Here is a 72089-nt window from a genome sequence, read left to right on the forward strand (position 1 = left end):
CTCTCTCCCTATTTATTTCAGAATCCTCACCCCATCCCCCTTTTCTGATGAAGGGTCTAGGCCCGAAACGTCAGCTTTTGTGCTCCTAAGATGCTGCTTGGCCTGCTGTGTTCATCCACCTTCACGCTTTGTTATCTCCATCACCATCCTGTTTTCATGTCAGATTTCCAGTATCCACTACACATCCCTTTTGTATACTTTTTTTTCCACTACTAAGTTAGGAATGACATGCAGATGTTTCACAATTGTTAGTCAAAATAAGATTTGACGAATTTGTCGACGTGAATCTTATTTACTTCAAACCTTGAAAATTTTTAACATGGTAGCACAATGCAAAATATGTTTATAGGAGAACTCTTGAATTGATTCACTAAGTTGTTCATTTTAAATTGGTAGTTTGAAACAATTTGCTCATTCAGAGAAGCAGAAGCAGTATTCCCCGAGATGAACACCGACATGTAACAGTGCATGTCGGTCGAGGTAAAGCGTGGTCCAAGAAATGCTGAAGACATATCTAAATATGATGCTCGTTGAGAGGGTGGGGATTCAAACCAGATTTCACAGCACAAACCGAGCCAGAAGGAGGAGAGAGAGAGAGAGAGAGAGAGAGAGAAAAAATAAGTTTGCAGTACAAACTTGGCAACAATGAGATCTTGTTAAGGAACAGTGGCTGTGCCACCGCTTATTTTTCAGAGTGAAGTGCTCCATGAATGACGATCGTGGTGTTTCACTCTTGATGTCTTGTTTGAAATTGCCTCTCCGGTTCTGACGCATGCGTGTCCCCCTCCTCTCCTCGGTCGAGGCAGCTGTTTTGGGTCCGAATTCCAACATGGCAGTCTTCCGAGCGCACTGGTTTGAAAACTTGGAATGATTTCAAATCCTTGTCAGCCCCGCTTCGCCCGCCAGTAAACACCGGGGTCGATGTTTCGAACTTCCGCGGCGACCCTCTGAGTAACCCCAGGTAAGACTTTATTTCGCCCCCGATTGGTAGCAACATTTCCATCTGAATCGAAGCAAGGAGATTAGGGCATGAGGAGCTGGCTGGGTGAAAATAACCCGCGCCTGACTTCCCCCAGTGTTTATCTTCACCCGCAGATCACTTGCACGCTGTGCGCCCTACAGACTACGCGTAAAAAACACACACACGCACACAAAGAAAGACTGGGACTTTTCCTTAAAGTAAGCGGGTTAATTGCAGTAGTGAGAATCCAAGAGTTCAGCGCAGCACCAACCAACCCCCCCCGACCTCTCTCTCTCTCTCTCTCTCTCTGCTCTCCCCTCCCTCCCCATGTGCATGTTCTTTCCCCATTGGAGCGGAGTAGAGTTATTCTGCTGTCGAGTCGGACAGCAGTGAGAGTGCTTTGCAGCTTGGTTTGCTGGGGAAACAACTTCTGAGCAAAGCAGGAGTGTAAATAATAAAAAAAAACAGACCTCTTGACTTGGCGTGGTATATGCTCGTGATTTTAATTTAAAAAAGGCACCCAAGTGTCAGAGCCGAGGCTGAACCTGTGCTGTGACTGTTGGGATCTGGAGAGATAACCACATCATCTATTTTCAGGCTGCAAAGGAAGCATGGTGGGCGTATTGTGCCGTGGAACAGAGGAAAGAGAGAGAGCGAGATGTATAATCTAATGGTATATACAGTACAGTGATCCTATTACTGTCCTCCCCGGAGCTTCTTGTTAGTTTCCATGGAAGTGAGTGAAATTGACAGCGACTTGGATTCGTGATCATGTGCTTGTATTTTATGTGTGTGTGGTGCGCTCTCTGTCTCTCAGATCCCTTTTTGTTGATGTCGCTTCCCCCCCTAATTACATGCATGTAGGTTAAATGAATACCTGACGAAAGGGCCCATGTTTCAGCAGTGAAATTTGATAGCCAAGAGGGGGAAAAAGTGGCTAATGAAAACCCAACGGTCGGAATTCTGAATGTGAATCCAATTGTGTGCTTGCACGAAATGATCAGTAACGCGAGTGTACATGGTATGTTTTTGTTGTGTTGCATTTTTGTCATTTGCAAAGCATCTGAGAGCGGAAGCTTTTTTCCATCTTAAAGATGTTTAATGTGCACATTTCATAATTTAGAGCTTTCGAGATCCTTCAGATCTCGTGCTAAACCTGTAATATATATTCATAACGGATTTGGCAGTGGTGTGCCCAGGATGCTATGGTGAGGCTCTCGCGTTTATAAATTTTAAATCGGGGGCAGTACAAGTGATGAGAGCTGGTATTTGACGGGAATGCGATTTTTGCGATTGGTATTCATTAGTGCGAAATTCACAGCGAGCGGCCAGCAGAAACAGCAGGTTAGGGTTAGCTAACGGTTGCCTGTAGTTAACAATCATATGATTTAGGATTTATTTTAACACGGCTGCGCCATTTATTCAAAATAGCTATTGCCGACAAAACTTGAACGCATCAATCAATTTGCAGTTGATTAAACCCAGTGTGAGAGGAGGAGGGATAGCCAATGCTTCTTCCTAAAGGTTTTGAGAATTTGGATGTCAATTAATTGCGATGCGTAATAACCATAGCAGACCCAGAAATGTTTTGAGTTAAAGACAAGGAAAATGATATGTCCCGCCAATTAATCGCTGGAAAGCGAGGAATTTAAGATACTTGTAAAGGTCTTATGCTGTTAGATATGTGTAGTATGATCTAATTTTTACGCTTAGTTTGTTTTAATGAGACATTTATAGGAATCCTTCTGATCAATAGCACCGTTATGTAAAAGACTTTCCGTTGGTCTCTGTCGAAATAACACCAAGAACTTACTCGTATCACTGGACCCATGAACGTACGAAGCCCCTGTGCCAGGATCCTTGTTTTGCTAATGAAAGTCCATTAGTTGCATCACAGCAGTATTTCCACATATTGATGATGACACTTGGCTACCCCGCCCGAACCCCTTCCATATCCAGGACTGAGCCCTCGCGTCCCCATGCAAAACGTGGCATTTAAATCAGTATGCGAATCAGATGCTGTGAAGTTCGCGAAAGTATTTTGCATGTGAGCGAATAGCAGCGGTGTAAATAGTGGAAAACAATGATTATAGACCACATACCAGCTGCAAACACGGCAGACTTATTTAAGCTGCTGTGTGTCTAGAAAACTCCATAAAATGTATGATTTAATGAATACAAGTATGGAGCAATTCCTAAATATCTAAAGTAGATAACTATAATGCACCTTCAAGAACACTGAACACGTTGTTTATGTATCTATGTATGGAACAGGACAAATGAAGAATTTTCATTTATAACAAAACCAGATGGCTGCATCTGTAACCTTCGTTGTACCTTCAAGTGTAATTGTTTGAACTTTTAAGAATTGGCTTTGTTTTAGTGTATACCTGATTGTATATTAGTTGGGCAGTAAAAGATTAATGAATATCTGAGCAGGTATGTTCATAGAACATTTTACCTGTACTAGTTGAAAGCATAATACATTTTCCAGAATCTGTAAGTCAGACTGCTGGAATAAAATACCATCAACCTCAGCTTGTCAGCTGTAAGCAAATATGTTAAGTGTTGTGTTTGTGCTTTAGATTAGAAAGAAGAGACCCAGGGGAGCTAGCATCATGCAAATATAACAAATCCCATTTCTAATATGCATGATGTTCACCCTTCCAGCAGCTGGATATGTTTTCTTTGTGTTATTTCTGAGTGTGCTGACAATTTTTGTGCAGATCTAGGCTGGGCTACATTATAAAGTGAAACCAGCTGTCTGTCGCTGCTCTGAGGGATGTGTTTGCTCTGCTGAGAAGATGAAGGACCACAAATCCTTGACACACTTCCCTGACATGATCAACATTCAGCTGCTGAGATTGTCTGCTTGGTCAATTTTTTTTTGTTCTGACTGACAGCATGCAGCACAAACAAATTAAAGGGAAAAAAAGTTTGAGCACAAATGCAGTGCTTTCTTGTTATTCCTTCTGTGGAATCTCTGTGATTCTGTTTGAAGCATCAGCACTAGCTTCTCAAAGTCCATTTCACCAGTGAAATATTCACTCCAGTAAGGGAGAATGAATGAAGCAGGAAAAAAAAGTGCTTCTTTTCAAATAATTAAGCAAATTGTGAATTGATGCATCAAGAAGATCAGAATTTTGTATGTTGCCTATTGGCTGCAAACTTTATTATTTAAAACAAAATCAATTCATGGCAGAAAGTGGGGTCTGGATTGTTTGTGTGCAAATTGGGAATTGGCTAGACCAGGCAGTCCCCAATGGAGAAAAAGGGAGGTTTAGTGGTAATGCTTTTAATCTGGACTTGTAGAGGATTCATGAGCATCCATAGATTTACACTAGTAATTATCATATCCCAAGTGGCACAAGAAGGCATTTGCCTAAAAACTGATGTCTTCATTACAGTGTTTACATTTTAATTGAACAGATTACAGTTTCTGTTGTATGCAGAGTTGTAGTGTGAATGAGAGAACTTTTAAAATTATTTAATATAATCTCAGGAAAATATAAATCCAACAACATCTATAATATTATAACAAATATCAAATATTCTGGAAGCCAAGCAGTATGATTTGCAAATGTGGTAGTTTATATTTCAGTCATCTGCAGAATTTCTTCTTTCTTGCTGTCTGTTGAATGCTTTATGCATCCAGGCCCTGAAGCATTGTGTGGCTATGTACTTGGCAGTATGCCAGACATTGACTGCAGGAGCCTTGGTACCTGAGAGCTTATCAGTTCTCTGGTCTGTAAAAATGTGATGAAAATGTTGGTAAACTGCCATGAAGGTTTAGGGAATGTCGGAAAAAGGTCCATGTAATCAGATTCTAACTCCAGCCTGAGACACCCTGTGCTGGAAATAGCTGCTTATTGACCAGAAGTGTGTTTGTGGAAAGCCTACTTGCTGACTGGTGCATTAGTAAATCAACGATTTGTTACGATGACCACAGATTGGTTTGGTAACAGAATCACTATTTATGCAAATGCTGTAAGCAATGCTATTTTTAAGATATAGATATAGAAACTAATCATAAAAGGATAGAAGAATTACAAAATAAATCTGGTGCTACAGTGAAATAAGGGGACAATTAAGCCACGACCGTTTTTTGCCACATTGGTTCACCTTTTCATCAAGAATGTATGAATTTGTTTGATCCAACAACATCAAAGTAAATTCCTACTTATTTAGATTAATTGCACTGCTGCTAAGATCCTTTACTTTCCTTAAATCCTGATAGTGATCCACAGATAAAGTTCAAACTGTGTTCAAATTCTGGACCCTGTATTTTATTTCCAGCTGAAGTGATTTTACTTCAAGGTTACATTGTTATTGCATGAGCTTTTTTTCTCCCAGTTTCTTTGCCATGTTCAATAACAAAAGCATTTAGGAATTTTATTGTCCATCTGTTTCTCGAAGCAAATTTGTCACTCCAGTATTTCATTATAAAAATTTGTTCTCTTTTAAAATTCATTGTTTTGCTGTCCATGACAATAATGGGTGTTTAATTACTCAATAAGAGATTCCATTTTTACTGCAGGCTAGACAAACGGTATTGATTTTTTACTTTGCTGCAATATGAAACTGAAAAACACAATTACAATTCTTTGCCTTTTGAAGTGCATTAGTCCTGTTGAAAATCAGACCTTCTAGTTATAGAAACCTGCTGGTTGTGACTGCAAAAGCACTTATTTTGTAATACTTGTGTTTTGTGTGAATGTTACAAATGTTTTCAGAAAATATTTGACAACAGTGGATTTCCTGCGACTGTGTTTACATGGAATTACTGATGTGACCATTAACCAAATTAGCTTTTAAATTGTGTTAGTTCTGCATTACAAATTCTTATGTAAGTTATTAAAGCATTGTTTTTTTTTAATAGCTCCACCATAATTAAACTGAGCAGCATTTCACTACAATTTGTTCGGGACAATAGCATCAAGGTTTGTGCAAATTATACCCCCTCCCTACCCCAATATCTGGCTAATTTTCTCCATTCTTGTCCTGTCTGGAAAGCATTGACTTCTTGTTGGAATGTGGACACACAGGCATCAGTTACCCTCCAGTACTCTACCACAGTGGCCGTTATTAACATTCTGCCATGACAGTATTTGTTTGTAGCTATTTGGCATCCATATGTGCACCCACCTTCAACAGGAGTCATTGGACCACGAGTGTGAAATATGACTGTTTTATTCCATCCCTAACCCTGAGGCGCTGTAGGCAACATAATGCTTTAGCACCTTTTGGAGAATTAATTCAGCATAGACTGGGATTGAACACAGGATCACCCTGGTTGGTCTAGTTGTTGTTTGTTAGATTGACTTATTAAATAATCAAAGAAATCTGTTCATCCTATTTTTAGTTTTCTTAAATTTAATTTAAACGATGAGACAGAATGACTTGCTCTTAAAGTTTGATGTAGAAAGGTAAAAGAAACAGTAAATATTAGGAATAAGGCGAACATCAGGGTGCTAATGTATAAATCCGATATTATGTTAAATGTGTTTTGGGCTATGTGTAATTAGGCAGGTAGGTAGAGAGCAATGAATTTAAATTTTGTTCACATTTTAGATTTGAAACATAAGTGAACAGGGAATTTTAACTATCAATAATTTCATAGTATATTTGTATGTTGTAATATTTAGACAGTAGGCTTAATTTTACTTCAGTCGATTTAGTAAAGTAGAATACCTTTTTCTAGGTATCAAAAGTGCCATGTACTGTCAAATCCTATTTAATCACTTATAGAATTAAGTGATTCTATGGTTTCTTAATATTCTATTACAATTGCAGAAAGCAAACTCTCTATCTGCTGATGAAATACAGGATATAAAGAAGAAGCAGTATCAATGCAAATTAAGCAGTTTTCATGAAGGTGTTGTTCAATTGCTGTTACTTTTTAGCAACTTTAATACCATTTGCCTCCAGACTGTCTCTGCTCTTCTTGGTCACAGCATTCATTAGTTGCCTAGTTCACCTTTGTTCACAATAGACTTGTGAAATGACCTCCTATTTGAGTGACTGTCGATAACAAATTGCAGCATCTTCGCCATTCAAGCCAAGAGTACTGTGCCTGCTAAAGACTTCTTCAAACCAATAAATGGCTGTAACATCCACTTAATTTTTTAATTAAACTTTAAAGCTTGGAAACTTAATTACTATTTAATACTAGGCAATTAAAGTGTGTGGTCAGGGCTGTCTATATAAAACGCATCAATTTGAACCTGCCATTTGATTAATAGCCTTGCCGATGTAGAAAGTGCACCACAAAAGAAAGCTGCAATAGGGTCATATCTTTAATAGCTGTATAAGGTGTGTTTTAGCTATTATTCTCTGCAACAATTGACTCAAAATAATATATTACATAGTTTCCATTATCTGCTTCATAACTTAAGCAGTTTTGTTTTGAATTCAGTTTAATTTTAATACTAATTTATTTATGGTTAATACATGTAGAGGAGTGTACTTTTTAATATTAAAGCTTTAAGACATTACAAGTAAACAAAATTTATTTGTAACTGTATACTGCTCTGACTGATTTCTCTGAATTATCTGTATTTAAATAACAATTATCATTTGTGCTAATTCTACATTTATTTGCTTGTAATACTCTTTGATTTTACGAGACCAAAGTAAACTTATCAGTACTATCATTTTGATGTTATGTGTTCTATGAGGCAGAAGTATTTCAGGTACAAAAACAAAATTGATCATTATCATGTAAATAAAGCACATTAACAATTTGCAATAACAAAATCTATTAAGTTTTGAATTGTCATAATGGGCATTTTGAAAGATTAAGGTTTGAGCTTGTTTCAATCCCTCAAATTTTTGTGTTTTTAACACTTATTTTCATTTTACTTATTTGTTTACATGCTCATAACCAAAACTAATGACTGAGAAAACACATTCTGTATTTGATACTATGCTAAAAATATTAACTACACACTTACTGTTTTAAGATCTGTTAATGCACTGAAGGGTTCCATGTTAACAATTTAATTGATAGTTGCTTACATATTTTCCATGGAAAGCAGTATAGAATCACCAGTGGTCACGAATAGGAAATGGAATTTAGCTGTTTGTTTTATCATTTAGTAAATCTGGAATGATTTTGTTTTCACTATTTCCATAGTCACTGTTCACAATATATCAGGCCCATATTCACAAAGAAAGCTGTTTGATTGTTCTCTGCTCAGATATCTCAGTGGCAATGGGAAACCTGATCTTCACATACTTTCATGAACATGGGAATCCAGTTCTTAGATATTATAATGAAGCATGAGCTAAGGTATTGAATTTTAAAGCAAATTTTATTTGCTAAACACCAGGAATGATTGGTTATTTTGAGTCTGTTATAACGTGTCATTTATTCAAGTGCAAATGTCGAGTTATGACCCATCTGCTTTCCTCTTTACCAGGGTGAGTTTAGGCTTAGGGGACGACCCTCTTCTGTGCCGTTGTAAGCAATGCTATTAATCACATCCAGTTTCTATACAGAAGATGCAGTCAAATCTAGTTACTTCTCTACTTCAACAGCAAAAATCTTGATTCAAGTTTAAACAGAGTGTATGTTATTGACCTGTGTCTCATTTTAAACTATGATATTATGATATGATGCTTCTATTGCTACAATAATCACTAAAAATCAAAGTAACATATACATGTTTGTGATATGGTGGCATTCCATTAGTCCTGCCATTTAGAGAAAATGGGACTGTTTATGCATGGGTGAAATGACCTTGTCACAGGTGTCATAACTACTTTTACTGCCAGTTTATCCTGATTACCAGAATTGTTAGGTTTAATATTTTTTGCAGTAAGGAATATAGATTACAGTGAATATGTGAGTTTTATTGAACCTAATCTTGTATATCACTGGATTAGCGGGAGTGATGTGGTTGCCTCCCCAGTTTGATATTTTCTTTTTTGTTGTTTAATCAGTGAAAGGTCGCACCTGCATAAAATTAAGTTCAAAATATTCTCCAAATGCAATTATTTGAGGATTTTACACAGGGAAATAAAATAGTTATCAGCAATTAGTGAACATATTTAACAGTCAAAATAATCCAATGATCACGACTGCACTGTGAGGTTCTATTTATGAAAAAAGTTTGTGAAAAGGTTACAAGAGCTTAATTTAAAGCATATGTAGCAGTGAGGTGTGAAGTAAGTTATGAAACAGTATAATCCAACTTTCATTAAAAATGCATTTCTGATTGATATAGCCTTAAAATTATTTGTATCCAGAAATTCAATTTTAAGCTAGTACTTATAATCACAGAATTTTAAAGCGCTGAAATAACTGTAAAGCAATCTAATGGCTGTACAAATGGCAGAGGCGATGTGATTTGCTTATTGTACCAAAATAATATGCCACGAATTAGAAAGTGATGTTTCATGTCATCTGCAGTTCATTACTGGACCAGTCCTGATCTTTGCTGGTTCACTGGGAAAAGTATTGCATTGAGGCCAAATGGTTTCCTGAGGGCATTAGGGGGTTGAGTCCCCCGATCACTCCAGCATTGCAGTGGTCAGTTATGGAGCATTATTAACAAAAGCAGTGAAATGGGTGATATACTGGCTGGCACAGCTGTGCATTAATATGTGTTGCATGTTTATAAGTTTAAAAATTAAACCAAGAATTAAGGGCATGGAGCAAACAATAGAGCAAACAACCTTCTGTTACATCTGTTCGTAAACTTTAAACCCTGTTTTGGCCCAAACAGTCTGTTCATGTAGAATCATGTGTATGAAAGTAAATACAATCTCATGGCTTTTTTTAAAAGTTTTTTTTTTCCCTTTTAAATTCCACAGAATAACTGAAGGTATTCTATGGGAAAGACACACATAGTTCTGTACCTGGAAATCTGAGCACTTTAGTCTTGATTCAGCTCTTAATATTGGTTACTATGGGATTTCCACAAAAGTAAATACTGCAAGGGGAAATGTTTCAGTGCTTTAGAGAATGGGAGCTGTGATATTAATTCTTTTGATCGTTGGAAAGGTAAGAAGCTCTCAGAAAATGCATTTCTAATCTGCCTGACATTGTACGTGTTGCGTATTTTTTAGTATACACCACAATGGTATATCCAATTTATTTGAAATAGCTTCTGTTTCTGCTTTGACTGCATTCTAGTATTTTATCTGTGCCAAGGTTGCCAGTTCTGGCTTTGATTCGTTCCTTATTGTTCAAGTTTTGACACCGAGGGAGATTACTGGCCTTAACTTTTTTTAGGATATATGTTGTTTTAGACCCCCAGGTCTTGAATTATCAATGCTGTCCTTTCTCTTGCATTGAAATTTCTGCTCTTTTTATTCTCTTTAACACTGAATTACTAAACTCATCAGTTTAACAAAAATATATACTGCTGCAGGAGTTAGAACACATGACTGACATTTTCTTCTGGGCTGGGAATCATGAGATGCATTTGTCAATTGCAGTTTTTTTTAATCCATTGAAGCCTTTGGGTATTTTGTTCTAATTATTACTTTAAAATTACATATGAGTAGAACTCAAGATAACTATAACTTTGAATATAGTAAGCATATATGTAATAAACTACACTTTCATTAGTTGATGGACTTTTATGGTTACTTAGCACCACTAGTAGAAACACGTAATCTTCCAGTAACTTGATAAACACACTTCCATGAACTGACTACTTATTAGCCAGTTTGCTTGCACGTTGTCTTTGTGTGGTTGACACTTGCAACCGTGAAAAGATTGTTCTGTTCTTAACTGTATCCCATATTAAATGAAATCTGTGGAATTTTCTGTTGCAGAAAGCAGTTGAGGCCAAAACATTGTTTTCTTGAAAAAAAATTCATTCGACATAGTTCTTAAGGCTAAAGCAATCAAAAAGCATGGGGAAATGTGTGCTGAGATGGGTCATCAAACATGATCATATTGATTGACCTACTCCTTCTAACTACAAAAAATAGTGCATTCTAAGTGCAATCAGCAGTTTTCCATGTGGGAAACCTTAAAATATGTAGATTTCTGGTAGGTATAATTTGAATTTTACTGCAAATAACATCTTAGGATATTTTACATCCCACAGAGTGGACTGTAAACAGTGAGTAGGTATTTTATGTTGGCCTGTTCTCATTCAGCTTTAAAAGGATGTCCCAACAGCAGACAGCTGAACATTGATTGGAATTGAACCTCTAGAAGTTAGAAAATCCTAACCAGAACCTTATCATACCCACTTTACATTTTGGAAAGCGTTCTGTTCGGTGCAATGTTCAGAGTCATTTCTTGTAGTTTTTTTTAAGAATTTCAAAATTTGATCCTTTTCTGGAAAAGTGCAAGGTTAGAGAGAAACCATTTCTTATTCCTCCACCTTTTAGCAAATTATTATTAACACTAGGAATCTAACCCATCAAAGGTACATTTGGTTTGATCTGATAATGTGTATGATGCATGTTTGTAACTTTTAATTATGTCTTGAAGGATGTTATAAGATGCGTATTTGTAAAGTGAATTAATTTATCATTGAAGTATTCATTTTATTTTGGTATGTAATTGTATATCAAGTGACTCACTGATATAGTTCATTAAAATTGAATAAAATTCAAAGCAGGAAAAAGGATTAAGTGTTCATCAAATGAAAATTCTTTAAGTTATTGTGTATTTACTACAATTGAGCTTGGATCAAATGTTTGCTTTATCAGTTCAAATGGATTGCTTTATAAATGTTTCAAAAAAAAACTCACTATCAACCTCTATATTTGAGTTGCTGAAATAAGTAGGACGCATTACAAGAAAGTGACAGAAAATATCTCGATTTCAAGTTATTCTCGTTTTTTTAAGGTGTTGTAAGGACTGTTGTCTCTCTGAAAATCATAGTATTATTGTTTCGGAGATAGTAGGAATTGCAGATGCTGGAGAATCTGAGATAACAAGGTGTGGACCTGGATGAACACAGGCCAAGCAGCATCAGAGGAGCAGAAAGGCTGACATTTCAGGCCTAGACCCTTTCAGGCCTGAAACATCAGCCTTCCTGCTCCTCTGCTGCTTGGCCTGCAATGTTCATCCATCTCTACACCTTGTTTTCTGCCATAGTATTATGATGCTCCTGATTCATTGTCCAATTTTTCATTTCAAGCATTCTTTTTTTCATTTTATTATCTCAGTATGCTTAATTTTGATTTCTTCTGCGATTATATAATGAATTTGTATCTGTATTCTAAGTTATGTGTACACAGGAAAATTGCAGATCAAAGATTAAATGCAACATTTATGTTTCTGTTGTTATTATCCTTTTTTACATTAATAGTATTTGCTTACATTCGTAATATCATTGTGAGTGAAATTGGTTACATCAGCAACACCTAATGAGTTCCTAATGAATTGGCAACCTGTTTTGCATCGAGAAGGGCACAAAGTAAAACAGGTTGCCAATTGGCTATGAGCCTGTATCATTTTACCAATGTAGATCAATTTCACCCCCACTGTTACTCACTGTACCTGATTTTGTTGCATTCCGTCTTTTTTTGTTCTATTCACAGCTATTAATCATATTTACCTCTATCTTTATTCTTTCTACTGTTCGCTATTTTTGTTGTTCCCTTCCTTTCATCCTCTTAGTTACCAACTTTGAAGAACTGTCAGCTATTGTTTCTTAAATACTTCAGAATAAATTATATGAATGCTAATAATGTTAAAAATTGTGTAATTTTGATTAAAAGGCATTTTGATAATAGGACACGAGTCTTTAAAAATTGAAGTTCTCTGAGTGAAATTTAAAGTAATAGCTTTCATTTTTGCCTGCTTGTGGTCTAACCTGTCAACCAAGTCATCTTTGGAGTGACACTAGGGGATTGGAACCACTATTTATTGTATACTTTAAACTGAATACAGGTCATGCATTTTAGATGTTGTCTTTGAATTCTGTGTGGTGGAGGGAGGAAAATGGAGGTTAATGTTGCATCTCAGCTTTTGCATCATTCTCCCCACCCTCCACCCCCCAACCACCCCCGCTACATCTAATTTAACTGTTCTCACATTTGTTTTTTTTATTTTGATTTATCCCAGATTGTAACTCATAGTGCAACTCACCTGCTTCTGCCTCTAATTTACTTATGCACACCGATTTTCTGTTCTTTCTCTTCACCATCTCTGCTAGTAATGATCCAGAATTTGAAACCCTTTGCAAGATGATCTGTTGGCCAAATTCTGGTTCTACCACTCTTAGGACACAATTCATGGCTGTTCTAACAGACAACGGAGCTATGGTTGATCATGACCTGGCTTCTCTGATTAAAAGCTATTGAGAAGAAATTCGTGTTAGCAACCTTAAAACAAAAGTCTGTGTTTCTGCAATATGTATAGTTGTTGCAGTATCTTTGTCCAACTTATAGGCAGATGATGTTTTCGTAAATTGTGCAGTTTTAAATGAAAGGACTCTTGCATTTTATAGGCTTGTTAGTTAAGCAAGTTTTACACAATATTGGGTTCACTATGTCCTATGTTGTTCAGAGATAATTTAAAATGCCTGTGTGTGCATAACTTATTTGTTAACAGGCACTCAGAATGTCAGAGTCAAGCAGAATGGAAACAGACTCTTGGTCCAACTTAGCTATGCCGACCACGCACCCTGTTGGACCCAGTCCCATTTTCCAGCGTGTACTCTATTTCCTGCTAACCCCTTCCTATTCTTATGCCCATCCAGGTGCCTTTTTAAATGTTGTAATTATACCCACCTCGACCACTACCTCTGGCAGCTCATTCCATACATGCACCACAGTCTGTGTTTAAAAAAAAATTACTTTTTAAATCTTTCCTCTCTCACCTTAAACCTATGCCCTCTAGTTTTGGACTTACCCATTCTAGGAAAAAGACCGTTGCTCTTTACCTTATCTGTTCCCTTCATGGTTTTATAAGCCTCAAGAAGATCACCCCTCAGCCTCTGATGCTCCACGGAAAAAAAGACCCAGCCTTTCTGTAGCTCAAACACTTCAGTCCCATCAACGTCCTTCTAAATATTTTCTGCCCCGTCTCTAGGTTAACAACATACTTCCTGTATAAGAGTGGCCAGAGTTGTCTGAACAAGTTAAAATAAAAACAGTATTTTAAAAAAAAAATTAAAATTCTCAAACAGTAAATTTCACGTATTTATTATTAGTTCATATGAAATATAGACAATTATGGGTTCTAAATTGATTGAAAATTCTGTCACTGATCCAGAGTGGATGTCACTCAAATCACTGTGTTAATATTGTCGTAATCATATTGAATAAAATACTAAAACAGCCTGTTTAAATGAAATAGACTGGTTTTTTTTATCTATTAAGTATGTTGATGTGAAAACCCATTTCTGATGATTTATAGTGTAACTATTAAAAAATGTATTGAGTGTACTGGTTTCTGAAAGTCCTATTTGTAGTTTTCAAGTAGATATCAGCACAGTATTAGAATAAACCTTACTTACGGATTTAAAGCTAATTTGTTACTCTTGTCAAATAAATAATTTTATATATTTCTATAGTAGTGCATTGTACATTCCCTGACGTACCTAAGCAGCATTTCCCTGGGGTTTAATTTAATATGCTTTTCTCTTCTTGCTGATCTGGTCAGCAGCAATATGTGAATAAACCAAGTCTGTTTCATGATATAAACCTGTTATTTGTTAATGGACGTTTTTGGCCAAAATTACCAAGTAATTGTGGTTCCCTTTACATTAGAATGTCCACACTTCAGGAAAGGAACAGACGAGAAATGTTTCAGTCAAAGGAAATGCAGTTGAAATTTTGCTAATATGGTTTCTGTGTCAAACACCACCTAGATGAATCTCTGAGAATGACAAAGAATACAAGAACAAGACACTAGTCATGTTTTCATTGCTGTGTTTTATAGAAGAAGGAATACATTCATTTCCGTCTCATAGTTAGGCCTGGGTACTTGCTCAGTGGAGAGAAACATGAAGCAGGTACAGGTACATTTGAAAAAAGAATACAACGCTGTGTGGAATTTTCTATTTATCAATGAATTGATTTAAAAATGTATTGTACAAGGAAATGAATTTTCACAAACAAAGTTTTAGTATAGTGTTTTCCTCATTTTAATAACAATAATTGTCTGCGCTTAATCAGTATAATGATGCTAAATTTAAGTTACTGTTTTCAAAACTGAATTCATTTGATTATTTATTTTTGGTTCAAATCAAAGCAAATCACTTCCTGATTTTTTCCCCTCCTTTTCAAATGGCCATTGATATGTTGAACTCATGCACTGGGTCACATTGACTGGATCTTGATGGAACATGATTTAAGAACAGTGGTATGTGAAAATATACCAACTGGAGTTTGAACTTATGCTCGCGTGTGCCTACAGTGCAAGTAGTAATTCGATCATTTATTAGTTGTGTTTTTCCAAAGAATACTCCTGCTGTCTGTCATGTATTCTCTGATATAAAAATCAAACTCAAGTAGTATAACTTCAGATTTGTTGCATACTCACACATTAACTTAGCCGACAAATTTCCCTGTAGCTGTTATAGTTTAGCATACTTGATGTATGTGAAAAAGAGAGTTGCGTGTCAATATCCATTTACATATTTCCAACTAAATTGTTTTTGTATGTTTCACCTTCATCAATTCATAATACTTCATTTATTTCCAAATTACTTCAGAAACTTTCTTCTACCCAACAAACATGATCGCATCATGAAGTATTTGCTAAATATCAGATTTGCTGCTGAAGCTCATCAAATTTAGTGTTGGCAAAAAAAGATTGAACTTCTAGAACTGTGTCCCCGTTTCCTCATGATATTGAAAACCTTCTGAATTTCCATGTTATTGTTTATAAAGTGCAATGTTGATCTTGTCATTTCAAGTTTGTTCCTGAGCAAGGATTAGCTTGCAATGTGTAAGGTGCTTTGATGACTTCTCTTGCAAAATCCAACCAAATTATACATTTCTCTCTGCTTAAGTGGTGGAAGCAATTTGAAAACAAAATCCTCCAGTTAGACTCAGAACTACACCTACTTGAACACTTTGGTGTTAAACATCTGCAGCATTTGAATGTGCAGGATATCTGTATCATTTACTGTGAAATGATGAAAATGGCAGTACTGATCGGTTCAGAGCTGTGACATTTAGCGCAATACATGAGACTGAGAACAAACATTCCATTGTTCACTGTTACCTGGTGCTAATTCTAAACATGAGTAGAAAATCAGATTGCACATTTATTCTTCCTCAGACTGACATGATTATATTTTTCATGTTTTGAACAATTCGTGTTACTGAATTATAAAATGCAATTTATTTACAAACATCTTTGAAACATTCTTACTTTAAAAGAAACATATTATTTGCTTGTGGCTGCTGTATGTAGAAAAGCTCTGATAATGCTGTATTTGTGATTGACTGCAAAGTTTCGTAATATGTTGTCACATACCATTAGTTCTAATAACTATATTCTAGTGCTATCAATTTAAATGATCTGCATTTGACATGAAAATTGCAGAAAGTTCCAAAAGGCGAAGTCTTATCATTCTGTGCAATCTCTGTAGAACTGGAACATTGACCAGATGACTTGCCTGCTATTTCCACATTATCCTATTTACAGCACTGGAATGTCCATGAACAAATCAGCTCATTGCAACAAGTTTCTCTGATATGTTTCTAGCTGAACCTCAGGAAGATTCGGGAGCACTTGCAGATATTTGTAGAAATTCCTCTGACTCTGACTCTGGAGTTGTGTAGAATTTAAGCATCACGTCAGCTGCAAAATGTTGCAAGGAAAGTCTGAGCAAATGAAGAGTAAGCTTCAGATCCAAATTTTAACTGAGCATGTTATAATCAGTCACTGACAAACCATTATTATTAAATATGCTGGCATTTCATGTTACTAACCTGTTTTGACTACAGATCAAAACTATAAAAATTCAAACAGGGACTTCTGTTTCTTTTACAGATGTCTTGCAAGTGTATGTGCCCTTGTAACCTGTTTCTGTTCATAATAAATCTGAATGTGGAGGTAGTACATTTATAAGACTTTTTGAAATGAATCTACTTAGATTTTATGATTATGCCTGCAAAAAAAAACTGTCAAAGCTGCCATTTGGAGCAATGACTCAAAGGCACTTTTGAAGAGCGGGAAAAATTGTACAGTTATCTTTTGTGATATTCAAAGTTAATCTGTAGAAATGTTTTGCACCAAATTAATGCATTATTGTATGGTGATGACAGGATATTTTTGGCCGATGAAAGTAGTTTGATTATTCATTATTTAAAGTGATACTGACAGTGCCAGTTTAATTGACTGTCATCAGCAGAGATGCATGTTATTAAAACTGAGAAAATGGATAGGTGGGAGGTGTTGCAAGATAACAGAACCAAGTATTACATGCCAAAAAGCATGCTGAATAGATGAAAGTTGACAAATTTATACCAGCTTTAATTTGGCTAACATTAAGTAAGCAAAGTTTGGAATAATTGAACAATTCCAGGCAAATTTCCAGTATCAGTGATGAAATTGCTTTCTATAGTAATGTAGTTGTATGAGATTTTTAAAAAAGTTTTTAGCATTATTTCATTATACTAAAGTATTTTGAGACAGAAGTATTGGAATTCGCCATCTTACAGTACATCTATCATCATAGTAAAACTCGACATTAACTATAATTCTGTTTTTGATTTGTCTAAATTTTATCACAAATTTTGTGTCGATAAAATCTCATTCTTGTCTATTTAATAGTGTTTCCTGAATATTACCTTCAGTTTATTTTTATTATTGATGACAGACTCTGAAGAACCACACTAGTGTTGTTGGCAGTCGTGCACCTTTTAATTCCTGAGCTCGTCATTTGTTTCTTTCACTATTACAAATCCCCGAATGTCGACAAAAACTTAATTGGCTGAGTTATGAAAACAAATGAGTTAAATTGAAAAAAAAGGGCAAAGACACATTCACTGGCTCAAATTTTATTTGTGATAACAGTAGAAGTAGAAGGGAACTATATCTATCACAACTTAATGTGCTTCTAGGAAACAAAGAATCAGTTTGAAATGTAATAATTGTGGTTATGTAGGGAAACACTTCTGCATTTGGGAAGATCATGCGATACAGCAGCAAGATGAATGAGTAGTTCATCTGTTGTTTTGGTGCAGTTGGCTGAGAAGGGAGTACTGGGCAATACACAATTCCTCAAGTCATTTTAAATTTTGGTGATATTCTAAAATGGTGATCATGGATCGACTTAAATGCTGAGGAGAGTTATGCACAGTGTGCGACAGTCTCGTCTGAAGTTCCGTGAATAATGTCAGGTAGGAAACTTCCCATTGTAGCATGTAACACTCGCCATAATGCTCTGGAACATCAGCCTAAATTAATGTCTCTAGTCCCAGAGTGCAGAGTGAACTGAAACCTTGGAGGTAAGAGTGCTATTACAGAACAGGGCTAACGTTGAACGTCTCACACATTGAAACCAATTCCGAAGAAGTGCCATATTGGACTTAAAACTCTGTTTCTCTCGCCGTAGATGCTGCCAGACCTGAGTTTCTCCAGCATTCTCTGTGTTTCTTACATATATTACTGATGATTTATTTTTTTCCCCAATGATAATCGTGAAGGGAGGATTAGTTGAAAAGAGGTTAAAAATATTAGTAGATCATGTTGGGAACTTTGACATGTTCCTGTCACCCACACTTCCAATTTGCCAAGTCACCTTGCATCAGACATAGGAGATGCTGTCCCAGACAGGTCGGGGGCTTCTTTACATCAAAACTTTCTGCCCCATATTGTTTTCAATGTCATTATGCTATTTTAACTAAACCATTTTGTTAGATCGGCGTGGTGCCAAAATTCACCGCAACAACTGATGGCATTCATGATGAGGGCAGAAGAGGCCTTGGTGAGTTTTTTTAAAAACTTTCTCTCCATGTCCTGCTGCAAGAATTCACTGGGCTTTCCCAACCTTGTTCTGGCCTTTTCCCTCCTACTACTTGGCTTCAAAGTTGCAAATATTCATTCCAAACCAATTTATGCTATAGCCTGTTCTTTTTAAGTCTGCAGCATACTTTCAATTTCTGCTCCCGTCTGCTAGTTTTAGGCACAAAACTGGACCACAATATTTAAATTAGATCCAGGAATTAAAATGGCTGTGCCATTGACTAAAGTCTCTGAGGGCATACTGCCCCCACCCTGCACCCAATCCCTTTATAATGTATTCCCAAGTTAAAAGTGACCTTGTCGGAGTTGTATTTTATCCCCAAGTATTAGAGAATAGAGATGCATTCCGTAGTCAGTGGATTTCCATGTGCCAGTAAAATGAAACAGCAGTTACATATTACTTTATTAAAAGATTATAAAGTGTTGTAACAGAACAAGTTCCTCCAGTTTAAATGAAGTTAGTGAATAATTAGTGAGGCTCCCAAGTTATTAGTAAATACTGTCAAGCTTTCACAGAACACAATTTCTGCAGTGCATGGTAGTATACTCATAAAGCATTAACTTTTGCCTTGATCTGCCGCAGTCATTGCGACACTGAATTTTGTTGTTCAGAATTTCTAACCAGGAACAAAGCTGACAAGTTATTTAACAACGGAGCTGACTTTATCGCGGGAAATGGCAGCATAAACATTTCCCTATTACAGGGCTTATAAAGTCTCACAATATGATTTGTTTTCCTGCTTGTCAATTCCTATAAGTATAAAAGGCATTGATGATTACTAATTTTATAAAACAGCGAACCCAGTGCAGCACCTAGATGAAGCTCACTAAAGCTTGGAATGGAAATGTTGTTATACTTTTGTCTCCATTTAACAACTTGTGCGGTGACATAAATACAGTATATGTTTATACCATTAGCAGATTATGCGTTGTCACAATGTAATTCTGATTGATTGACAACACTGTTAAACTAACCGCAATTGCATAATATTCTATATATTTTAATACATAAGCACTTTTCTTTGTTATTGATGCAGTCAGCATCTTCAAATAGGTTTTGATTGACAATTTTTTTGTTGAAAAATAAAACCGATTAGATGGTGTAATCTAATCACAATAAAGGTACAAATTATCACAGATTTAACCGCTTTTCAAAAGCTATTTAACACTTTGTAGATTCAATCCTACTGTAAGTTTTTTTTGGCTCTTTGGTTACGGTATGTACATGGATTTATTTAATGTTATATAGAAATAAATCTCAATGCGTATTTTAGCAGCAGCAAATAGCCATAGCAGCGAGAATTATTGACTTTACAAAATGGCTATGGTTGAAAGGTGATGTGGATACCGGCTACACACACCCTCAGGCAAACACACCTACTCCGTTTACACTTGTTCATTTTATTGTCCTGCAAGTAATATTACCACACAGCATTGAGCCAACTTTTGTCTACAACAGCAGAAGATTCTGGAAATGCAAAAGATTCTGTGGAGGAAAAAGTGGTGTTAGTGGTTTGCATTTTAATTCCCTGGTCTTGACGTCGGGAATCCTGAGATGACTGTGGCAAGACCCTGGAGGAGATTTTTAAGAAGGTGTACAATGAAGAGGTTACTTCCTAGAGATCTGGGACCACCATCCAGTTCGTAACAATGGACAGGCTCCACAGCCCGGAGGGCTAGTGGGAGTGACAAGAATCTGCGCAGCCAGTAGCCAATCTTCTTTGTGCAACAATCTTTTTTTTAAAAAAAATCATTGTTTGAAGATAAACAAAGGCAGAGTTAAAACAGTGATGAGGAATTGCTTCTCCGAAAGGTTCACAAATATGTGGAAGTCACTACCCCTGAAAAGATTGGATGGCAAGACACTGAATAAATTTAAGGAGAATGACTAATTTTAAAATTAGTCATCAGGTTAAAGTATTATGGTGAATGAGCTAGAAAGTGGAATTGAGGCCAATATGTGATTAGCCAAGGTCCTATTAAATTGTGGAGCAAGGTCAAGGGATTGACTTACCTACTGCTGCTCCTAGTTCCCCTGAAAATGTTACCCATTGTTTCATGGTGGTTAATCTGTGTTGACTGTGCCCATAAAGTGGATTGGCCTGTGAAAGTATGTATCCTCGCATATAAACAGAAAGTACTGGGGAACCCCAGTAGAATTAAGAGTAACATTAAAGAGTAAAAAGGCTGCTAGGCAGAGAATAGGTCCCCTTAAAGATTGGCATGGCTGTCTTTGTATGGAGCCACAGGAGATGGGAGAGATTATTAATGAATATTTCTCTTTGGTGTTTACTGAGGAGAGAATGATGGATACTAAGGAGATAAGGGAAACAAGTGGGGATGTTTTGGACCACATACATATTACCAAAGAGAAGATATTTGCATCCTTAAAGTGCATTAAGGTCGATAAATCCCCTGGCCCTGATCAAGTCCATCCTAAGATGTTGTGGGAGGCTGGGAAAGAAATTGCAGAGGCCCATGCGATGATTTTTGCCTTGTCTTTAGCCACTGGTGAAGTTCTAGAAGACTGGAGGGTGGCTAATTTCTTCCATTGTTTTAGCAAAGACAAGACAAGGAACTATAAGCCAGTGAGCCTGACTTCAGCAGTAGGCAAGGGATTGGAGAGGATACTGATAGTTAGCATCAACCAACATTTGGACACTCGAGGCCTGAATAGGGATAGTCAGCATGAATTTGTGCACTGAGAGTCATGTCTGACAAATCTTTTAGCATTTTTGAGGAGCTAACTAAAAGGATGGAATAAAGTAGGGTAGTGAATGTTGTCTAATACAGACTTTAGTAAGGCCTTTGACAACATCCCACATGGCAGGCTAGCCACGAAAGTTGGCTCGCATGGGATCCAGCGAGAGCTAGCAAATTGGATTCAAAATTAGCTCAGTGGTAGAAAGCAGATGGTGATGGTTGGAGGTTGTTTCTTGGACTGGAGGTCTGTGACTAATGGTATGCCACAGTGGCTGATGCAGGGACCTTTGTTCTTTGTTATTTGTTATTTACATAAATGATCTGGATGTGAATGTACGAAGCGTGATTAGTAAGTTCACGGATGACTCAAATTAGGTGGTATTGTTGATAGCGAGAAAAGTTATCAAAAATTACAGCAGGATCTTGATCAGAAGGGGAAGTGGGCTGAGGATTGGCAAATGTAATTCATTGCAGGTAAATGTGAGGTGTTGCACTTGGAAAATCAAACCAAGGTAGGGCACGAATAGTAAATGGTAATGTTCTGAGAAGTCCTGTGAAACAGAGACACCTAGAAGTACAAGTACTTAGTCCATTGAAAGCGATTGTCGCAGGTGGACAGTGTGGTGAAGAAGGCATTCAGCATGCTGGCCTTCATCGGTTAGGGCATTGAGTGTAGGAGTTGGGATGTTATGCTACAGTTCTGTAAATCTTTGAGGCTGCACTTGGAGTATTGGGCACAATTTTGGTCACCCTGTTATAAAAAAGACACCATTAAACTGGAAAGTCTGCAAACAAGATTTATGAGGATGTTGCCGTGATTAGCAGGCCTGAATTATAGGGAGAGTTGGGCCAGGATAGGACCTTATTCCTCAGAATGCAGGCGAATGAGGGGTGACCTTATTGAGGTATATAAAATCATAAGGGGCATAGAGAGAATGAATGCATATCGTCTTTTTCCAGGGATAGGGGATTGAAAACTAGGGGGCATAGGTTTAAGATGAGAGAGTGAAGATTTAAGAAGGACCTGAGGGACAACTTCTTCATGCAGAGAGTAGTGTGTATATGGAATAAGCTGCCAGAGAAAGTTGTTGAGGCAGGTACGATGGCAACATTTGAAAAGAAGACATCTGTATAGATACCTGGATGGGAAGGGTTTAGAGGGATCTGGACCAAATGTAGGCAGATGTAACTAGTCGATTGGGCACCCTGGTCAGCATGGACCAGTTTAGGCCGGAGAGCCTGTTTCCATGCTTTATTACTCTATGACTCTAATTTACGGAGGGAGAGACCGAATTAATGGTTTCAAGTCCAGTCTGATTTCTTAAGAAAATATATGCCTCTCTATACCTCACCATTAATTTTCTGTGGAATGAAATATAAGTGACATACATGGAGAACACAGCAGGCTAGGCAACATTTGAAAGAGAAAAGATAAGTCCATGTTTTAATGGGATCACATTCCCAGAATTAGTTCTGTGGAGTCAATGCAAATACTGGCTGTCTTTGACTGAAATTGCAGCAGCAATAATAGCTGTTCTTAATGTTTTCAAAGTACATTTTAGTGACAGTGGTCTAGCCTTTGGTTGGGAAATTCAAAATCTTATAATCCAGCGATAGTGTTGATTGAAGAATATGGTTTTGAGTTGCCGACTTGATTATTCTTGGGGAAGAGTATGACATCTGTATTAGGTCTTAATGATAGGTTACTGTTTGAAATCAGTTGCTGACTCTGTAAGTGTATGACTGCGTAATTCTCGGAGTTGACTAGAAATATGAGACAAGTCTATCTTCTAAAATAATTCAGGGACTGTTATATCAGTCCATACATTTGAGGTTAGTCTTCATGAACAATAGGTTGAGTTTTCTGTGCAATTCCCTACCATTGAAAAGAATGTTTCAGTTCAGTCAGTGATGCTCTGAATAATATGTCATACAGGTGTGTGGCATGACCAATGCAAAGTGATGGGAAATCATGGCATCTTCCATTGTTCAAAACTTGGGTTAAGCTCCTGTTTTTACAGCCAGTTCTGGTTCATGACTCACAACTGCATCCAGGGGAGATGAGTTTTATTGAATCCTTAGTTACAACTCTGGAAGCATTTACACAAGATTATTTACTCAAAAGCTAAATCCAGTCTGCAACAAAACCCCCCCTGGGAATACACCATTTAATAAAACAGAACAGTGCTTTAAGAATAACCTGTGTACCAGTACTTGACAGGTAGATTTCAATCTGAGACAGGTGATGTTCTCATTATACCTGTCCAAACAAATGGGTGATTTTCATTTAGAAATAGCCCGCCAATAGTTAATGGACAGATACATTTAAAAAAAAAAGCCCCCAACCCTCAGCTGGTACCTGTCCAAACAGATACTAATCTACGCATTTTTTTTAGTATAACAACATTTGTGGGATGTGAAGTTTTCAGTCTTAGTTCTTCCATCTTGCATTCTGGCTTGCATTTATTAATGTTGAAAATAGAGTCTGTTGTAGGTATAGATTGCATTACAGGAATCTCATCTCACTTACTCATCTGCTTCTACTTAGTCACCTTCAGTGTTTCCGAGATTGTGTGCTGGTGAACTCAGAAGTGAACGAAGCAGAGATTGAAGGATAGATACAGATGCAAAAAGAAGTCATCGAACAGGAAATCTGATAGCATTTACTCCTTGCTTGTCAAAATTCAAGGTCAGCTGAATCGGAAGAGGAGGACACGTGGACACTGTATAGTCATTGAGTTTCTATAGCATATTCTGTTGATTTGGAACATTTATGTAGCATTGTAGAAGCATTGCCCTGAACATTTTTTAAGCATTTTTGGTAAGGCTGCAAGTCAGATTACATCTTTTTTTGATTTTATTTTTCCTCTACTTTGTGTTGTCCCATATCTGAGCTGGCAAATGTAATGGGCCACTTGTTCCCATGTTTCAGTACTGTGGTAGTTGGCTCTTGGAAGGTGAATATGGACTCCTGACCGTGTTGTCCTTTTAACTTCAACCTCATCTTAATAAGGGAGATTCTTAATCTTCCTCTGAGAACCCCAGGATGCAGTTCAAGACTAGAGACTGAAACTTCAGCCCTTGCTCTACTAGGAAGTAAGCAGCATCAGAACCCTTTCTGTTGTGCTCCAGGGTTATTGCTTGTGAGTGGGTAGCCAGCTGCATCAATTGAAGAGCTGTGAACAAAGGCTGATTTGGAGGAGGGGTCTTTTGGTGCAGAGAGTGCAGCATCAAGTCTTCACTGCCCTCGAGGTGTGTAATAATGTCCAAAAGGTAGATTTTTCTGAAAAGACTTGTTAACTACTCGGAAACAAAAGGTGGACTAGGATTTTCCAGTTAGCATCAGTGGGGAGCAACAGTTAAATGGAGGTGCCTTTCCACTGGGGTGGGGGTGAACGTATTCTGGGCACACTTAGAAGTATTGCCTGCTGGGGTTTAGTTGCAGCTGCAGAGGAATTGCTCCTCTCCATCACACTGATAACATTGCTACAAAGCTATTTTTTTTCTGAAAAATGTTGAAGAGAGGACTCCTCTATTTTGAATTGCCTTCACCCTCACTTACCTGCCATAGCATCCTGCTGCCGCATTCAAGCTGGAAGATCTCCAATTGGCTCTCCAGTTTTGAGAGCCTGCCTGCCATCCTTAATTGGATGATGAGTTCACCTTCTCGACATTAGTTGGCAACACAAAGGGAAATTGCAATGAGTGACTGTTCCTTACACAGTGCGGGCTTTTGATTTGAGCCTGACAGTGGAATTCAGGAGCTTATGCTGATTATCCTGCCCTCATTGTTTGTGAATGACCTGATTTATTTGTGGAAAAAAAAGATACAACCTCACAAATGTAATCTCACCTCATTTTTCAGAATACTTTTACTTTAATCATTGTATCTCCACCTTAGAATCTTTATTATTCAGAATAAACAAAATGCTATAGTGTATATTAAGAATTGGTCCCATTTTGATTTCCATATTTCTGAAATTCAGTTGTCCTTCAGTATTTGAATTTGTGTTTTGATGATTTAATTCTGAAAATTAAATTCTGTAGATGTGAAATTTGATAAAATTTGATGACATGTAATTCAAAACAGGTTTGCATTCATACTGCCGTACTGAATTTTATTTTTCCTCCTTTACCTTGTTCATTGCCTCAGATGTCTTATATTTGCAAAGCAACAGACTTGCTTCCAATTCACTTAATAACCAACTTGTTTCCTTTAACTGAAATCTTTAACATTGTACAGTTCGGTAAAGATTTTTTATTTGTTTTAGAAAATGAAGCTTTGGAAAGAAAGAAATAACGTGTGTTTTTAAGTTATATTTAATTCCAAGAGAATTCTCAATATATAGATTTTGTGTTTAGTTGCTGCTTTGTTCAAGATTTTATAAATCAATCCAATATCTTGAAGCTCTATTTAATTGTAGTACAGAATCTTTAGAACTGAGACAAGCTTGGGGTACATTTGTTCAATAGTAATTACCCGTGTCAGAAGCAACAACATCACCAGAAGCAACATGTAGACTCCACAGCAGCAGCTGCATGTAATGTCCATTGTCACCTACAGTTGAGGAGGTTTTCTATTTGTGCACTTTGTGGGAAAAAAAAATGAGCATGGGAGTTTTTTAGTGAATTCTAAATTAAATTCTGCTATGCAAAGTGTGTTATCTAGGACTACTCACACTGCCTCAGTAAGTGTCCAGAATTATTTGTGTACCACCAGGGAAATGTGTTCCCCTGCGATCCTAAATTGTTATGGCTAATTTGGGGATGGCGGGATGACCATGACATGTTTGGAAGTATGGAATTTTGATTTTAATAATTCCACTTTTTCGTTATTTGGAACTACGCAGCTTTGAGATACAAAATTGCTTAGCAGATACATTGTAGTTTTATGACAGAGTTTCAATTCACATTCGTAAATCGTAGAAGCTGTTACCCAACTAGGGTTCTAAATTTACCTTATCTGGCTGAAGACATGGGTACAAATATTTTTAAATAGCTTCTGAAGTGGGATCAGCGATGGTTGGTTGTTTGTTTGTTTGATTGGCTTGCGAATGTTCTCCCCTTCTTTTATAAACCTCACACATGTAATCTCACCTGATTTTCAGAATACTTCTACTTTAATTATTGTATCTCCACCTTAGAATCTTTATTACTCAGAATAAACAAAATGCTATAGTGTATATTACGATCATTTTAAAATTGGATATTTGTGGGAAGGAGAGAATGGTGGGTGATAGTTACTCACCAAAAGCACCAGAGTAGCCAATTGAATGCACAGCACAGATACTGTGGTTGCCCATTCCTCTTCCCCCTTTGAATACTTCAGAAAATGAGTAAAGTCAGACCAGAAGTGAGGTGCTTCAGACCACATTTCTAGCCATCCCTGCTCCTACAGTTGACCACAGATGCAGCAAGTGATTTTCTCCCAACTAAGTGGTCTGCAGGTGTGACACAGAAACTGTGCCCACATGTTCAGTCGTCAGAAATCACTTCCATCACTGCTTTCCAACCTGCATCAGTAGCTCCCACCTCTAACTGTAGAGCTGCAGATCTGTAATTGATGAATGATACCTTCTAAACCCTCCAGCCTTGGAAGCCTCCTCGCCATCTTTAGGTGGAGGCCATGCAAGCGTCCCAGACACTGAACAATTTATTTTAAAAAAACGCTCTGCCCAGAAGGACACAATTGAAATTGAAGTTTCATTCCTGCAAGTGGTAAATTGTTCTTAGACGTTTTATGTTCTGAATGATCTTTTTCGTTTTTGCGTGTTGCCTCTTGCTTTTAATTAAATCTTTCTCTCCTCTTTATACTTTTCTTTATATACCAGATTTGACTCTAATGTTCTCCTCCCCAATCCTTAAACTGCATTGATTAAGGAGATAGATGTTGGTTCTATTTTTTTCACAAGGGTCCCAAATGTCTCATTGACTTGTCCCACCTTATCAGTTCACTCTTCTAACAATTAATACACAATTTTTTTTACCATGGAAAATAAGGGAAGAGACCTGACTACACAACAGCTGTGAGATGCTCTGTCACAGTGCACCATAAAATATATTAATACGATACATTTGTGTGCAGCAATGCTAGTGATAATAACTGGGTCATTAGAAAATTAAATCTAATGATCTGACCTTGAGGGCCAGTGTCCGATTCAGCTCGTTGCTTTGGATGTAAGTATGTCCTTCAACTGCCTGAGGTCACAGACCCATCTATCCATTTAAGTGATAAGGAAGATGGCCTCACACTTCTAGTTTAATATACGTGTTTGAAGACAAGCTAAAGCACGGTTTTTATTAATGCGTTCTTAGTATGTGAGATAAAAAATATGACTGTGCCGGTGTCAGATTTCACAATATTTAGTCTCTTGAGCCTGTTACACCATTCGATTATGATCATGCCCAGGTTGTAACCTTATGCCATGCAGCTACTCTCACCTTTGTTTCATGTTGTAAAAATTTTAGCAAGTCAAAAAGAGCACCAAGTATTGGGGAGGTCAGAGATAAAGAAAGGAAGAAGCATGGATGTTTCAATATTTGAAGCATACTGAAGCCAAATACCATCTATATTTTACTGGCAATAGGTTAATGTTAATTACGCACCCCTATGAGAGAGATAATTAAACCTAATTCATATGAGATAGTGCTGAAGTCATAAAAGGTTGCATTATGCCAATTTTTGTCAGTTTCTTTGAGTGAGATTTATGATGCCCAGTCTGCTTTGGCTCATGTTGATATTTCTTATGCAATCTTCTACTCTTCATCTCATTAATTATACAACTGGTTTCTTGAGTACCCATCTTGCAGAATTGTGGTAGGAGAGGCAGAAATGCACAACACTGCTGGGTCTTAGCCACGTTCCTGAAACTAACCAGATTAAAACTGCAGTTCCACAGCACTTCACATATAATAACCTTGGGATTCCCTTCTACACTGTAATGGAGATGTTGGTTTATTCCTGCCGACCAGCAAAGAAGGCCACACCACCTTACCCAGCCAGCCTGCACCAAAAAAACACACTGGTTAAAATGCAATGTACAGCAGTCAGGTAGAGAATCAATGATCTAATGCACTCTGCAAGTGTAAGTGTAATCTCCTTCTGCTACTGCATGCTCACTTACTCAGCCACCAGTCATTCTAATTCTGCCACTGTGCACTCATCTCTCCAAAGCTCATAAAGTAGAATTATTTCATGCACTCAGAGGCTCTAGCCCGCTTCATTCACCAAACTACAAATTACTCCTGTCCTCTGTACTGCCTACGTACTCACTGGGAACACAATCACCTCTAGTTCTGCATTACTACAACCTGTTCTTCCATCTACTGTCATTGTATTCAGGCTCTCCCCTTGACTCACAACAGGAAATAATAGCCCACTGCCCAGGCTGGTGATTCCACAGTATTCCAACTGTAATCCTTGGACTGATTCGAACCTGATCTGCAAGACTGATCATGGCTAATTCCTGCATGAAATCAAACTGGCTGTGACATTATCCCCTAACTAACTATGTTCCCTGTGACATTCAACCATGGCCTTTTGCTTGAAGCACGTACAGTGAGTTTGCCACATAAGCCGATGGCACATGCTGAAAGTGTGAAATTGACACCGTACAATGCCATACAGCAACATGCCCACCTCCTTGACTGTTCAGAACTCTGAACCATGATAAGCTGTACCTCTCCACCTGCACCAAAAGGCCATGCAAGTCACAGAGCCTGGCTGTTTACAAGTTAGCACAGTGAATGAGTGATAAGTATGAACCTAGGAAACATCTTTTGCTCTTGTCTAGATGCATGAGATGTGTGTTTGTGCCTGCGTTTGAAGTGACCTGGCAGAACTGTGCATGTCAAGTGTCTCTGAGCTCTAATGTGAAGTGCTGAAGGTCTGAAGTGTCTGTGAGTTGACCTGAAAGCAGATGTTATGATGATGTGGTGATGATGGTGTTTGACCATTGCCATCTTGCTTGGACAAAGGACGGAAGAGGATGGTTTTGATGAAGCGTGTAGGGATAAAAATAGAAGGTCACGGAGAAACTCAAGTCTGGCAATATTTATGAAGAGAGAAACAGAGAGAAGAATAGTCATGCTTGACTTGAAACATTAACTCTTGTTTCTCTGTCCACAGATGCAGCCCTGTATTTTGTATTTACTTTCAGTTTTCCAGCATATGCAGTATTTTGCTTTTATTTGCATGTGTAGGGATGTTGCAGTAAAGATAGTTGGATATAGCAAAGAAAATCAATTGACATTTAGTTTTTTGGTGAAGGAGAGGAGAATTGGGAACTGTGTAGAAATGAGCCCAGTTTACTTTAGTAATGCATTCCAAATACACAGAAACAAGGCAGTTGTCATTTATTAGTAAGATCTGTCCTCCACCTTTTGGACCCTGAAGGAAAAATTAGAATTCTTTTTCTTGATGTCAAGAATCTGGTTTTCCCATTATTGCTGGATTTTGCCAGCTTTCTTGTCAAAATGCACAAGGGAGCAGAAGATTCTGCTTAGATGGAAGGATGTGAAGTGAAGACAGTCCAGCAGCACTTTTCCTCACTGCAAATGCAATTATTGCTACATGGACCATGAGAAAATTAAATGTGTAGTTTTTGCTTATTTGAATTTGTTCACTGGATGTGGCTGTCTATGGCCACCAACTATTGCCTGTCCCTCACCCAGAGGATAGTTAAGAGTCAACTACGTTGATGTGAGCCTGGAGTTATGTGTAGGCCAGACCAGGCAAGGATGACAGATTTCCTTAATGAAAGGATATTAGTGAATCAGATGGGTTTTTTTAATAACAATGGACAGTGGGTGTCCTTAGGCTGGTGTTTAATTACAGATTTTTATAGAATTCAAATTTTACCTTGCAGCCATGCTGTGGTTCAAACCAATATCCCCACAACCATAGCCGGTGTTTTGGATTGCTAGCTCAATGATATTACTGGACATTGTAGAGAACGTTATTTATAATGGGAGTATAAAAATTAGGATGGTATGTTGAACTTTACATAGGTAGTGGATTATGCCTATGTCCCCTAGTACAAATATCTTGCAACTTCTAAGTTGCTTCACTTGAGAACACCACTTGGTTTTGACATATTGTGCAAACTGTGGTAGATTAATTATTACATTAAAAAAAACATATTTTGTGGCTCTATCGACTCATTCAATCAATGACATTTGATATGTCATTTAAAAAAGGTAGAATCATTATGTGAGTGTCTAGGGGTATTTCAGCGATGCCATTTTAAAAATAAAATCAACTTGATTGTAAAAAAAATAACCTTAATTTGTTAATGTGAATTTTGATCAGTTGTATTGTTGATTTTTGCGCAGTTATGATTCCGTGTACTCACCAACGACTGAATGCACAGATGAGCTCTTACTGAAAAATATTGCAGTGACTTTCATCATTCAAAATAGCAAGAGAAATAGACTGTGTATTTGTGTTATAGTAATTTGAAGCTGATCACAATACAATGTAGCCCATAATATTCTTTTTCAAAAAAAAAAGGATCTTTCATGAAATGAGTTGAAAATCTATGGTTTTTAAGTTGGCTATTCCATACCTATGTCTGTTTCATGAAGTAATGTTGACTCAATCATTGACTGAAATTACGAAATTGAAAGTAATGTGCTAAATTGGCTACAAGAGCAGGTCAGAGGCTAGGGATTCCTTTTCCTCTTTCTCTGTCCAAATACAAAGCCCATGTCAGGAGTGTAATAGGAGCAGGAAATGTTGGATGACTTCAGGTCTGGTGTCATCTGTGGAAATTGAAACAAAAGAGTTAACATTCTGAGTTACTCACTTAAACGTTTCTCCAGCATTTTCTGTTTGTACTTCGGATCGTTAGCATCCGCAGTGTTTTGCTTTAAATTAGGAGTGTGATGAGATACTTGACTGGTTGTAGCTGCAACAACATTCAAGAAGCTCGACAATATCCAGAACAACCTTATTGGCATCCCATCCACTTCCTTCACCATTGATAGCAGCACTTACTTACACCACCTACAAGATGTGCTGCAGTAACTCACCAAGTATCCTCAACAGCATGTACCAAGCTTGTGATCTCTCCCACCTAGAAGGACAGGATTGGGCAAATACATGGAAACACCATCACCTTCAAGTTCCCCTCCAAGCTACACAGCTTTCATATTTGGAAGTATTTTGCTGTTCCTTCATTTTTGCTTAGTGAATGTCCTGGAACACACTCCCTAGCAGCAGTGAGAATGTCTCCACAGTCCAATAACAAAAGTAGTTTAATAAGGCAATTTACCAACACATTCCTCAAGACATTTCGGAATGGGTATTAAATGTTAGCCCAGCTAGCAATGCTCACACCCGATGCACAATTTTTTAAAAACTGTGTAAAGGTAGTGCCCACTCTGTTTATAAGCCACTTTTACATTAATTTAGTTTAATTTAATAGAATCCTTAATTCCATCGCTGAAGGATCAAGTAACTATTCCACAGCAAAGTGGTTGAGCCTAATTTTAATTTATGCTCACCTGTTTCATGTGTTTTCATTTGGAATTAGTTACTGATGTGTCATGGAAATGTTCAACATGTATTGAATATAGTTTTATGATAAACAAGTAAGTGAAATGAGTAAGTAATTATGGAGGAGATTTGGGGAGCAATTTATTGGAGGTTAGACTGGGCGTGGCTCAGGAAATTTCTAAGAAATGAACTCTGTTACATGAATGTTAGTGAAGGCAATTTATACACTTTATTTTGCCTCAGAACTGTTTCCAAATATGCTTTTGTGTCATTGCTGTAATCCCTAACAATTCAACACTCCTTTCCAAAGGCAGGTCTTTTTGTGTATTTCCAGTTGAATATAGAATTGATCATGGATTTTTTTTTTCCACGTTTAGCTCTTGATTAATGTGATAAAATGTTACATAGATTGTTAAAAAAATGCAGAAGTCATTCCTTCATTAATCAGCTATGATTATTGAAATTGATTTGTCTTAGCTGTTGTAAAATGTAGGTGGCCTTATACAGTAAAAGTAACATTTACGTACACATTGGTTTCCTAAGGTAGACAATATCTGTTGTACCGCCTCAATTCTCTCAAATCCTTTTCCCATCCCAACAAATGCCCCTTTAATCACCTCATTCTATTTTTGAATCTTCTCTCTTTCTCTGTTCCAATTTTACATACTCTTACAACTGTATCTGTGCGTAGATTTACCTTTCTCCCTTGATGCCAATTCCAGTAAACTGGTGACCTTTGAATCTTTGAATTTTGACCCCATACTTGTGAATATTTTAAATTGTACACTATCTTCAGACATAGTTCTCCTCAATTTTAAAACTGCTGTCTTTGTCCCTATTTTTAATATTCACGCTTCACCCTTCTGTCCCTCCAAACACTCCCTTCTAACCTAGCATGATAAACAAGTGATTGTCATATTTAGAGTATTAACCCAGAAGTTCTGACTTCAAATCCAATTCTAGCAAGTTTTGAACTTGAATCAAATAAATCTAGCTACTGATGGATTGGCACCAGAAAAAAGAAAAGAAAGCTGTTTGCTTTTACTACATTTTATTGAAGAGTTTCAAGACATAAAAACCTATAATGTACTGAAACAAAAACAGAAATTACTGGGGAAACTCAGCCGGTCTAGCAGCAACTGTGGAGGGAAAGCAGAGTTAAGGTGCTGGATTGTCAGTGTTGCTTACTTGCCAAGAACAAATAAAATAATTTTTTGTCTTTCCTATTTATAGTTTGTAAATATATTTCTCACTCTTATTGAACTCTCCCAACTCCTTTTGCAAACTCCAGTCAGGTCCCTGGTCCTTTCAAAGCACTAAAGTGTTCCTAATCAGTGCTGCAAATCTTATTCTGTGTGACTGGGAGCATGGTGCAATACTCCACTTTATCCTCCTCAACCTCACTACAGCTTTCAATGCAATTGTTCAGCCCATCCTCCAAAAACCTTTTAAATTCTCCTATTTGGTACCATGATGTTGGTCTCTATTGGTGTAAACACAATGTATGTATCAGCATTCCCGAAGGATCAATCCTTAACTTACCCCATTGCTTTCCCAGTTGTGTGCTGCTCCCTCGCAATAACATCAAGAGACATGGGATCAGTTTCCACATGTATGCTGGTAGCATTCAGCTATATCTCTGCACTGCCTCTGGGCTGTTAGACTCCTTGTCTGTTTTGGAATTGTGAATGATCAGTTTTTTTTCTCCAGCTAAACATTGGTGACATTGAAGCCAACAGGTTCTGTTTCCTTGTGTAGCCTGGGCAATGGTGAGAGTTAATATGACAGAAATGGTTTAATCAAATTCTCGGTGTCAAGAGAAAAAGTTCCCAATTATTTTTTCCCCCCCTTGGGTTTAAAGGGTGAATTCTGAGTCTTGACAAATAATTTTATTTCCATGAATTTGCATCCTATTATTGACTCATCTCACCTCATTTATCTGCAATTCTTCATTGTCTCATTCCCACCAAGAAAGTAAATAGTGCCAGCCCTGGACATAGAAATCAAAGAAATTACCTGGTGGCAGTATCAGAGATAATGGGAACTGCAGATGCTGGAGATTCCAAGATAACAAAATGTGAGGCTGGATGAACACAGCAGGCCAAGCAGCATCTCAGGAGCACAAAAGCTGACGTTTCGGGCCTAGACCCTTCATCAGAGAGGGGGATGGGGGGAGGGAACTGGAATAAATAGGGAGAGAGGGGGAGGCGGACCGAAGATGGAGAGTAAAGAAGATAGGTGGAGAGGGTGTAGGTGGGGAGATAGGGAGGGGATAGGTCAGTCCAGGGAAGACGGACAGGTCAAGGAGGTGGGATGAGGTTAGTAGGTAGCTGGGGGTGCGGCTTGGGGTGGGAGGAAGGGATGGGTGAGAGGAAGAACCGGTTAGGGAGGCAGAGACAGGTTGGACTGGTTTTGGGATGCAGTGGGTGGGGGGGAAGAGCTGGGCTGGTTGTGTGGTGCAGTGGGGGTAGGGGATGAACTGGGCTGGTTTAGGGATGCAGTGGGGGAAGGGGAGATTTTGAAACTGGTGAAGTCCACATTGATACCATATGGCTGCATATTGCAACTCATATTCCGCCTGGGAACCCTGCAGCCATATGGTATCAATGTGGACTTCACCAGTTTCAAAATCTCCCCTTCCCCCACTGCATCCCTAAACCAGCCCAGTTCATCCCCTCCCCCCACTGCACCACACAACCAGCCCACCTCTTCCCCCCCACCCACTGCATCCCAAAACCAGTCCAACCTGTCTCTGCCTCCCTAACCGGTTCTTCCTCTCACCCATCCCTTCCTCCCACCCCAAGCCGCACCCCCAGCTACCTACTAACCTCATCCCACCTCCTTGACCTGTCCGTCTTCCCTGGACTGACCTATCCCCTCCCTATCTCCCCACCTACACCCTCTCCACCTATCTTCTTTACTCTCCATCTTCGGTCCGCCTCCCCCTCTCTCCCTATTTATTCCAGTTCCCTCCCCCCATCCCCCTCTCTGATGAAGGGTCTAGGCCCGAAACGTCAGCTTTTGTGCTCCTGAGATGCTGCTTGGCCTGCTGTGTTCATCCAGCCTCACATTTTGTTAACCTGGTGGCAGTAGTTCACTGCTCACTTTTCCAAACCTTACGTTAACTCTGTCTTCACAATAATGTGCCAGTATGCTCCAGGACACTCTGCTGTTACATCCTTCATCAAAGTAAGTGGTCATTGCCAAACCAGTGCCCTCACCGCATCATTGCAGTAGCTTTCTGACCCACTCTAACACAGTGGCATTCCTTCGTGACTTCACTTTGCAACTCACAAACACTTGAGATTTGGATGCTTCTGCTAGATCACTTGAACTGCAGAGGCAAACACTCATCTTATGAATCCTGTGGATCTTAGCCATCATTCTTACTGCTCTCACACTTTGAGTATACTTTGAGGCTAGCAGCCTCTATGGCAAGCTTTTTTTTTAAAAACTGTAGAGGGTAAGACGGGCAACTTGTTGCAGTCCAGAGCACTGAATAGCAAAACGTGGGCATATTACTGAATGACACCATTCTACATCAATGTTAAACTTATAGCGTGTGCCTGCACCGTAATAAGTAAATACACTCCATGTGCCTTAAGTGATTGGTCATGCCTTAAAATGAAAGGGCGGCAGTCCTTAATGGGTTCAAGAAGGTGACTTGCATGAAAGTTAATGAAGGCAATTTTATACATTGCATCAAAGCTGTTTCCAAATAAAACTTTGTCTCAGCTTGTCAAGGGAAACATCCAATTCCATTCGAGCTGGTGGGCCAGTTGTTTTCTGCCAGGAAATAACAGGGGGGGGGGGAGTTAGCATAATGGAACATCAGCTGTCGGTGATTCTTGAGCAGGAGATGTGATAAAGTATTCCTGATGAGTGAATGGAAAGCATCAGATGGCAAGAAGGGTAACTTGGGAATTTGAGGTGGGTGAAAGCCATTGAGTTGTCAAAAGGCATGGAATAATGAGAGTTATAGTCCATGAGCCCTGGTGAAATGAGTTTACAGTGGCACAGCCTGAGACAGTGGTGGTCCTTTGAATGTGAGGTAGTAGAGTGAAGCTGGTGACACTTACTTTTGTGAAGTGCAGCAGGTCATTGACTTCTGCCTGCAGTGCTGTGCATTGCATTTTACCCAAGACAGTGCACTGAGTTGGGGCACTGTCTTGGTCCAAGCTGGCTGATTCTTGTGGTGTGACCTCCTTTGCCAATCAGCAGGAATAAGCTCTCCCCACCTTTCCACCACAGTGTCTACCAGCACCTCCAGGTCCCCGTAGGTGAACTGAGGAGTTAATTTGCAAATCCTTCAGGAAAACAGTGTGGGACAATAGTGTGAATTACAGGTCATGGCGTCTGCATCTGAAGTAGCTGTGATTGTAAATATGGTGCTAGTGGTGTGATCGTTGTAAGGTGTGAACAGCAGCAAGTACCTATGCCTCTCCTGACACGGGTACTGGAGGGGCCTTTAGCGTCCAGCTGAAAAGCAGATTGATGAGGAAAATCACGGGCTGTGGCACATGTGGTGCCATGATTCTTATTGGAGAAAATATTCGGTCAGAAATGGGAGAATTCAGCCAACTGTCTTTTCCACATAACTCAAACTCTTTACCGTTGTGAACGTGTTCCTCTTTTTCTTGGTCACCGATGAAGCTGACTCAGACTGCTTGCAAACAGAGTCTCTGGAGCTAATCTCTGTCTCATATTTTCTCTAGCAATAAGAATGCCGGCTTCCTCATCCTACCATCACTTCCACCCTTAATTCAACTCACTGGCTGCACAAATTTGTCACCTATACTGCTTTCCTGCAGTCTCCCTTCCATTGCTCATCACAGGTTTCAGCTCTTTCCTGCTCTTCTCCTTTCCTGCACAACATCACCCTCTCCCATAAACATTGCCCTCCTTTTGCTCCATCATTCACAACCATGCCTTCAACTGTCTAGACCCTATGTTCCAGCATTCCTTCCATAGATATTATAGTACAGCAATGTTTCCTTATTACAGTAGTGATCACACTAGTTCAGAAATGCTTCATTGGTTTTAAAGTGCTTTGAGACTTCCAGTGGTCATGAAAAGAATTTAATAAGAGCAAGTCTGATCTCTTTCTTTTTTTCAAATCCTCTTGTCTCTCAAAGCAGGAACAAAATACTGTGGATGCTGGAAATACATAGCAGGCATGCCAGTCAGCAAGAGGGAAACAATTTTCATCAGAACTGAAAGAATGCCAGTGATGTAATAGGTTTTGAGTAAGTGCAGAGACAGGGAAAGTGGGAAGGGGTGGGAAAAGCAAATGGGAAAGTTTGGGGTGATCTGAAGGCATGAGACTTTACGTGTTGTGAGGCAAAAGCAGATTCTAATGGGGCAAGTAAAGAAGCAAAGAAATGTCTGTAGCAAGTGTAAATGGGAAAGCAGAAAAATCTATCACCGATTGCCATCCAAACAAAAAGGGGAGCAGAGCTTATGAATTAAAATGGTTGAATTTGAAGTTGAGAATGGAAGGCTGTACTGTGCCTCACCTATTCTTGGAGCTTCTGTTGAGCCTCAGTGAGGATGTGTAGGAAACGGAGGATAGGAAGATCTGAGTGGGAGTAGTGACATGAATTAAAAAGACTGCCAACTGGAAGCTAAGGGCCAAGCTTATAGGCGGATTGAATGTGTTCTACAAAGTTATAAATGATAATCTAATGTGTTTGATCCAGTATAGAGTAGATCATACTGCAAATAGTAAATACAGCACACAACACTTTTTTAAAAAGAAAGTACAATCAAATCATTATTTCACCTGGAATGATGTTTGAGGCCTTAGACAAAGGACAAAATGGAAGGAAAAGGTATTCCATCACCTCCCCTTGGAGATATTTTCCAGTCAATCTGTTGAGGGATGTTAGCTCCCACCTCCTGGAGTAGTTGTGACTTGAAACCTGGGCCTTCTGGCCCAGAGATGCCACTGCGCCATGAGCCCTTTCACCAGTGCTTGCATGGAAAACTACCATGGAAAGGAAAAAGGCATGTTGAAGTGATTTTCTTATATATACTGTGTATATATTTTCCATCATGGGATATGGGTATTATGGACTGGGCCAGCATTTATTACCCGTGAGCTGAATGCTTGCTAGAACATTTCAGAGGGCAGTTAAGTGTCAACCATATTGATGTGACTGTGGAGTCACATGTGGGCTAGATCAAGTAGAGATGACATTGCTTTCCTTAAAGGCCATCAGTGAACTAGATGGGAGTTTACCACAGTTGACATTTGCCCTTAGAACTAAATCAAAATTTTGCTTTTGATTTTGCTTGAATTCAAATTTCACCATCTGTTGTGGTGGGACTCAAACTCATGACCCCAGACCATTATAGTCATGGATTCTAGATTACTAATCCAGTAAAATTACTATCATGCCACTGCCTCCCCACAAGGGTTTGATGAGGGGTAAGGGAATCACTAACAAATTAGTCTCTTCTAATGATGAAAGATAAGTGGGAGTTGTGGGGGCAGGAAGGAGATGATGTGTTTGCTGGTGGCATCATGTGAGACATAGCAGAGGATTTGTAGAACATGAGATTGGTAACTTAAGAGATGAAGACAAAGGGAGACTGTACTGTATGTTTTGGAGGTGGGATTGGAGTGTTGCAAGTAAACGTATGGGAAATGAATGGACGTTGATGAGGGCCATGTTAACCACAGTGGTAGGATGGATGGAAGCGGGGTGAATCTTCACTTGAAGTGGGGAGAAAAAGGTCATACCTGTCATCGAGACCAGATAGGATAGAGAAAAGGAGCTGGAGTAATCCTCTTTGGCAGTAAGATGGGAGTTAATAAGCTTGTAACAAATAAATAATGGTCATCATTCTATTTTCTTTCTCAAAAATAGCCTTCATCACATGTCTTTGAACGAACTTTTGTCACCCTTCCTAATACCTCTTGATAGATGCTGAGTTAGCTGAGCAGAGCTGGGATGACATTAAGGTGCTGGAATTGGATTCAGTGTCCTTGGGCAAGGGAAAGAAAAATCAGCGTTCCTGATTGCTACTCAAGGATCCGTGCTGAAAAAATGTGCACTTGAGGATAGGATTAGGTTTAGCTGTGGGGCCTTTATGGTTGAATAGTTTGTGACATTTGCAATACATGTTCACACATCAAGAGTAACTGCTTGGGCAAAGCAGTGGATGTTACTGACATCTATAAAACTGTATCCCGGTAGAAGTTACAACTTCTGAAATAACGAATAAGCATTCTTCAAGGCTCATTATGTAGTGACTCCTTGAATAACAGTCCTGTGGTTATTCTCCTAGTTCCACAAAATACCGACCATGCTTTCTAATCATTTTATTCATTTCCTTAGTTTAACAGTTGTAGATTCTACACTGTATTGTGTAGTATCAAAACATAATTTTTCTTTGATCTAAGCTGCAAGTCTCAAGGCAGCATGGGATACCAGTTGGTAACATGAAATTGTGCGCACTGCTGTCTTTGAGTGTCTGAGATGGTGGATTTATTAGCAACACCTAGCATGAGCCGTGCCCACCAGAATCACCGCTAGCAGATGATTCTATCTGTCTGTGCAATAAATATACCAGCGATGTGTCAGTGTTTTTTGTGATATTGGGACTGGTTTATGTAAGCAGACAATCCAATTATTTTATTTCTTTTCATTTCTATTCTTGTTCCATCATTTTATCTGTTTGGTTGCTTACTAGGCTCATTTGGATGTATTCAAAAGCTGACTGTACAAGAATGCTTCGTATTTTGGGCCTATTGAAACCCCTTTCAAACAATGCACAGATCAGAAATTCCTGTTAATTTGGACCTTGACCTCTAGTTGGGGAGTTTACATCTGATACAAAATCTCAGGAAGTACAGTGAATTATAAATGTTGCTTTTTGTCAAAGGAGTGCTTAAGGGTAGATGCAGGCTATTTCCTTGTTAAACCTGATGATCAGTAGTTTAGATATTTTATCATGCTCAATACACATTAGCTGAGATTATGCTTGATATGGACACAATATTCCCAAGTAACTGAGTGAAAGATGTCAACCAAAATGCAGTGCTATATGGTTTTGTATTAATTGTGCTGATTGACTGATAACGTCAATTAAATTACCACATAAGAAATATTGTCATTTTAACCTGTGTAGTGAGAGTCTATTTACAATCCCGCAATCTAAAACACATCCTTTCCAACTGGTGGGAAAATGTGACTGCTATTTACCTCGGTTAGGATAGATTGTACTCATTTATCTGCTCATTGTAAATACTTGTCCAACAAGCATAATTATCGTTATTGTTTACTTATAATACTTCCAAGATGGTGGTCAGTTGGGGTGGATACACAGACATTCATTAAGACACTCATTAAACAACATTGTATTTTCTATTCTGTACACAGTTCTAATAAGTGTTTTTAATTCTGTCTTTAATGGCACTGTAATACATTTTAAATAATTCTTAGTATTATCTACATTTTTTTAAATTAAGTGCTAATTCACCATTAAGCCTATATTGTAGTTAAGAAAACAAGACTAGACAATGAAACTTCAGTTTCATGACAGCACTGTTTTGCAATCTGTTTATTACATAGCAGTTTAACATTCATAATCGTGGTGAAAATTGGCTGTTAAGAACTTGTTACATTTTTTTTTAACATGGTGGTTTATTGAACATAGTTACTTAATAAGCATCTTTAGTATTGTAAATCGATGAAAGCAGTAATGAGTCTGATGAGAATGAATTTCAATTACTGTGCTACCCTAGCATAAAATTCTTTTTTGATGTGGTGGAATCCAGCTACAAGGCATCACAAGAACAGCCACCTCTGTGTTTCCTTTCAGCTGTTTCATAATGAATAGTGAATTGTGCAAACGGCAGTCCAATTTACGTGGTGGGAAATTGGATGGAGATATTGGAGGCACAGTCATGTTTGCTTAAAAACAGCAAAGAATACAGAGATTAATGGTACTAAATAAGGTCAGCTTTGTGTTGTTTGCTCTCTGAGCCAAGGTAGTGAAAATATTACTTTGAGTTTGCAAGAAAAATGCTTGTTAATCCTAGAAAACAATTCTAAACATTGCTCACTGTAATACAGGAAATTCTTACAGCCCATCGTGAATGTTTTTTTTTGAAAAGTTAACTTTGCGGCTAATTTTTGCATGCTTTGCTGGAGATTGGCATTAACAAAGCATAAAGAATGTGCTGTAAAATGTTGTAGGTTTTTATCATTGTGCAGAAAGCTCGACCACCAAGCGCCGTTAAATTATACAAAAGTGCATTCTTTTTGAGCCTTTTGAGGTGCTAATCAGTGGAATGTGAGCCGAGGCCCTCGAGCCAGTCAGAAACTATTTCATTATTGGGATGTTGTGTAATCAAAGTGTACCAAAAATGGTGCTGTAGACTTTCTACACAGTTCTTCTTCAAACTAACAGCAGAAATGTGGTTTTTGTTTTGTGTATTTGTGCGTTTGATATTCATGGCAAGAAGTAGCTGTAAGGAAAGAGAATAAATAGCCTGCTTACTGGAACGGTGCACACAGAGCTGACAGTTTATTTTTGCATGCAATATTAGATATTCAACCTGAACCTCGACACCCTCCTCAAAAAGGAATTCAGCACCCAGTCCCACCCAGCAATAACTAGGGTTCTCCTTCCGACAACAGGCCTCTGCTTTTCCTGCTGCAGAATGAACTTTGCTCCTCTTGTGCAGAACGCAGTGCAGCATGCGTCGTTAGTTTCTGGATTCTTTTACATGAGCTGAGAGGCTGCTCTCATGCTGCCAGAAGCTCAGAAATCAATTCCAACAGTTGACTGTCTTGGGATGATTTGGGAGTATGCACGCGACAAGAATAGAGTCCAACACTAAATTAATAATCCACCAGTGCCTCCACCACAGACCACTTGGCTACCCCTTTGTTTGTTTAAATGTTTATAGTCTCACTGATGTGAAGGAGAGAATTTTGCACATGGGTAATACTTGTGTCCATAACTTGAAATGTTTGCAGTGAAGCTAGACTTGCAAACAGTTATGCTTTGTCCATATCCGCAGAGAATGGGCAGAGCCCGTCAGCTTTGGTTCAAGCTATGGTTGAATAGTTTCAAGTCAGTCATTGTGCTTCGTTTAATTTTCTGTTTCCATTTCATTTAGAGTTTGATGTTGTGGGATTGCAATTGTACCTGCTATAAACACACATTTACAGAGAAAGGCTTCTGTGATTGTTGGAGGTGCCTCTTTATGCAAATGTAAAGGAATAGAAATTAAGTAATTTGCTCCAAGATGTAATGTAATCTGCAAATGCAAGGTGTGAAAGTGTGATTTAAAAGGAATGCTCTTCTGCCTGAATTTAAATTAGCATCTATTAGCGTAAGAATGCAACTTCCAGTTACATTCTTCTTTATTAAAATTGAGGTAGAGGTGGGTTGGTGAAGCCACAGATCAGATTAATGCCAATGGCACAGGGTTTGGTCACCATTTCATCTGACAGATTTGAAGCCTCCTTCCTCATCCTATTAATTGTTGAAATCATGGCACTTTGTTATGGCTTGGCAAATAATTGCGGAGAACCTTCCTTCTAGCAGAAAGAAGAAAAGGTGCGGTATTTTTGCATTCAGTTTTGATCAATTAGCTAACTTTGTTGGATGCTGTCTGCCTAACTTGTAACACCCATTTATAAGCCCCATGACCAAGTGAGTATTTGCTGATGTGCTAAAGATTCAGATTTCAACTTAAAGAAGTCTGTTGGTCATGACATAAAATAGCAATGATTTGATGATGTGGACCATGAGAATCATGAAACAAATTTTGGCAGGCAACATGGCTAATAGTGAACTGTGACTGTTTCTAATTATTTATTTGCAAGTATTAATTACATAGAAAGTGCTCGAGATGTTGACAAAATTGAAACTGAAGTTTGTATTCTGTTTAGGGATTTGTTTAAGGAGAGATTTTCCAATGGCTATGGTACATTAAAATTCAAGAAGTATTGCCAACAAAATTACTTTAACAAAATCGCTGACATTTAAGCTGGTTATTGTTCCAAACTCGCAATGGTTTCAGGTTCTAGCGTCAAAATTAAAACTGATGTTTAGTGTAAAAGTGCTATATTTAGAATATTGTCACATTTAAAATGGCAAATATTGAAACTTTAATTTCAGTATGTTTCTTTCTTTGTAACTTTTAATGGTTGGAAATGATATTGTTTTAACCTCACTGCCCTGAAATACTGGTCTTCTATTCCCTCCCTACTGATTCTTGCATTTTTTTCAGTCAGAGAGCATTTTCAACGTTCGCATTTTCATACATTTCTTCAGTGGTAAATTGGAACCATGACAAAGGTGCCAGCTATATTGTGATTTTCTTTGAATTAAACCCTGTAAATTAACACAATTAGCAAAGCATCATCCTGTTAATTAGCTCCCGATGTCTCGTGCAATGGTTTGCTAATGCCAGAGAGGGTGTCAGATGGGAATCGACATGCTGTTCTGTTACCAGGCAAACAGTATGTTGCATTTGTTTAGTGGAACAAGGCTACAGCAGTCGCATCTGATGCCTCAACCAGGCTGTGAACAGCTAAAGAGGGGGAGGAGATGAGGAAGGGGGTGGGAGCTGTTTTTAAAAAAAAGACAGTAATAACTCAAGAGTGGAGCAGTGCCACAGATGCTTCAATTCAACTGGGCCTCCCCCTTATCACAGAATCTGTGCCAGAGGGTACTGGACTGTTTGTGAAAAATCACTTTTTGTAATATGATCAAGATTAAGGAAGCCTGTTGATACAGCTGCACCAAAACACTAATGTGTACCATGCTCAGGTAAGACTTGGACAGAGTTAGCTGATGCTTCCACTTAGTGTCTCTCTATGTATTTGAGATTTGGGGAAATGCAATCTAACATGCCACAGATTGTCACAGATATAATGTAACTTTAAATATCTCTGCTCAGCTTGATAAATAGTGTTTGAGTTTGTGTGAGAACGGCAGGATTAGGCTACCCAGTGCCTTTTGTACCCTGAAGGCTGCTAAAGAAAGAGGACTGGCAGACAAGTGACGCTTGTTTTTTCAGAGCTTCGACAACAGGACTAAGAAGCAAAAGGGCCAGTTGTAATTCATGCCGAGTTGTAGGCTTTGTGTGATGAAAGCGATGGAGCGCTGCCTGGGAGATTGCTTTGCTGCACTCTGTGAAGCAGATTTGAAACTGTCTCAGACCACTCAGATGAGAGTTGGATTATAGAATGACCTGAAATGTCTGTGTCATATTGTTCTGCACAGGGTGCATTATACCGCACTAACTAGGTGTTCAGTATAAAATCAGAAAGGTATCCTAGAAGTGATATGTCAGCTGTGTCTCATTTTTTATATTAAAAAAGAAAACGGAAACTGTACTGAGAAGCAACCAGCAAATGCAGTATCTCTGAAATCTGTTCAGTCATAGAGTCTGTTGTGGAATGGAGTAATGAGATTTGTTTTTACAAATTAAAAAGACAAATGTAATGTTAGCCTTGTATTCCAATTTGCCACAACGATTTTGCATTGTTATATATACAATCGTTATGATAGGCTAGATTTGGACTACACAACAATCATTAGCTAATGACACTTGAATTGCAATTGTTTGATGTAAATATATTATATCATGTAAAAAGGTTGTTCAAATATAAAGTTGTTTAAAGCTAGATGCAATTTAAAAGTGACTAGTATCCAGGTTATTCATTCTCATGTAGGCAGAAGTTGACGAAGGTTACCATAAAAAAAAATATTCCTTTGTTAAATCCCTCCTGAAGAGATGCAACTTTTTCCAATTGGGATTTGGTTTCAGTCACGCAGTTTGTGTACTTGTGCTGCTGACCTTCATCTTCAAGTACCTGCCAATCATCGAGCCTGTGGTGAAGAATGGAAGCTGGTGGCATGATTGGACATTCTTGATTTTAGTCCTCATCACAAGGTGGCTGGCGTTTAGAAAGAGGTTTTTTTTTACAATGAGACTTCTTGCCTGCTGTACATGCAGAAATGTGACTATTAATCTTTAGCTTGAGTAAATAAGGTTTTAAGATAAATAAAAGAAATTAAATACTTACTGAGACATTGCTGACAGTAAGAAGTCAGTAGTCTCGAAGTCCATTAAGTCGCAGTGTCAATTCATGTAAACACTCAGTGTCACAGTAGGTTAGCCAGCATTTGAAGTGTCAGTTTTTAACGGATTAAAATCTTATCTTTTGCAGGCTTGAAGATGCAGTGGACGCCAGAGCATGCCCAGCCTCTGAGCCAGTGGCCGGAACAGCACTTTGACATTTCCTCCACGACCCGTTCACCAGCCCACAAAGCAGATGTGTTCAGAGGCCATCTGCAACGTACTTATCAGTATGCCTGGGCCAACGATGATATCTCTGCACTGACTGCCTCAAACCTGCTGAAAAAATATGCAGAGAAATACTCTGGAATTTTAGAAGGCCCCACTGAGCGATCTATCTTGAGCAGCTACTCGGAGGGGCCACCAGGACTGGTTAATGGGCGGAAAAATGAAGGTGAGCCTTGGCAGTCCTCGCTGAACTCTGAAGGTGTGTATCCTATGAGCTGTGTTCCAGACGTCATAACTGCAAGTAAATCAGGAGTGACCACTACCCTTCCACCTACAGATGCTTCTGGAAATATAGGAACCTCTCCTGGAGTAGCCAGCAATCTGCCAGAACCAAGTTACTCCACCAGTACCTGTGGCAGTCTCCATTCTGGGCTCCCACCAGTTGGTGCTTCTCAGGAATATGCCACAGCTTACAATGGCTCTTATCTGCATTCAAGTTACAGCAGTCAGTCAGCTCCAGCACTTCCATCACCTCATCCATCACCTTTGCACAGCTCCGGCCTTCTTCAGCCTCCCCCTCCTCCTCCACCCCCTCCACCTCCTTCCTTAGTCCCAGGCTATAGTACAGGTTCCTCCAATATTTCTGGCACTGTGTATAATTATCCCTCTGCAGGCTACCCCCCACAGACTCCAGTCGGCCCTGGCTACAGTCCTGGTGCAGCCCCGCCTCCCTCTGCTTATCTGCCATCGGGCATTGCTGCTCCAACTCCTCTCCCTCCAACCACTGTACCAGGCTACAGCTACCAGAGTCATGGCTTACCACCAATTGCTCCATCACCACTTAGTAACAGCTCAGCCAATTCTCTGAAAAGAAAAGCTTTCTACATGGCTGGGCAGGGAGAAATGGACCCTAGCTATGGAAATTACAGTTACGGACAACAGCGGACTGCGCAGAGCCCAATGTACAGAATGCCAGATAATAGCATTTCAAACTCAAACAGAGGAAATGGGTTTGACAGGAGTGCTGAGTCAGCACCTCTTGCATTTAAACCAACAAAACAGCTGATAGTCACCGATCAGCAAAGAAAATTCAGCAGCCAGTCAAACAGGGCCCTCACACCCCCTTCGTACAGTGCTGGTAAAAATTCCTTGGGACCATCAAGATCCACCGAATCTTTCAGCAAATTCACCTCGCCGGTGATGAATGAACGTAGTGATGAGCACAGGCAACTCCTCCCGCATTCAATCCAGGGCCCAGGCATTCGCGCAGCTACCTCATCGAACCGGCCAGCTGATGAACAGTTGAAGAACACTGACTCACACCTCATCGAACTTGTAACCAATGAAATTATAAACCAAGGGCCTCCAATAGACTGGAGTGATATAGCAGGCCTTGAAATGGCTAAGGCATCCATAAAGGAGGAAGTTTTATGGCCCATACTGAGGCCTGATGTTTTCACCGGACTCAGCGCTCTACCTAGAAGCATCCTTTTCTTCGGTCCTCAAGGAACAGGCAAAATGCTATTGGGCAGGTGCATAGCTAGTCAGCTGGGCGCCACCTTCTTCCGAATTAATGGCTCAGCACTTATTTCAAAATGGCTGGGGGAAGGTGACAAGATCATTCAGGCCTCTTTCCTTGTGGCACGCTGTCGTCAGCCCGCTGTCATTTTCATCAGTGAAGTTGATTTGCTTCTTTCATCACAAGTGAATGAAGAACCCAGTCCCATCAGTCGTATTAAAACAGAGCTTCTCATGCAGTTGGACACTTCAGTGACCTCTGTGGAGGATCAGGTTGTGGTAATTTGCTCCACCAGTAAACCAGAAGAAATAGATGAAGCTGGTCGCAGATACTTTATGAAACGACTTTTAATCCCATTGCCTGACAGTACAGCAAGGCACCAGATGGTAATACACTTGCTCTCACAGCACAACTACTGCCTCAGTGACAAGGAGATTGCACTGATTGTGCAGCGTACTGAGAGCTTCTCTGGCTTGGATGTGGTTCGACTGTGTCAGGAAGCAATGGTAGGTGCTCTCCATGCAATGCAGGGCACAGACCTTTCAGCCATCATGCCTAATCAGTTAAGGCCAATCACATACCAGGATTTTGATAATGCTTTTTGCAAGATCCAGCCAAGCATTTCCCAGAAAGAGCTGGATGTGTATGTTGAGTGGAACAAAATGTTTGGCTGCAGCCAATGATAAGCTTGTGAATATGCAGTGATCATTGGTCACAGTAATGTGCTACATAGGGATTAGAAACCCCTTTTTCAGTAGTATTACAGTTGAAAAAGGTACTAAGGAGACAACAGTGACCTTGGCATATGACTGAGAGTCAGGGTAAACTTGAAGGAAGAGCGCAAAATGTCAGAGCTACTCAAATGTAAGCTGTATATGGAAAAGCTTATGTTGATGTTTAGTTCTGCTCAACCAAGACGACGCTCACCAAGGTGCAGAGAAAAGTGGGTTGTTTTCAAAGGACAGGAGCCCTCTGTGTTGATTCCATTCTGCTGTTCTTGAGATTCAGTTGCTGTCAAGTGCCTGAAGTGGTGCTTTATTTTTTTGTTTGCCTCACAATTCAGTAGGTGGCATGTGCTAATACAAGAGCTTTAACTTTAAACAGTTTTGAACTAAATGTTTATTGAGAAATCAACAGTTGTAATAGGAGGTGGCTAGCCAGCTTTTGCCATTCTTAGGACAACAGTATTCCTCAATCCTGTCTGTTCTGCAGTATCACCTGCAAACAGTTAAGCAGGGTATTGATAATCTGGACCTTAATTTTAGCAGTTCAGTTCTTTTAATGTTCTGTCCGCAAATACTCAGGAAAGTGATTGTGATTTGTACCTCAAAGGAATGTGTTGAAAGCACTATGTACTGCTGGGAGTCATAGGCTGGGTTTCTCATTACTAATATTACTGTATGTTTACCTCAAAAAAAATATAGCGAGGAGATGACTTTGAATGTATCCAGGTTTATTCTGAAGTGGTCCGTCAGAACCTTGTACACTGTTTACCTGTTCCAGGCTTAAACAGAAGGATGAATCCTTATTGTGAAAGCGATTGCTTTCCAACTTGGGGGTAAATTCAGCCCAAGCTCCTCTTTATCGTAGTGAACTTTAGCAACTGACAATAATGTTTGTGATCTTACAGTACCCAGTCAGGAGGTGCACATGTCAATTGAAAGCCACTTTAATTATTAAGTATTTGGGGAAATAATTTTTCATATTCTTTATTTAGTGGTTCACTACTATCTGAAAGGCACACTTAGCTGTGAACTATGACTGTTGACCTTCAAGCCACTACCGACTGGTTACAGTTGTAGCTTCTAGGTTATTGAGATGGGGGTGGGGAAGGGTTCATTATATGTCAAAGTTGGAAGGTCATGGGTCACAGAGCTACTACATGTGGCAGGCAGTTGGCTAGCTGCTGGATAAGCAGTAGCTACGCATGAAAATGAGTGGAAGATTTTCAGTACACTGAAAACTTTTATGTTCAGTTTCAGATTAATTTAACTACCATTCCTCATAGATGTGCCCAAGGAGGAAGTGTCCTGCTTTCTGTTCTACCTCAGTTTTGTTATATTCTCTCTGAAAGCAGATTATTAGAGGGTTTTTTGAAGTCAGATTACACTTTGGTATGCTAACCTGCAGAACAAGTTTCTGTGAGCTGCTAATTTTCCCTCAAGTGAGCTTCACGTTTCTCCCTCCTTCAGCCATACATTCTGTAGAGTGTTCTTTCTGGAACAACTATTAGCTGGCATGTGTGGCATTTTTATCACCCCTCCTGTGTTGTCTTTCTTTTTATCCTTTAATGCTTTATGTGCAACTTTTTGTTTTTGACAGCTGATTGATGTTGGGTAATGTCTCTGAACAGGAGTAGCTTAGGCTGCAGCTGCCCCAAAGCTTGTGACTGCATGAGCAAAACAGTCTCGCTCGCTGCTGAATGTATCGTTTTTTTCCAATTCTTTATTTTATACAGTTAAAGAACTGTTGCAAAGCACTGGTACTTTGTGTTGCCATTAAATAATGTAAGTTTAAAAGCATTTTAAAAAAAAAATAATCTGCACTGAAAATGCCAAACTAGAAGATAAAGAATTTAGGTTTTGCCCCATGTATTATTTTTGTGAAAAAGGCTCATTTTAATTAGAATTTCAGAGTATCCTTCTCACAGTTTTTTTTAAACATGCTACAGTCTAAAATCAATATTTCTCTTAAAGTTTGCCAATGCACTGTGCTGACCCTTTTTGTTGTCTTTAGGTTAGCCATTAATTTTGGTGTCTGCTTTCAAACTAGATTTTTATTTCAGTCTTGATGCATTTATTGGAAATGATAAAGTGAAACTTAATTCAATAATTCCAGCAAACCCACCAATTGGAACACCCAATAATGGTTTGCAGTATTTTCTTTAGCTTGGATTATTTGTAGATTAAAATGAAAGGACCCAGACATCAGTGCTGTGGACCATTCTATCCTAATGTGACTTCCATGTTATATCCAAATAGACTTTCGTTTTTGAAGAAAAAAATAGCATTTTAACTACTGCATGCCATCAGACTGCAGCTATTAAACTGATACAATTATCACTGGTTTTCCACATGCGTTTTTTTTTCATTTTCTAATCTGTTTTGAATGCAACGTGGAAACCAAAGTTTGTGGCTTGTTGGTGGAAAAAATAATTTGGTTTGTCCCAAAATAAATTTAATATTTTATGTCTTTTAGAACACATTTTTCTTTGATTTATCAATTTATGAGCAGTAAATGATCAGCTTACATGGGTGGAATTTATTTGTTAGCAGAATTTTCTTAACAGCTCGATATTTCTAACAGTAATTTAAATTCTGACCGTCTAAACTAATTAACAGAATGCGAAATTAGTTTTATTTGTGAAAGCTCTTTAGTCAGCACTCATGCTCTTGAAGTGTAAATAGGTTTAATGTTGTGCTGGAGGTCATTCAGCCAGAGATGCTGGAGTGTGTCAGGCAACGAAAGTCTGTACAGTATTATGTTTTTGAGTCATTGTTAAATTTTACACAAACACCTTATAGCACAGAGATAGGCAGCATTTAATTACAATGGCACATTCTACCTCCTTCCCCAATCCTAATCAGCTGTTCCTGTTACAGCACACAGTCATTGCCTGTCATTCTAAATTCTTCTCCGTTCGTAAATGTAACACTAGTAGTGTAGCACAATACACAGCATTGTTAAACGCAGTTCAGTTTGAAATGGAAGGATGGCACATCCGAGTCCTTACGATAGCTACAATGTAGGCATTTGGGTCAGCCATGCTGAGGGACTGAGAAAAACGAAAGAATAGAACAGAATGTTCAGCATTTAAATGGTCCTACTGAAGTATTTTGAGCACAATCATTCCTGTTTTAACATCATAAAGCTACAATTGTGAAAGAGCTTGAAAAAATTATTTGCAGTTTAGCCACTCAGAATTTTCGTTTAGACTACATCTGTTGTAAATTCAAACATTGTTGCATTCTTTGTAACCATTTCTACCTCATTGCTACATATTGTACATGTAGTATTTATTATTTTATGTCCTTTTTGAATGTCATGCATTTGTAAAATAAAAGACTTGTCCTTGAACTTGGAACAGTCTACCTCAGAAAGACTGTCATTACACTGAACAGTATTATCAACCTAAATGATAGAAGCATTAGGAAAGTGTGGCCGTGTAGATAATGCACACCTACTGGTGATATAGTTGGACTGGAAATAATACTCATGACCAGATCATTTCTGTAAGATGTTTGTTACTGTATATGCCTTTTTGTGTAGCAATAACTGCTACAATTAATTTGTGTGTCATGTTTAATTCTGGCCCATCATGTGAACAATAATTATGGATTGTACTAATATTTTTTTAAAAATTGATCCTTAAATTCACATCTTTAAAGAAAACAACTGTCTAAAGACATAAAAGTCCTATACAGTATCATAAAATATAAATATTTTCAGCAGGTTTTAAAATACATGCGTATATTATTTTGTATCTGCTGAAACCAAATTCGTCTTTACTGCACTGTGTAAAGACTTTGCCATCTTTCAGGCTGCGCAGTATCACCTAATTAAGAAAAAAGAAGTCAGTTAATAAATTCACATCATTTGTGAACATTATTTGTGTAAATTAAACATTTCTGGTTTAAACTTTTTTTTCAGTTGCTGATGTGATGGGATCATTATATGGTTGAATGTATGTGCATTGGAAACTGCTTTACAATTAAACTGGAGGTCTTGACTGAGTTCCTGAAATTGTTGCAATGCATTTTGTCCTCATTGGTGCAGTATCATTGTAAACCTCTGCATCTCAGTCCTAGGAAGTAGTAAGGCACTGTCGTCTGGAAGTTCAGTGCTGAATCCTATTATATTATCTAGCCACATAGAATCTTTCTTTTCATAATTACTTGCTACCACAGGGAAATTATTGGAGTAAATTTTCATATAGAATAACTAGTTTAAGTAGTTACCATTAAAAGAAAATTTGTGGTTCAAGGCAGATATTTTTATGAAAAGTTTTCTCTATTGTACAATTTGTTGTATATGGCTATGCTACTAAATATGGAAACAGAAAAGAACAAGCATACCTCAAATAAAATTCTGAATATGAAAGGTTGTGGATTTCTATTTACTTTATACACATGAAAGTGATGCAATAAAAAAAAACTGGGGAAAGTTGGCTGTTTTTGGGAACTGAAAACTTCTCCATTTCCAAATGTCACGAATGGTTCAGATTTTCCCAGGTGATTGTTGTGTAGTATCTGTCACCTTGCTTCAGAACCATTTCCTAAGGAAAAGTGTATACTCATTTGTGCATTTACAACATTCACAGATTCCTATTGACAGATGGTCGTGTAGCTTTTGACCTCTTGCTATGACAATTCCATGCAATTGGAAAGTGACTTCTACACAGGCAGAAACTGAACAAAATTCACACTCCAGAATGACCCATATGCTTAGTTCATTTAGGTTTATTTGACCTGTCCGTTTAATAAATAGTATAGCACATGTATACAGATGGACATCCTTCTGTGTGTCCAACCATTAGATTCCCACTTAGCAGGACAAATGATGGATGAGCACCTGCTGTTTCATGTCTGGAAACAATGCAGCAAAGGTAGGTCTTATTTTAGTTTTATATTTTTATTCCTCTCCATTATGTTTGCTCTTATTCTAGTAAGATAGCGGATGGTTACAGTCTTTCCGTCTAAAGTATGAGTCTTTTGTCCAATACAGTTTATAGAGAAGAGTATTTAATTATTTGGAAATTTAGTGACAAAAATTACATAAGTTTTTTTTCAGGACATCTAGTGTGCATTCAATCCCTGGAAGTCTTGTGGTAAACAAGCATCCATGTTCCCTGGTGACATTGGAATGCTGATCAGCTGGGGGGAGGGGGGAACGTGTCTGCATCTGATCCCTGCCAGTGTAGAGGTGAGTATGTGTCTGTATTCCCTGGTGAGTCAGGGAGACTGCTCTGCTGGCCGGTGGAATCAGTATTTGATTTTTAGATTTAGCTTTACAAATACCTTCATTTTATGACCCCCATTCCTTCTCAAGTCAAATCCTCTGGAAATCTGAATTTACATTCCCAGAATACTTACTGCATTCTGTAACATACAGAATTACACTCTTCCCAGCATAATTCAATCTGAAATGTGATGAGAAAACAGCACTGCCACTGAGAAATGAAAAAGGTCTTCTAGTCTTCGGGGAGCTTTTTTTAAAACTTAAAATTCAATTTATAATATATCAGATATACATTAAACATGGAATTGGTTGTGTTAATGAAATAATTGTTTTCTGGTGTGAAGGCACACATCCGTATATGACATTACGAAGACAACATATGATTATCTTCAGTTTGTGCTCGGTCATTTATGAGCATTGGGTCACCTCATTTTTGATAAACCTCTGAAGGCCTTTAGTAGCTGCTTCAGGTTCATTTAATTGTAATTAATGAATGATTTGTTGCTGAACATTTTATTTTAAAAACTGCCCAACAGCTTGTCTCAGTTCCAAAAGCCTACACCAAAAATTCCAGTATTGATTGATGCATTTCTAATCAGCAAACAATTTTATGCAAAGTAAAGTTGTTCACTTGCAGCACAATTTAGAGAGACAGACAGACTCACATCGTTCACTGTTATTGCTATAATCAGAATCAAGGACATCTGTCTTTCTTTTCCTGTCCTGCCGATGAGAAGCCATGGATTTTTCCTCTGCTCCCTTTCTAGAACCTCAACACTTCCTGCTCTTTAGTCCTAGCTGAAAGCAGAACTACTATCAGCCTCAGTGGTCTGGAATTCCTGGCCTTCGGGCCATGCTCACAAACAGTATACTCGGCTGTGAGGAATTCTCGTAAAATGTATACATAGGCACAGTATTACTTTCAGTCAAGTATGGTATTCATGAGGTGCAATCAAAAAAATGAAAGCACCTATGGGTGTCCACAGAGCTGAGATAACAGAATCAATGCTTGTGTCAGGCAAATTACATTCTAGTTATTAGTGGCTAGTTTGTAAATATCAAAGATCCACTTGTTACACTCCTTCAAGCTGTATTTGCATGCTGATGAAATGCATGTGGATGTCTGTGAACTGCAGGGTTATCTGTAGCAGAACAGCGCTGAGCTCAGAAATCAGACAGTCGTTCATCTGACCGACTCAAAAGTCCATGCCGCAGACCTTTCTATTCACTTTCTTCTCAACAATTAAAATATGCAAAGTGATAATTTTACTTAAGTAGCCTTAAATGTGCGATCTATTTAAATGTGAGGAAAATTGCCCGAAGCTTGCTGCTGCAAAAAAGAATAAATTATGCAAATTACAAAAGGACTCTACCACTTGAAAGCCTAATTTTTCTGTAATAAGCATACTGTTTCATTTAATTTTTTGCCTCTTATTAAAAGTGACAGTTCCTTTGCACTGTCTGATGGCTATATCTGACACTGGGTAGAAATGACTGCAAGACTAAATGCTAAAGCATTTTGGTAGCTTTTAGATGATGGTTACATTCACAAAGTAATTATGCACTGGAGAGTAGAGAAATAAGGTTTAATTACACAGTAATCGCTTATGATGGACACAACAGAAGTGTGAACACTGCCAGACTGCAATCCATCAATGACAAACCCCTGGCCACTTTTAATTCTTCCTCATTTGCATCATAACCTCCACACAGAGTTGCACAAATGCTGTTAAATGTTAATAGGAGCTGTCTCTCCACTCAAAATGAATGCTTAAGCTGTTTCATTTTCTCAGACCTTCATAACTAGCTTCTCTCTGAGTGCAGGCATTAAGCACAGGCACTGTACATGGTCACTGTTGTGCTAATTGGGAGCACACTTAAAGTTTTATCTCTAAAGCGCTAATAATGCACACTGCTGACAAACCTCTGCATAAGTAATGTAACTGGAGAAAACCTGCTAGGAATAAAAAATGCAGCCTCGGCTGTTGTTTGGTGACCAGCTATTTGATTAAGCCCTGTAGTCATATTTAATTCAGATCCTCTGGGAACTGGGACAAAATTACATCTTCATCTCTTCAAACATTCGGCCATCTTTATCCATTCAGCTGATCGTTTTTATTATTGCCTTTGGATCTGCTTCTAGAGCACAGGGACAATGATGTCCACTGTTTATCATTACATAACCCTGTTGTGGTCAGCACTCAAAATGCCCTCACGCCACACTACTTTTTTTATTCTTTCAGGAAGAGATGCAACCTCCACATTCCAACATATAGATCTACTTCATGCAGTCATTAGCTGTGAGACACCAGAAGAGTCATTCCTTTCTTTCCTGTCAATTCTTAGATTTTTCCATTTTTCAGGACAGAAGTCATGACACTGTAAGTGGCCCTTATTCTATTAGGCACTGGGCAATAATTCTTGTCATGACAAAAGAGGCCTCCTCCTGCCTATTTTTCTGTATTGCCTGTAGCTGTCCACTTCATAGAGACTGGCATAGTAATTGTGAGCAGGCTTGCTTAGTTTCACCATGTATTCTGAATAGGGGCAATAGCTGTCTTCCTAAATCGCGATTGAGAATTATCAACATCTTTCAGCACATAATGGTGAGGCCTTTATCACTTCAGGCACTGCTGATAAGGTTAAGAACACTAGACAAACCACTCATTAGTGCAAAGGTTCTCTACATTAAAGGCTGCTACAAACTAGAGGCCTTCTGTCTCACTGTATTCAGTAGGAAAACCACAAGTGCTGAAGCAGCCAATGTAAAAGAGCAAATTGGCAATGCAACCCCTTTGTACAGCTTGATGGAGAAGACATTCAGTGGAGTAAGAGTCTTCATATGCTGTTTACTAAAGGTCAAATGCCTATGCGGTCGAGATAAACAGGAATTAAAATTGCTCCCAAAATCTAATTACTAATAAACATAACCTCAATTAGCATGTGTTAATTATGATAACTTAGCTTTCTTTAGACTGTATGGTAGGAGCAACAATAACAAAGCCAATACGCATATTATTACTTTGGCAGCAACTGAATGGCTACTGAAGCTATCATTTTGCCTACAAGATTTCGACCAGAAATGGAGAGCAATAACTTCATTGTTTTGTTTTAAACAAATCCAAACATTTTGTCACATTGTTTCTCAGACTTTTCACAGAGCTACTCTAATTAATCCTGTAATACTAAAAGAAAACACAGATCATTATGCTGATCTTTGAGCATGCAGTTGGCTTTAATAATCGGTGGAAAATAAACAGCTGAGTTTAGAATCCTACTATATATTCCCAGTAATAGTACATGCTAATATTACATCATTTTAAGGGGGTTTACTTTAGCAACAATAGGGCAAGAATGAAAAAAATGGCATCTATTAAGAACTATGAAGGAAGTGTAGCATACCCTGCAAGTTCTAGAGCAACATAATACTATATCTTGTAATTTTTTTTATTTAAATTCTTTGCATCTCAATGTGCTGTTTTGAAGTGTCAGGAACATAGTTCAGCAATTATGCAATTCTGATGCAAACTACTATGCTACAGTTGGAGAGTTGGATTTTTAATGTATAAATGTCATAGAAATTTGACAATTTAATATAAAGTGAATAAAATAATTGTCAATACGTTTTGAAATGTAAAACAGTTAATGCTGCAATGTTGCATCACAAATATTGAAATATGTCAAATCACGTGAAGTTGACATGTACTCTTGAAAAGATAACATCGTCTTAGCTAGGGGCTCAAATTAATAGACCAAAATATTTTTGATTTGGAAAATCATTAGCATTATCTGCAATATACACATTATTCGATTTAGATTTATAAATTAAATCTTTTTCAAGGAACATTTTTTATGGTATAATATTAGTTGATAGTCATTTAAGATCAAATTATCTGCCTGCCTTCTCACACCGTGACTACGATGCTATGCAAATTACCATTTAATGTGAGTAAAGTCTTCACAGATGCAGATCAAATATTTAGCTCTTCTAATCAGTTAGCAGTAATTAACAATGAGGAAGTCACAGAAGGAGTTCTTTCAGACCCTGTGAAGACTTCAATGCAGCAGTGACAGTAGATATGAGCAGAGAGTACATCTGGATGTGAAGGGCAGCATTGGTCTGTCTGGGCTATAGGCAAGAAGGCGGGAAATGATTTGAGAGACTGGGAGGTCTCAAAAGGAGTTTGGCTTATAGTCAGAAACAGGGTGAAAGTGCACAGTAACTGTTAAAGGCTAGTGAAAGGAAAGGCTGGAAAACTGGAAGTGCAATCGGAACAGGACCCTGACAGTGGAAAAGAGGTTAATAGCAGGGACAGCTGGAATTAAGTACAAGAAAAAGTGCACAAAAGACATGATTGAAGTTTGTAAATGTAACATAAAAACAGATACAGAGAAAAAGGACTGAAATTGGGGAAAGAAGTTCAACTCCAGGTCTTCAATTAAGTGAGTTTGTGTAATTTCAAAGATATTAAAGTAAAATTCTGATATTATATAAAATCCAATTCAAACCTTCCTTCAAGCTATTCTATTAATTAATTCAAGAGTACACATATGCCAAGAATGTATATGATCTGCTTTACATTAATAATCATTGGCTAGTATTTGACATTGAAGGAAAACAAACTTTAAACAAATGAGTACAGATAATTATTATTAGAACCCAATGTACTTGTGTAGATTGTTTCACAGTTTCCCTCATGGCTAATACCTGGCTAAGGGCAGGCTGTCAGGGAAATGCTGTCAATAGGTCTATTAATTTGCATATCCCCTGGGGGCGCACTCACACACCTCCTGGTGGACTCTTACAGATAAACACTAGGAGGACACAGCAGCAGGTTGCCCTTTCCTCCAGCAAGAGGTGATGTGATAAGACCAAAAAGGTAGGAGATAGGCACATGATTTGCTGACACCACCACCCCATTTTCATTGAACAGATTTTAATGTCATTTCTGTCAATATTTTGTTTTCAACTGAGCTTATTTGCATTATCTTTAATTTTCAGTGTATTTTATTTTCATTGCTGATAACATTTAGTGAATCTGCAAATTATCTATAAATGCATTAATGAATTTATTTGTGCATGTTTTCTCAATAAATTACTATCTTTAAATGAGCACTTGAGAATAAATGTATTTGTGTCATATTTAGGACTCAAATGGTAGAAAAGACATTGGCCTAAAGAGGCTCAAACCATTCACAGAATTCATTGACACAGGTCAAAGAATTATGGGTGTGTTTTTAGAATACAAAATTTTACTGGAACTATCTTGTTTCTCATTTGCATTGATAGCCAAAAGGCACCATGCACCAAGGTAGGCCTGGAGCTGAGAGACTTGGAACAAGTCATTGCTTTAACAAACGTAATACCTCTGCTAATTGTAGTAATATGAAATCTACACTCTTATGAGTGAACTGCAAAAGGCCTTATTAAGCATAACTATATAGGAAAGACGGTAAGAGAGACCATTTTACCTGGAGCTCTACAGCCTCTGGCTCCGGTCCCAGTTGTTTTGATGTTACTCTGACTTTTGCATGTGCTTACAAATGACACCCAGAATAAAGGTATAATTCCTTCTACAGTAATCTCTGCGAGGGAAGGCCTGATTGTATAAATTGCCTGAAGCATGAAATTTCAGCAATTTTTGCCTCTTTAGTAGCTGGACACATGGAGTAGGCAAGTTCATTATCTTCACTGGACAAAGTAGGGCGAACCAGATAAACTGGGAATAAAGAAAATCACTATCAGAGGAGCAGGAAAGCTGACATTTCAGGCCTAGGTAATAAAATGTGAGGCTGGATGAACACAGCAGGCCCAGCAGCATCTCAGGAGCACAAAAGCTGACGTTTCGGGCCCAGACCCTTTATCAGAAATGGGGGAAGGGAAAGGGTTTCTGAAATGAATTAGCAGAGAGGGGGAGGTGGATAGAAGATGGATAGAGGAAAAGCTAGGTGGAGGGGAGAGAGGCAAGTCAAAGAGGCGGGGATGGAGCCAGTAAAGGTGTGTAGGTTGGGGGGGGGGTGGTAGGGAGGAAATAGGTCAGTCCAGGGAAGATGGACAGGTCAAGAGGGCAGGATGATGTTAGTAAGTAGGAGATGCGGGTGGGGCTTGAGGTGGGAGGAGGGGATAGGTGGGAGGAAGGACCGGTTAGGGGGCCGGGCCCAACTGGGCTGGTTTTGGGATGCGGTAGGGAGAGGGGAGAATTTGAAGCTTATGAAGTCCACATTGATACCATTGGGCTGCAGGGTTCCCAAGCGGAATATGTGTTGCTGTTCCTGTAACCCACGGATGGCATCATTATGGCACTGCAGGAGGCCCAGGATGGACATGTCATCTAAAGAATGGGAGGGGGAGTTAAAGTGGTTCGCGACTGGGAGGTGCAGTTGTTTAGTGCAAAACGAGCGTAGGTGTTCTGCAAAGCGGTCCCAAAGCCTCCGCTTGGTTTCCCCAATGCAGAGGGGAAACAACGGGAACAGCAGATGCAGTATACCACATTGGCAGATGTGCAGGTGAACATCTGCTTGATGTGGAAAGTCTTCTTGGGGTCTGGTCTGGTGGTGAGGGAGGAGGTGTAGGGGCAGGTGTAGCACTTCCTGCGGTTGCAGAGGAAAGTGCCGGGTTTGGTGGGACCGGAGGGGAGTGCAGAGTAGACAAAGGAGTCCTGGAGAGAGTGGTCTCTCCGAAAAGCAGACAAAGGTGGGGAGGGAAAAATGTCTTTGGTGGTGGGGTCAGATTGCAGATGGCAGAAGTGTCGGAGGATGATGCGTTGGATCGGGAGTTTTGGTGGGGTGGTACGTGAGGATGGGGGGGTGGGATTCTGTTTTGGTTGTTATTGCGGGGATGTGGTGTGAGGGATGAGTGCGTGAAATGTGGGAGGCACGGTCGAGGGTGTTCTCGACGATTGAGGGGGTGCAGTTGCAGTCCATAAAAAATGAGGAGATCTGAGATGTACGAGAATGGAATGCTTCATCCTGGGAGCAGATGCAGCGGAGGCGAAGGAATTGGGAACAGGGGATTTCGTTTTTGTAGGAAGGTGGGTGGGAGGAGGTGTATTCTAGGTAGCTGTGGGAATCAGTGGACTTTAAATAGATATTGGTTTCCAGGTGGTTGCCAGAGATGGAAATAGTGAGGTCCAGGAAGGAGAGAGAGTTATCAGAGATAGTCCAAGTGCATTTAAGGTTGGGGTGGAAGGTGTTGGTGAAGTGGATGAACTGTTCAAGCTCCTCGTGTTCATCCACTTCACCAACACCTTCCACCCCAACCTTAAGTTTACCTGGACCATCTCTGATAACTCTCTCCTTCCTGGACCCCTCTGTTTCCATCTCTGACAACCACCTGGAAACTGATATCCATTTCAAGCTCTCTCATACCCACAGCTACCTAAAATATGCCTCACCCCACCCACCTTTCTGCAAAATGCCATCCCCTGTTCCCAATTCCTTCGTCTCCACTGCGTCTGCTCCTAGGATGAGGCATTCCACTCTCGTACATCTCGGATGTCCTTGTCCTTGTTTCTCATGGGCCGCAATTTCATCCCCTCAGTGGTCAAGAACACCCTCGAATGTTTTTCCCACATTTCCCGCAACTCATCTCTCATACCCCCACCCTGCAATAACAACCAAAACAGAATCCCCCTCATCCTCACGTACCACCCCACCAAACTCCCGATCCAACGCGTCATCCTCCGACACTTCCGCCATCTGCAATCCAACCCCACCACCAAAGACATTTTTCCCTCCCCACCTTTGTCTGCTTTTCGGAGGAACCACTCTCTCCAGGACTCCCTTGTCTACACCGCACTCCCCTCCGGCCCCACCAAACCCGGCACTTTCCTCTGCAACCGCAGGAAGTGCGACACCTGCCCCTACACCTCCCCCCTCACCCCCCCTTCCAGGCCCCAAGAAGACGTTTCACATCAAGCAGATGTTCACCTGCACATTGCTAATGTGGTGTACTGCATCTTCTGTGCAAGTTGTGACCTCCTCAACACCGGAGAATCCAAACGGAGGCTTGGGGACCACTTTGCGGAACACCTACGCTTAGTTCGCAACAAACAACTACACCTCCCTGTCACAAACCATTTTAACTTCTCCCCATCCCTCCCACCCCACACTCCCCGGACTACATGTCCATCCTGGGCCTCCTGCAGTGCCACAAAGATGCCACTTGAAGGTTGCAGGAACAGCAACTCATATTCTGCTCGGGATCCCTACAGCCCAATGGTATTGATGTGGACTTCACAAGCTTCAAAATCTCCCTTCCCCCTACCACATCCCAAAACCAGCTCAGTTTGTCCCTGCCTCCCAAACCTGTCCTTCCTCCCACCTATCCCCTCCTCCTACGTCAAGCCCCACCCCCATCTCCTACCTACTAAACTCATCCCGCCCCCTTGACCAGTCCGTCTTCCCTGGACTGGCCTATCCCCTCCCTACCTCCCCACCTACACTCACCTTTACTGGCTCCATCCCCACCTGTTTGACCTGCCTCTCTCCTCTCCACCTATCTTCTCTATCCATCTTCTGTCCGCCTCCCCCTCTCTGCCTATTTATTTCAGAAGCCACTTCCCCTCCCCCATTTCTGAAGAAGGGTCTAGGCCCAAAACATCAGTCTTTTTCATCGTTTGATGCTGCTTGGCCTGCTATGAACCTCCAGTTCTACCCCTTGTTATCTCAGCTTCTCCAGCATCTGCAGTTCCTACTATCTCTCATAAAGAAAATCAGGATTCATTGTATTTACTAAATAGACTGGAAATTTCAGTAAGAGAGAGACTAAATTCTGCTCTAATATTTCTTGTTATTGTTTAATTTCCTTATTCCATTCTAGCGGTGTAATTGATAATCACAGTAAAATTCACAGTTGAAAAGAATCAATACCAATCTTGTTCAAAGCACCTTCTTTAAGAGCGAACTACACATCTCTTCATATGCTGCAAGGTGAAGGCAAGGGCCTAGTTGCATTCCCACTGGGATGTTAATCCAGATACCCAGGTGATGTTCTAGGGACCTCGGTTTGAATCCCACTGCAGCAGATGTGGAATTTGAGTTCTATAAAAATCTGGAATTAAGAATCTAATGATGACCGTGAATCCATTGCCGATTGTCAGGAGAAACCCACCAGGCTCATTAATGTCCTTGAGGGAGGGAAACTGCCATCTTTAACTGGTCTGTGACTCCAGACCCACAGCAATGTGTTTGACTGATAACTGCCCTCTGGGCAATTTGGGATGGGCAATAAATGCTGACCTAGCCAGCGATGCCCTTATCCTGTGAATGAATAGATAATAAAGCCAGGAACTGACATTTACACAATGGCACTCAACAATAATGGTCAGAGTAAAAGAAAGCCTGCATCATGTTTAATGGATGGGGACCTTGAAGTGCTGGTGGAGTGGAGGTCCATCCTTTTTCTTCAGGGCTGCTAGAGGAGACCATAGAACCAGACCCTCCCAACCTGGACACAAATTGCAGCGCAGGTCAATATTGTGTCTCAGGTTAGTCTGCAGTAAGTGCCAATATCTTCTTTCTGCTACCTCAACCATTTAAAGCCACCATTCATTCTTAATTCGGACATTGAACGCACCTCTCATCAAGATAATAAAGTGTGAAGCTTTTGTGCTCCTGAGATGCTGCTTGGCCTGCTGTGTTCATCCAGCTTCACACTTTATTATCTTGGATTCTCCAGCATCTGCAGTTCCCATTATCTCTGATACAATTTGCACCTCTCATCAAGGCTTGTTGATTGCAACTCAGTATTGAATACATCATGTCCACTCAATGTCTCTCACTCCTCTCACCCCATCTCATTTTCCAAAACAGTCAACTCCCCCTTCTCCCCAGTCACCTATTACCCACGCACTCACTGGGGCCACCTCATCACCTCTCCTTCATCACCACTAACTGTTTTTCCCTATACCTTTATCATACTCAGTCCCTTCCTTTGTCTCATTGCAGGATAAATTTGCCCATAGCTTGGCCAAGAGATCGAAAACCTGTGGTTTAGGCAAACATAAGACTCCTCATTCCATATGAGGAAACAACTTTCAGGTTAGCTGGAGAAGTGCACAATATCTTATTTAGAGACGGAGGGTCCTCAAAGATCAGTCAACCCAGTAAGTGTTTTTGGTACTGTCCTGCCTTCCATTAGCACAAACACTAACTCATTCCTAATATGCACAAGGTTTTATCTCCCTTCAATAACTAATTCCCTCTCTTTTATGCAGGCAAGAGTGGTATTCAGCAAATCTTTGCAAAGAGGCCAGCACCAGAGACTGTTGACACAAAGAGATGAAGTGGTGAGTGAGGCTGGACTGAAAGCAGGCATAATGACATGGTGAGGCTGGTGGTTTGTTCATGGCAATCCGTGTGGCTGAGGATTCAAGGAGGAAGGGACCATGGAAAATGTTGTGCGGAATAACAAATGGTTGATGTCCAGGACAAGGACTCACAAGCTGTAGCCAGCAGGAACCCACTCTGACTTGCATGTTGTGAATGTATGCCATCTTGTTTCTTTGGGAAGGTGAAGAAAATTGGAAATGCTGTAGAAATAAAGTGGTTAGGATATTCACGAGATGCAGAAGTATGGAAATAAGATAGTCACCATTTAATGGGGAGACTCAGCCATCACTATTTAAGGAATAAGTAGAAAATTGCAAACTCTTTCCACATCAGCAAAATTCTGAGCACTGAATTTCCCCAGTCGCTGAACAAAATGGCTATTGGTGAGTCAGTTGGGAAAATATGGCAAGATTGTAATAATGAGATTCTCAAAATCAAGAGAAAACACAGTTCTGCACCTAAGGTTGCACAGCAAGACAAGAATCTCACTAGTGAGCAGTGAGAGGCCCATTTACATCCATTGTAAAGGATCTTTGATATGAAATGATATGCAGTTTTCCATTCTCCAACACACTAGAGAGAAATTAGAAGGCAACAATTCCTGAAATGAAAGTCAGATCAGGTACATGACGGCATCATCTTGCTGTTTGCCCTCCTGGGTTTCTATCATGGGACTGCAATCACCGACACCTCAGGGCCTGCTCCATGGGCAGTGACTGACTGCACCCCTGGTCCACAGAAATTTGCATCGGATATGCACCAACTTCAACACATCATGGCATATCACTGACCCTCTTAGAATACAGTTCTCCACAGTAACACTGCAGTTTGGAGTGCACCAGAACTTTTCATTGTAATACAACTGCTAGCACATTCACTCACATTGTTCCCACGTAGATTCTCAGAGCATCCCAAAAATGCCTTGTTTTGCCGTGCTTTTTTGCATTTTGCTATCTGATTCTGAACTTAAAGGCTCACAATCACTTTATCTTGCCTTGCTATTTTATGCAGATGTAAGGCCAGGCATCTTGACCTGGCTGTCAATAGTCACCAGTGCCATGTTGTTGTATGGAATTGTGCGACATCATTGTCACACTTAAACCACGTGCTAGCAGCTTACATGGCAAACATACCACTAAATGGAAATATCTCAAAGCCTAATGGAAATAGTCTTCAGTCAAGTCAAGAGGTCTCTTGTCAGTCAAATGGTTCCCACCACAGTAAATCAGGAGCAGCATCTGATCTCAGCTTTTGGATGGTCATTCAGATGTTTGGGGTCATCACGCTCTGGGGTTCTGTGTCACTGCAGTCTAGTGGGAGAAAACCATCAGTCCTGCATGTCCAGTGCAACCAGTCAGAGTGTTTACAGTCAGTCAGTAAGGGAACCGCACAGAGATCAATTAGAGGTTTGGTCACTCTTTTGTCAGGGCTGTCTATCTGAGCCAGTCATGGAGGTAGGCACGATCCTGGAGGTCAGGCAATAAAAGTTAGTGGGGTGGGCGGTTGGGGGCATAATTAGGCGCCACTTCTCCGAAAGGTCCGTGCAAACATATGAAGCTTATTTCCTCTCGACTTGAACTGTCAATACTTGTTGGCATGTTCTTATGTGTAGTGTTGTCTTTCTTGGATGATGTGGTAATGGGGTTTAGGGACAAGTTATCAGTACTTCTACCACACTTGTAATCTCCTTCTCTGTTTGTGGACATGGCTTGTGCTGCATGCATTCCAATAAGGTCACATAGGTCAAAGGTCCATCTTGAGAAAGCCCATGGTGCACAATCCCCCAACATTAGTCAGAGACCTCCATGTTTCACTGTATGGTGAGTTATGTTAAATGGTAATTTGTGTGCAATGCAAATACTTAGTCTGTTTCTAGTATTCCTCGTGCAGGTTTATTAAAATGACCAATAGTTTCAGCCACAGCAGTGATTATCCTCATTGCTGCTGCAAAGGAATAATGGCACAGAGGAATTGTACAGTAACAGATGTGCCAAAAATCCCTGGACCAGCAGCAACCACTAGTTGATGCTGACCAGTCTTTGCACAAAAAGGTCACAGCTGAAGGTCCCATCAGGATGAGGTACAAAAGATTTGGAATCTATTGTCTTTGGTATTGTTTCCTCCAGATCGGTGTAGCACAGTGTTAACACTGAACAAGGATGTCCCAGGACACCATTGATGAACAATGCCAAAGCTAGTAGGGATGTATGAGCTGAAGGGATAGATAGCTGTCCAACTGGATGGCTGCCAAGATAATAGCCGCATTACAGTTTTATGCAACTGGCTGTTCCGAAGGACCACTAGGGATCTGTGTGGGATCTCTCAATCCTCGACCCACAAATATATCAAGGCTGTTACTGCTACAACTTGTGCCAGTTCACACTGTGGGATCTCTCAATCCTCGACCCACAAATATATCAAGGCTGTTACTGCTACAACTTGTGCCAGTTCACACTGTGGGATCTCTCAATCCTCGACCCACAAATATATCAAGGCTGTTACTGCTACAACTTGTGCCAGTTCACACTGTTGCACTTTGTTTCCATATGATGAGATCAGTGTTGCAGCCTAGGCAGTCAGCTTTACTGTTGTAACAGGCTTTCACCAGTTACATGTTGCTAAAGGCTGTATACACATAGCATTGAGAGCACCATATCATGTGACTGACTTCATCAACAGGAACATTTCTAATTCATCAATGTACATATTATTTGTGATCATTGGTACCACATCTTAGAGGTCTGCACCAAATACCCTGGGAGCTGCCATGATGCCCATTTTCATTTGTTAATGTACTCACAGAATGTGGGCAACACTGGCTGACCAGCATTTATTGGACCATCCTTAATTACCCTTGAGAAGATGCTGGTGAGCTACCTTCTTGAATCGCTGCACTCCATTTGGTGTAGGTACACCCACAAAACTGTTTGATACGAAGTTCCAGGGTTTTGACAGGGTGGTACAAAGAATGGCAATATATTTTCATTTCAGAATGGTGAATGGTTGAGAGGAAATCTTGCAGGTGGTGATGTTCCCCGCTATCTACCATTCTTGCCCTTCTCAATGGTAGTAGTCAAGGGTTTAGAAGGTGTTGGCTCAGGAGGCTTGATGAACTTTGGCAGTGCATCTTATAGATAGTACATATAGCTGCTACTGTGCATCACTGGTAGAGAGCCGAATGTTTGTGGATGTGGCTGCTCTGTTCGGGACAGCCTCAAGTTTGAAGCAAGTGGGAAATATTCTATCATATTGCTAATTGTATCTTGTAGATAGCAGATTTTGTAGAGTTAAGAGGTGAGTTACTTGCTGCATGTTTCCTATCCTCTGACTTGCTCATTATTGTACTTATAGGATTTTTTTGACTAGTCCAGTTCATTTTCTGGTCAATAGCAGCCCTGAGGATGTTGATAGTACAAGATTCAATGATCATAATATCCTTGGACATCAAGAGGCCATGTTCACATGGTCATTGCAAAGTATTTATGTGGTGCAAATAATACTTGCCACTTGTCAGCCCAAGCTGGATATTGTCCAGATCTTGTCTCATCTGAATATGGACTGCCTCAGTAACTGGTGCTGAAAATGCTGCTGAACTTTGTGCAATCATTGTTGAACATCTTCATTTCTGACCTTATGATGGAGGAAGGTCATTGATCAAGCAACCAAAGATGGTTGGGCCTTGGACACTACCCGAGAAATGCCTGTTGAGATGTCCTAGGGCCGAGATGACTGACCTCCAACAATCACGACTATCTTCCTAAGTGCCAGGTATGATCCCAATCAGTAGCAAATTTCTGCCTCTGATTTCCATTGATTGCAGTTTTGTGGATATCCTTGATACCATACTTGTTCAAATATGGCTTTGATATTACTTTCAATTCACCTCTGGAATTTAGCTCTTCATCTATGCTTAGATGGAGGCTGTAATCATGTTAGGATCTGAGTTGCCTTGTAGAAAACAAACTGGGAATGAACGAGCAGGTCATTGCGAAACAGTGCTGCTTGGTAATACTGTTCATGACATCTTTCATTACTGATGATCAACAGGATCATTTGTTCAGGGTTTCTGGCTGAAGATTGTTGCCTGACAGCTCCCTCCTGATTGTATTACACTGCAACATCACCTCTGCTGGATCTGTCTTGTCCATTCTTCACCAAATTCATTGTGGAATAAACAATAGACTTCCTGAAGTTGAGGTTCCAATACTTAGATTGTTTTGGGGGTGTGGGGGAGCTTCGCAGTACTGTCCAGACAAGGCATGCCACGTAATTCTAATATGCTGAAAGAGCAGCCGCAGTCTTCTGAGGAAGAAGATGATGGCTTTGAGCAGGCAAAACCGCACCTTCACCATGATAGAGAAGTACAGCATCAGGTGCAACAAACCAAACAAGACTTCAGTGACACTTTGTTCCAGTAGATGTGAATTTGGTGCAGTAAATATTCACTGGCTGCAGCTTTGTTGTTGCTCAAAAGGCAAGTAGTCCATTTCTGCTCCCAGAACCAAATGTGGCTTGTTACTTGTTTTCTTTCTTTGCTTTTGCTCTTGCTGCATAAACATTGCTGTGTTCAACCATTTGAAGCTTTTCTAGCAAGAAATGTTCTCACAATGAGCAATGAGATGATGTTATACTACACTGGTCATTAGGGAGAAAGAGTCGGCCTCCTTTAGATAGGGTTCTGAGACAGTGTAGGACTAAGGATGGACAGCATTGCAAAGCTTGACATTTGTAGCTGCAGTTACTATAATAGTTTATTAGACAAGTGATAATGTAAAAAACCTATACATGTATGAATGTGAGCTTGTGTTTGTAATGAAGTGACACGGTATCATCTGTGCCCTGAGAGGTGAATATTTTTCATTCCCTCTCAGTATGTGAACTGTGGCTGGCAGCACATGACCTGCTGCTTGGTTGGTTTTTAAATATGGCACCACCGCCAGGCATTGCAGGAGGTGCCAGCAGTGGCAAGTATGTGCACCACTGCCAAGCACACGACTGTAAAAACAGGCCACCATGAAGGCATGGTGCATGCATGACAAGATGAATGGCAGAGAACCATGTGAGTACACTCGCTCAAGTTCAGAGAGCTCCATGGAACTTCGGTAAATCAATCTTTGGTGAAATTCAGCCTTGATTTTTTCTTTTCATTCTCCCGTATTTTCCCAACTTTCTGACCATTGTTCACATCACACCAGGAAGTGGAATATTCTGCCCATTTGTTTTTCTCCTCTATAGATCAGGACTGTCTATCAGATTTGTGTAATAATTTGTAGGAACAAATTGTTGCAGATGCTGGAATCTGTACTGTGAACAACAAACACTGGAGATCAGAGCTGATCAAACAGCATTCATGGGGAGGCAGCAAGCTAACATTTCAAGTCTAGATGACTTTTAATCAGACTCTGACGAAGCGTCATCTAAACTCGAAACATTAGCTTTCTGTCTCTCCTTGGTTGCTGCCCGACCTGCTGTGATCTCCAGCATTTGTTGTTTGTGTAATAATTTGATTTTTTTATAATACATCCATGGGATTAAGGCATTTAGGCCAGCATTTATTGCCCATCTCTAATTGCCTAGAGGGCAGTTAACAGTCAACAACATTGCAGAGTCTCATGTAGGTCAGACCAGGTAAGGATGACAGTTTCCTTCCCCAAGTGAACCAGTTGGATTTTTCCAATAATCGGCAATGGATTCATGGTCATCGTTAGACTCCTAACTTCTGATAGTTATTGAATTCAAATTCCACCATCTGCCAATGCAAGATTCGAGCCCAGGTTCCCATACTGTTACTTGAGCAGTCTAGTGATAATACCACGAGGCCTTTGCCTCCCTATGATTTGATTTGATTCATTATTGTCTCATATGACAGAGATACAGTGAAAAGTATTGATTTGCATGCTAACGAGACAAACCATACCTGACAACGTACACTAGTGTAATAGAAAAGAATACAGTGTTGCAGTTACAGAGAAGGTGCAGAGAAAAATCAACTCCAAGATATGAGAGATTCATTCATTTGCTTGATAACAGTGAGGAAGAAGCTGTTCTTAAATTCTTTGGTCCACGTTTTCAAACTTTTATGCCGTCTGCCTGATGGAAGAGAGTATAACCAGGGTGGGAGGGATCTTTGATTATATTGGCTGCTTTCGTGAGGCAGCAGCAAGTGTAGATGGAGCCAATGGAAGGAAGGCTGGTTTTCATGATGGACTGGGCTGCATTCACAACTTCATGTAATTTCTTGTGGTCTTGGGCAGAGCAGTTGTCAACCGAAGCCATGGTGCATGCTTATAGGATGCTTTCTATGGTGCATCTGTGAGAATTAGCATGTATCATTATGGACATGCCAAATTTCCTGAGCCTTCTGAAGAAGTGGAGGTGTTGGTGTGCTTTCTTGACTGTAGGGTCAATGTAGCTGGACAAAAGTAGATTGTTAGTGATCTTCACTCCTAGGAGGAAGCTCTTGGCACCCTCCACCTCAGCACCATTGATTCAGAAAGGGGCTGTTCTCCACTCTACTTCCTGAAGTCGATGACTAGTTCCTTCATTTTGCTGACAGTGAGGGAAATATTGTTGTCATTGCACCATGCCACAAAGCTCTCTATCTCTTTCGTGTACACTGTCCCATCGTTATTTGAGATCTGACCCACTACAGTGGTTTCATCAGCAAATTTGTAAATGAAGTTAAAGCTGAATGTGACCACACAATCATGAATGTATAAAGAGCATAATAAGATGCTGAGTACACAGTTTTGTGGGGTACCAGTGTTTCGGATTACTGTGGAGAAGATGTTGTTGCCTGTCCTTACTGATACCAGTCAGAAAGTCAAGGATCCAGTTACAGAAGGTTGAGCAGAATTCTAGGCCTCAGAGTTTGGAAATGAGTTTTGTTGGAATTATGGGATTAAAGGCGGAGTTCAAGTGAATAAACATGAGTATGATGTGGGTGTCCTTTTTATCCAGATATTCCAGGGATGAGTGTAGAGCCAGGGAGATGGCATCTACCATGGACCTATTATGATGGTAGACAAATTATCATTAGTCAAGGCAATCCAGAAGATTGGAGTTGATATGTGACATTACGAACCTCTTGACACACTTCATACTGATGATGTCAGAGCCACTGGATGGTGGTCACTATGACACCAGACCAGTTGCTTTGCATGGGCTCACCCTCAATAAGGCCGATCAATATCTGCAGCAGTTACTCTGGGTAATGACGAAGCCAAGGCTATCGCAGCAGGTGACATAATTTCTGTTGCCTTCTGAAAACAAGCAAGTGGGCTGTTAAATCAGTTCAGATGAATGTAAGCATTGGCAGGCAATATTTCTTTAAGTAGACTAATACGATAGTCCTATTTTTGTGACTGAATGCTAAAGCATAACAAATTCCTAATTAAACAATCAAATGAAATTTGTCAACTGAATTTTCCAAATTTTTGCGAAGTTTTATTTTGGAGTGAAATTCATGATAGCCAATCCATGACTGTCCATGTCTCATGCAATGTCCCACTCTTCAACTCATTAATTCTGTAAATCTATGCTTCAGGATCCACGTAATGGATTTGTGCGATAGGCGTGAAGGAAGCACTAGCTGTTAACTGGGGCCCTGCAATGTTCAAGCTGTTGGCACCAACTTTAAATCCCAACTTACAACACTCAAGTCACTCCAAGCAAGCAACTTCCCTGCATATGCTGTTCTTGTAACATTATCCCAAACAAAATGGCCCAAAAAAGCAACTTAATTCCTCAGTTTGCTAATGGGAACCTTGCAGTGCTGGAGGTTGCGTTGGCGGGGCGGGGGGGGGGGGGGGGGGGGGGGGTTGGTTAGAGAGGAGGGTGGTCCTTTCTTGAGATGTTCAGCAAAAGAAGCCAGGCCATCAGGCCAAGATAGGCTGAACTGGAATAACAGGCAAGATCAGTGCAATGTCCCAGGTGACATTGGGATGTCCAGCAATGCAGGAAGATAGTTACTGCTCTTCTGCACTCCTCAAGGGTAAGTGCCCAACATCGGCTACCTCACAGTCACTTTGTGTTACGTACTGCTAGGACTTCCAGAAACCATCTACCTGCTCAGCTTCAAGAACAGGACAATCCCATGGTCTCAGCTGCTAATGACTTTGTCATAATGCATAGACAGTACAGGATCAGCAGGCAAATTTGTCAAAGGCAGTCAGTAAGCTGAATCAAACATACAGGATCATAAGACATAGGAGCAGAAGTCGTTTATTCAGCTTCTCGAGTCTGCTCTGCTGTTCAATGAGATCCATTATGTATATACTTACGAATATACAAGTAAGGGAAACTGTATAGGCCTCTTGGATGTTCAGTTCATCCCCACCATTCAATAAGTTCATGACTGATCTGATTTTAGCAACCAATTTACATTCCTGCATACTCCCAATAACCTCTCATCCCCTGGTCATCAAGAATCGTTCTACTACAGCCTTTAAAAAAAATTCAAAGCTTTGGCATCCACTGCCTTTTGAAAGGGAATTCCAAAAACACTCAAATCTCTGAAAATGAAAGAAAAAATGTTCTAAAATCTGATTTAAATGAACAGTACCTTATTGTTAATCTATTCCAGGTATTTGTGTAGTAAGCGAGATAAAAGGAACTGCAGATGCTGGAGAATCTAAGATAACAAGGTGTGGAGCTGGATGAACACAGCAGGCCAAGCAGCATCATAGGAGCAGGGAGGCTGAAGTTTCGGCCTGAGACCCTTCATCAGAAATGCCCGAAATGTCAGCCTTCCTGCTCCTTTGATTCTGCTTGGCCTGCTGTATTCATCCAGCTGTACACCTTGTTATTTGTGTGTAAACCTTCTTTTAACTACTTGCAATGTATTGATGTCCTTCTGTAAGTAGACTGACCAGTACTGAGCACAATATGACAGATACAGTCTGTCCAGTACCCTGTATAACTGAAGAATAGCCTTCC

The 72089-nt window shown here is 39.6% G+C and overlaps 1 protein-coding gene across 5 annotated transcripts; it reads left to right on the forward strand.

Moving 5' to 3' along the window:
- Positions 1-807: 807 nt before the first annotated feature.
- Positions 808-51930, forward strand: fign (fidgetin). 5 transcript variants are annotated; one of them, XM_048535260.2, is made up of 2 exons: positions 808-961; positions 45267-51930. In XM_048535260.2, exon 2 carries the CDS (start codon positions 45275-45277, stop codon positions 47543-47545), a length of 2271 nt encoding a protein of 756 aa, XP_048391217.1. In that variant the 5' UTR covers positions 808-961; positions 45267-45274; the 3' UTR covers positions 47546-51930. The 5 variants fall into 5 exon arrangements, with proteins under 5 accessions (XP_048391217.1, XP_048391218.1, XP_048391216.1 ...); XM_048535261.2 differs by lacking the exon at positions 808-961 and adding an exon at positions 1603-1697; XM_048535259.2 differs by lacking the exon at positions 808-961 and adding an exon at positions 1941-1982.
- The last annotated feature ends 20159 nt before the right edge of the window (positions 51931-72089 follow it).

The sequence above is a fragment of the Stegostoma tigrinum genome, chromosome 7, assembly GCF_030684315.1.
Source record: "Stegostoma tigrinum isolate sSteTig4 chromosome 7, sSteTig4.hap1, whole genome shotgun sequence".
Taxonomy (NCBI): Eukaryota; Metazoa; Chordata; class Chondrichthyes; order Orectolobiformes; family Stegostomatidae; genus Stegostoma; species Stegostoma tigrinum.

Coding starts and splice junctions, on each gene's coding strand:
- fign (XM_048535259.2), top strand. CDS start 1,958: ATGATCAGTAACGCGAGTGTACATG. Junction 1,983..45,266: donor CAGTAACGCGAGTGTACATG/GTATGTTTTTGT, acceptor TATCTTTTGCAG/GCTTGAAGATGCAGTGGACG.